General features: G+C 49.6%; 4 protein-coding genes across 5 annotated transcripts in view; 2 read left to right on the forward strand and 2 right to left on the reverse strand.

Annotated features, from left to right (window-relative positions):
* The window catches only part of LOC126488114 (sialic acid-binding Ig-like lectin 10), a 10,048-nt gene extending 1,535 nt beyond the window's left edge, over positions 1 to 8,513 (forward strand). The window contains exons 2-6 of the mRNA XM_050121317.1: positions 2,057 to 2,362; positions 4,481 to 4,744; positions 5,554 to 5,835; positions 6,096 to 6,198; positions 8,411 to 8,513. Coding sequence (XP_049977274.1) covers positions 2,057 to 2,362; positions 4,481 to 4,744; positions 5,554 to 5,835; positions 6,096 to 6,198; positions 8,411 to 8,513 — 1,058 coding nt within the window. The remainder of the gene's footprint in view (positions 1 to 2,056; positions 2,363 to 4,480; positions 4,745 to 5,553; positions 5,836 to 6,095; positions 6,199 to 8,410) is intronic.
* A 7,315-nt stretch (positions 8,514 to 15,828) lies between these two features.
* Iglon5 (IgLON family member 5) lies at positions 15,829 to 30,520 on the forward strand. The gene is made up of 8 exons (XM_050121266.1): positions 15,829 to 15,939; positions 25,078 to 25,156; positions 25,799 to 26,031; positions 26,689 to 26,808; positions 27,964 to 28,098; positions 28,265 to 28,385; positions 28,904 to 29,058; positions 30,376 to 30,520. Exons 1-8 carry the CDS (start codon positions 15,861 to 15,863, stop codon positions 30,462 to 30,464), a joined length of 1,011 nt encoding a protein of 336 aa, XP_049977223.1. The 5' UTR covers positions 15,829 to 15,860; the 3' UTR covers positions 30,465 to 30,520.
* Positions 30,521 to 32,533: 2,013 nt separating this feature from the next.
* On the reverse strand, positions 32,534 to 41,144 carry Vsig10l (V-set and immunoglobulin domain containing 10 like). Of its 2 annotated transcripts, none has more exons than XM_050121250.1 (10): positions 41,026 to 41,143; positions 40,125 to 40,943; positions 39,325 to 39,618; positions 38,912 to 39,196; positions 37,781 to 38,035; positions 36,742 to 37,020; positions 36,298 to 36,594; positions 35,812 to 35,925; positions 35,456 to 35,610; positions 32,534 to 33,978 (listed from the first exon to the last, which is right to left on the reverse strand). In XM_050121250.1, the coding sequence occupies exons 1-10, from the start codon at positions 41,063 to 41,065 to the stop codon at positions 33,907 to 33,909; spliced, it is 2,610 nt and encodes an 869-aa protein (XP_049977207.1). In that variant the 5' UTR covers positions 41,066 to 41,143; the 3' UTR covers positions 32,534 to 33,906. The 2 variants fall into 2 exon arrangements, with proteins under 2 accessions (XP_049977207.1, XP_049977208.1); XM_050121251.1 differs by having other exon boundaries at positions 33,835 to 33,978; positions 35,456 to 35,550; positions 41,026 to 41,144.
* A 16,029-nt stretch (positions 41,145 to 57,173) lies between these two features.
* The window catches only part of Etfb (electron transfer flavoprotein subunit beta), a 13,751-nt gene continuing 1,843 nt past the window's right edge, over positions 57,174 to 69,081 (reverse strand). Inside the window, exons 2-6 of the mRNA XM_050121270.1 lie at positions 62,607 to 62,765; positions 62,124 to 62,282; positions 60,359 to 60,421; positions 58,177 to 58,335; positions 57,174 to 57,389 (exon numbers count right to left, since the gene is read on the reverse strand). Of these exons, the coding sequence (XP_049977227.1) occupies positions 57,219 to 57,389; positions 58,177 to 58,335; positions 60,359 to 60,421; positions 62,124 to 62,282; positions 62,607 to 62,765 (711 nt within the window). The 3' untranslated portion in view covers positions 57,174 to 57,218. The remainder of the gene's footprint in view (positions 57,390 to 58,176; positions 58,336 to 60,358; positions 60,422 to 62,123; positions 62,283 to 62,606; positions 62,766 to 69,081) is intronic.

The following is a 69,081-nucleotide window of genomic DNA, read 5'->3' on the forward strand; positions in this document are numbered from 1 at the left end:
GTGCTGGTCTAACCAGATGTCTGCATGTAGAAGAATTCAAATATATGCATATCCATCACCTGCACAAAACTCAAGTCCAAGTGAATCAAAGATCTCATCAATCCAATCACATTGAACCTGCTATTAGAGAACTTGGGAAATAGACTTGAACAAATTGGCATAGGAGACAGCTTCCTGAATAGGAAGCCAATAGCACTGGCGCCAAGATCAAAAATTAATAAATGGGATCTCATGAAAATGAAGTTTCTTTAAGACAAAGGATACTATCAACAGGAAAAAACAGCAGTCTACAGAATGGGAAAAGATCTTCATCATCTCACATTTGATGTGATATGATTTGATAGAGGGCTGATATCCAATACACACACACACACACCCTAAGAAACTAGACATCAACAAAGCAAATAATTCAATTAAAAACAGGGTACAGATCTAAACAGGGAATTCCCAACAGAAGTATCTCAAATGGCTAAGAAGCCCTTAAATGTTCTATCGCCTTAGCCACTGGCAAACACAAATCAAAACTATTTTGAGATTCCATTTGACACCTGTCAGAACGGCAAAGCTCACAAACACAAGTGACAGCTCATGCTGGAGAGGATATGGAGCAAGGGGAACACCCCTTCACTGCTGGTGGGTATGCAAACTTGTACATCCACTATGGAAGTCAATATGGCAGTTCCTTGGAAACAACCTAGATGTGCCTCAACTGAAGAACAGATAAAGAAAATGTGGTCCATTTACACAATGAGCACTGCTCAGCTAGTAAAAACAAGGACACCAGGACATTCGAAGGCAAATGGGTGGAGTTATGACAGATTATCTGAGTGAGGTAACCCAGGCAGAAAGAAGGACACCAGGACATTTGAAGGCAAATGGATGGAGTTATGATAGATTATCTGAGTGAGGTAACCCAGGCAGAAGGACAAACATGGCATGTACTTACTTATAAATGGATATTAGCTATAAAGTAGAGGATAACCATGCTACAATCATAGAACCATGGAAGCTAAGAAACAAGGAGGCCTCAAGGAAGGAAGTTTGAATCTCCCTGGGAAGAGAAAATAGAATAGATTTTGAGGGTATACTTAGGATGGGTGGGGATGGGAAGTGGAGGAACCAGGTAGGGGGAGAGTGGAAGGAGAGAGTACTAGGAAAGACAACTGGAACTGGGGATATCTCTGAGATGAGCTAGAAACCCAATGCAGTGGAAACTGCCAGAAATCTAAGAGGAAGACCCTAGCAAAGACTTGTAGCAATGAGGAATATCTAACCTGAACTGGCCATCTCCTGTAGCCAGGCAAGACTTCCAGTGGAGGGACTGGGACATCAACCCAGCCACAAAACCTTTGACATGTAATTAGTCCTGCATACAAAGTGTGCTGGGGTAAAGGTGGCCCAGAAATTGTGGGAGTGGCCATGCCATAGGAGAACCCACCTCTGACACTGCCTGGAGGGCCAGAACCCAGAGACCTAGGATAGAACCAAACATGACCGACAAAAATGGCAATGTAGTGATGCCTAATGATATTCTGTTATGCGCAAAGATTGGTGCCTAGCCCAGTTGCTATCAGAGAGGCTTCACTCAGCAACTGGTGGGAACAGATTTATAGATGCACAGCCAAACATTAAGTGAAGTTCAGGGAATCCTGTGGAAGTGTAGGAGGAAGGATTGTGGAGCCAGAGGGGTCAAGGACACCATGCAAAAATCCACAGAATCAACTAACCTGGGCTCATAGGAGCTCACAGAGATTGAACTAACCAGGGAACCTACATGGGGCTGACTTAGGCCCTCTGCACATATGTTACAGTTGCGGGAATCCTAACAGTGAGAGTAGGGGCTGTCTCTGAGTCTGTTGCCCCACCATAAATCACATGACTCAGGCTATCTGATGTGACCAATGCTGCATATTAATAAAGACTGATTTACCAGGAAGGAGTTTTCAGAGACGGGAAAATGCCAAGCCTGTCCTGAGTGGCATAACCCTCTCATTGACAGGCAGAACTCTGAAAACTTGAGGTGGGGCTGGTTTCCACTTTGGATCTCTCCCCACAGGGTTGTTTCCCCCAGTTCTGTTTGATATGAAGACAACAGCAGTGGAAGACAGTCTATGCAGAACAGTCCCCTGTGTGTTTGAATTTTCCAAGGCATCTCCAAGAAATCCCATGACTATGAGCTACAGGCTTAATGAGACCATCAGCTTCCGTGTAGATACCCGTCAGCCCAGAGCCCCCGTGGGTGATCTCTCCACGGAGGACGTAGAAGACTGCATCCTGATGACCCGTGATGTGATCAGAAGGAAAAACATGACCTACTTGCTCTATGAGGGTCTGAGAGAGGACATGGGACTCTTCATGTCAGGTGATACTCAGGCTTGAATACTAAGTGGTTTAGGAAGTAGGAAATCCAGAGGGAGTGCTGGTGAATCCATGGCTGCTACTTCATTGGGCGCTGAATGTTATACTGTCTGAGGTGGCCCCCCATCACACACACACACACACACACACAGAGAGAGAGAGAGAGAGAGAGAGAGAGAGAGAGAGAGAGAGAGAGAGAGAGAGAGAGAGAGAGAGAGAGAGAGAGAGAGAGAGAGAGAGAGAACAGCACAAAGAAGTCAGCTAAAAATAAAAAAGTTGGGGACTGATAAGGCAGTCAATGGATAAAGGCACTTGCACAAGCTTGAAGACCTGTGTTCCATCCCTGTGGCCCACATGGTAGAAATGACTCCTGCAAAATGTCTTCTGACCTCCACATGCATGCCTGGTCACACATAAATTAACTAGTGTAAAAATCACAAAACCTTAGGTGTTTGATTTCCAAAGTAATATAATGCTTTGCATATAACTTCTCTCTAAACAGAGATTTCAAAGACAGAGCAGGCATATAGCTTGTGTGTGTGTGATCTCAGTGCTTGGAAAGGCCTGTCGGGGGCTGCAGAGTGAGTTCCAGGCTTACCCACACAACGCCAGGCATGGTAGCACACATCTGTAATCGCATCATTCTCGTGGCAGGATGGAAGGCAGAGGCAGCCGGATCCTGGGAAGCTGAGGGTCAGCTAGCCTGGCATTCACAGCAGAGAACAAGAGACCATGTTGAGCAAGGTGGAAGGCAAGGACTGCCACCTGAGGTTTTTCTACAACCTCCACACATATACACTGGCACACTTGTGTTTGTATTCACTTATATGAACATGCGCGTGCACACATGATTATTTTAATTTTAAAAGAGGAGGGAAATGACCACAGATAAGTTTGGGGAGGGGCAGAGCCCATCATGAGGGGTGGGTGGGAATGAGGCTGAGTAGGATCTCACAGTGGGAGGTCTAGTCTGAGGGTATGAGGAGCCATGGGCACTGTAGATCAAGAAACTCATCCACCATCAGTGTTTATCCAGACCTCAGGGTGTGAGATGACCCAGAGGGTAAAGATGCTTCCCACCAAGACTGACAACCTGAGTTCAACCCCTGGAACCCAAATGCTGGAAGAAAGACCAACTCCCACAAATTGTCCTTGCTTCTCTGTGTTCGTGCTGTAGTGCACACACACATACACACTAGAGAAATGAGTAAATCTATTTTTAAAGTTTTATTATATTCATTTGTATGTGTGGGGGGGATGAGAGGTGTTTGCACTGTTAGTTGGTGGGTTTTTTTTTTTTTTTTTTTTTGCCAATTTGATATGTTAGAGTCATTTGGGAAAATCTGACGCAAGCTAGAGTCAATTGAGAAAATGCCTATAGTCGATTCTATAAGGCATTCTCTTGATTAATAATTGGTATAAGGTGACTAAACCCACTGTGGGTGATATCACCCCAAGACAAGTGGTCCTGGGTTGTATAAAATGCAGACTGAGCAAGCCAAGAAGCAGAGGTCCTCCCTCCACGGCTTCTGCTCCAGTCCCTTTCTCCAGGTTCCTGCTTGTGATCCCGTCGTGACTGCCCTCAATGTGGAGTGTGTCATGGAAGTGTAAGATGAAATACACCTGTCTTTCCAAGCTGGGGTTGGTCACGTCTTTGTCACAGCAATGGAAAGCCACGCAGCACAGTGTGTGCACGTGTGCTTGCCACAAGGTGTGTGTAGAAGTTATAGCTTGTGAGACTCTTTTCTTTCTTCCACAACGAATGAGTCCAAGGGATGAACTCAGGTTATTGGAGCTGGTGGCAACTGCCTTTATCTGCTTAACCACATTTCCAGCCCCAAATAATGTAATTTTAATCCTTTTTTAAAATCCAGACTTGGATTCAAGGGTTTTCCCCTTACTAACTCCTTCATCTTGTTCATGTGGTGGAGTTGAGTGGGCTTCCTGATAGAGAAGAGAAATTGGCAAAACAAAACAAAACAAAAAAAAACCCCACAGGATCAAGGCAATCCCAGGTTCTGTGAGGCTGTTGGGAGAAGTTTGAAGGTTCCAATCGGAAATACTGTACAGTGACCTGCCCCTAAGTATGAATCTAAATGCACTTTTTAAAAATCTCTTCTAGACCCGACCCAAAAGCCAGAGATTTACATCCCAGAAAGTGGTGTGGGCAGAGGGCCTGCAACTTTGATCTGTACCATCGAAGACACCTGCCAGGAGCTGTGGAAGGGGTCTGCCATGTCTTCCAACACCATTGTCTCCCTCAGCTCCTCTTCAGAACTGTCCGGTCCCCTGAAGCCTGAGGACCAGGGCACCACCCTCAGATGCCACTTAAGTCTACCCTTAGTCAACCTGACCAGCAGCAAAGTGGTCAAGCTAAAACTGGTCTGTGAGTGCTGGTGGGCACTGCCAGGGTCAATAGGTGGGGAAATGGTCGGCCCCAGGGCAAGACCTGGGTCCTGGAGGGGAGCAGTCATATCTCTCTGGGGCTGAGAGACTGCAGTAAGAGTGAGTCTGAGTTTGGTATCAACGATGAGAAAAGATGAGTCTCAACTGTCCACTCTCAGGCTTCTGGAATGTCTGAAGTTCTGGGAATAACAAATGAGAAGTTTCGAGGCTACTGAGATGGTTTAAAGGCTGAGAGGGTTCATTCCTTGGATCAGCCACTTTCCTGCTGCCGTGATAGCATGCCAGGAAACTCATCCCAGAAAGAGTTTGTTTACTATGGTCCCCGAGGGACAGCACCATTGTGGCAGAGAGCATGGCAGCTGGCACGGTGTCTGGAACCCAATGCTGAGAGCTCACATCCTTTACCATGAACAGGAGGCAGAGCACAAACAGGAATGAGCCACCTCCAGTGACATACTTCCTCTAACAAGGCCATACCTCCTAAGCCTCCTCAGTACCAACAGGGGACCAAGTGTTCAAATCATGAGCCTCTGGGAAGCATTCTCCTCCAAGCCACACTTCTTTTGCAGAGGAACTCAGTTCAGTTCTCCCCAGCACCCATGTTGGGCAGCCCAAAGCACCTTTAAATCTAGCTCTAGGGAATCCTACGCCCTCTTCTGGCCTATGCGGGCACTGCACTCACATGCACATGCATAGACACACATATGAATGTAATTAAAAATAAATTTGGCTTCGGAGGAAGTGAAGGAAAGTGTGGATGTCTTTCTGACCCCTTCCCCTTCTCCACAGCTCCTACTAGGCTGCTCAATTACTCGTGTTTGCTGAAGAGGACACTAACATGCAGTTGTTCCTTCCATGGGATCCCTACACCCTCTGTGCAGTGGTGGCTTGGAGGAACCCCTGTGAGTGTGAATAGCATAGATACCATCCTGCACATGACCTCTACCACACTGGAACCCTGGGCCAACACCACCATCCACCTCATGTGGAAACCAGAAGTCATTAGGAGACTTCGCTGTGAGGGGAAGAACCCACATGGAGTCCATGCTTCCAGGATCTTCCTGATACCAGGTGAGAGGGCAGAGGGCTAGTGACCAGACTGGAGGACCAGCACGAGGGCCAGAATGAGACCAGGTGAGAGGGCAGAGGGCTAGTGACCAGACTGGAGGACCAGCACGAGGGGCCAGAATGAGACCAGGTGAAAGGGCAGAGGGCTAGTGACCGGACTGGAGGACCAGCACGAGGGCCAGATGATACCAATCAGAACAGAAGGAAGAGAGTCATAGTTTGAAAGCCTCAGGACAACCTTGTTCTCTTCCTTCTCATTTCAGATAAAATCTCCCTTTCCAGTGTCTTCCTGAAAGGGCTAATCCAGGGCGTCGTGTATGGGGCCATAGCATCTTCTTTACTCTTCTTCTTCCTTGTTGTCCTGGTGTGAGTATCAGAGCTCAAGTTCAACACCAAACCCATTCCAGAGCCCACCAACGCACTTATTCTTTATTTGTAAAATCATATTTATTCTTTCATTTGTGTGTGTGCCTGTACCCATGCCCACGCATGTGCCATGCATGCGGTATGAGTGGAGGTCAGAAGACAACGTCTAGGAGCTGGTCCTTTGCTTCAGTATGTGGGTCAGTCTAGGTTGCAGGCTCCTTTATCTGGAGCCATCTCACTAGACTTACCATGTTCATTTCCTCTTCACATTTTCTCCCAGTTTGGTTGCTGTTGAAACAGACTCATTGTTAAGTTCCAGTCGTCTTTCTTTGTATTTAGGGCTATCCACTTCCCTTTAAGCATAAATTTAGTTGTATCTCACAGATGTGGAGACGAACTATGTTATTATCACTTAACTGAAGCATTTCCAGTTTCCAGTATGATTTTTAGCCCAGTAGAAATGTCGATGCTTTTTAGCAAATCCCCCCTCCCCCACACTCTTTCAGTACTGAGAATTGAATACAAGTCTTTGAACACGATAGACAACTGTTCTACCACTGGGTCATGCCCCGGTCCCTCGCTGGGGGATTCTAGGTAGGCATTGCACCACTGTGTCCCATCTCCAGCCCTCTTTACACTTTGATTTTAAGACAGGATCCCAATCCAGTGATCTTGGGCTTCCCAGTAGTTGGTATTAAAGGTCTGTACCACCAGGACCAATCGATCCTCTTTCTAGCTTAACTTAAATAGGATCATAAAGTAGACTATGCATAATAACAATTTGTTTTCCTTGCAGCAAATTTTTATTTTAATAAACATTCTATAGAATATGGGCTTAAAGGAAATGTGCATTTTACACCTGTAAATGAAGTCATGAATCACACTTCCTTTAAGTCAACTTGGTTCATGGCAGCGCTGGGAAGATGGCTTAGTGAACAAAAGTGCTTGTCCCCAACCCTGACGATCTGACCCCCAGGGCTTAATGGTGGAAAGAGAGAATCAACTCCTGCAAGTTGTCCTCTGACGACCACACTCATGTTTACACACACACACACACACACAGGAAAAGGTAAATTCACTGTGTTGCCAAGGTCTGCTCCAACTCAACCATCTGAAGCGAGTCCTAGCCAAAGTGTCTGGTCTTCAGAGCATGGCGGCCTCCAGCTTATGTCTGGTCTCTGGTAGTGCTTTCAGAGCCATATTCAGTTATTTTTGTAGAAGGATGTTTTTCAGACAGGAAATGAAAATTTGGATCTCACTCTCATCATTCACACAGAAGCCAAAAAGAAGGCTGTTCATCTGGAAAGAGACAGGGGCCGATGGACGTTTGTAGAACTCTGGCTCCAGCTGATAGAGTGAGGGGGTGTATGATAAGTCAGAGCCCACAGGTAGCTATGGGTGACCCAACAGGCCTTTGCTGTTGCCAGAGCAAGAGAATCTTGATATGTCCACTGGAGAGAGAGAGAGAGAGAGAGAGAGAGAGAGAGAGAGAGAGAGAGAGAGACTGACTTTGTCCTGGAGCTGATAGGAAACCTCAGAAAGACCGTGACAAACATAGAAACAGAGCAGTTTCTAGGGACTGGTATAGTAACATTTCACTTGTATTTTATTAAATAAAGTTGCCTGAGGATCGGGAAAGTAAAATAGCCATGCTGGTCAGCCTTACAGACCAGCCAGCAATGATGCACACCTTTAATCCTGGTGGCCATACTAGTTGCCATAGAAACAGGGCGGTGCATACCTTTAATCCCAGTAGTACACGCCTTTAATCCCAGCCCTGGAGAGCATTGTGAGACTGGAGGAGACAGCTCCCCACAGTCTCATTCTGAGATTCCTGGAGGCGGGATCACCATTTTCAGACTGAGGTCGAGGTAAGAGCCAGTGGCTGGCTGCTTCGCTTTCTGGATCTTCAGGTTGAACCCCAGTTTCTCTCTCTGAGCTTTTATTAATCGGAGCTTCAGACTAGACGGTGATAGCCTAGAGACCAGAAGGCGTGCAGAGGCTGGGGAGAGAGTCTACACCAAGAGAGTTTGATTTCCTTCAGATGAGTGGGCTGGCCACAGAACCAGCATGTGGAGACAACCTGGTGTTCTGGCAGCAGTCCAGGGCTGGTTTCGGGAATGATGGTGATGATGTAAGGAGTAGGGGTGTCCAGCACTGAAGTGTCCTTAGAGACTGAAAGCAGCACTCACTACAGGGCTCATTTTCTTAGAATGAAGATGCTTCATTGGTGGGAGGAAAACCAAACCTGCAAGAACAAAGGGGCCCTGACTCTGAAACCAGTTTCAGAAGGAGCCAAAACAACTCAAGTCTAAAGCCTGGGCTGAGGTAAGTGCCAGTCACCCTGAGCTGTGTGCTTGGCTGGCAGAAGGGATGCGAGCCAGGCCTTCCCAGCCCGCCTGGGCACAACCACTGGGGGGTGGGGGAGCACACACTCTTTGGGGCCAGCCATGGCAGTCCCATATGTGCCTGCCAGCATGGAGGGGCAGGGTTTTAACTGCGTGTGGGTCTGGATTTACTCAGAGCCCTGCAGCGACCATGGCAAAGGCCCTGTGTAGCCTCCAGCCCAGTGCTGCCCCACTTTCAGACAAGCTGATGATGCCTGTTCAGGACTGTGAATTCCAGTGTAAATGCTTTTAAGTCAGCATTTACATTTGCCATGCAAAAGTGCCACAGAACGGGTGCCCTCAAGACACAGGTTTTTTTCCCTTAATTCTGGAGGTTAAAGGCCAAGATGGAAGCGTCCAGATGGCTGGTCTCTCCTGGAGGCACTCCCCTTCACATGGAGATGACAGTGTCCTTTCTGTGTCCTCACAGGATCTTCTCTGATTGAATTTGTGTTGTCATTCCCTCCCCATCCTCCTCCTCCTCTCCCTTCTCCTTTTCTTCCTCCTCCTCCTCTGACATTTGGTCTGTCTGTTTTTTGTAATTCCAGGTTTAGAATGTAGGACCTTGTTCATTCTGATACCAGGCAAGCGCCCCACTGCAGAGCCACACTCCAGCCCCTCACTGGGCTGATTCTAGAAAAGCCCTCTACCACATTCCTATATTCCCTGTCTTCTTTTACCTTTTTTTTTTTTTAAGACAGGGTCTCACTATGTCACCCAGTGAGACCTTGAACTTTGAGATCCTCCAGCTTCAGCCTCCTAGTGCTGGTTGGATGACAGTTGTTCCCTGCTATTCCCACCCTAGTCTCTTGTCATAGTCCATATTGGGTCTAATTCACCCACGTGAACTCATCCTTCTTGATTACCTCTGTAAAGTCTTGTCTAGAAATGTGGTTATATTCTACGGTGGTAAAGGCCTGGGTTTTAACATAGAAATTAGGACGAAGAGCCTGAGGCTGAGCTCAGTGGTTGCATGCTTGCCTCACATAGCCTGCATGAAGCCCTGGGGCTGATCCCTAGTGTGACACAACTGGGCTGAGGCTCATACCTCATCCATTTCAGCGCTCAAACGAGAGAGGAGGAAGGATCAGGAGTTCCAGCTACAGAGTGAGTTGGAGGCCAGCTTGGGCTGTATGAGAGCCTGTCTCAATCAAGCAAGCAATCAATAAATGGCAAAAAGTAAGATTTTTTTTTAAGATTCCAAAGATCAGTCTTTTTTAATTAAATTAATTAATTATTTTCCATCCCAACTGTAGTTTCCCCTCCCTCCTCTCCTCCCATTCCCTCCGCCTCCCTTCTGACCACCCACTCCTCATCCACGCCTCCTCTATTTCTGGTCAGAAAGGGGAAGGCCTCCTACAGGTATATTAACAAAGCATGGCATTTCAAGTCTTGTCGAGTAAGATTAATCACCTCCTCTTGTATTTAGGCTGAGCAAGGCATCCCAGTAAGAGGAACAGGTTCCCCAAAGCCAACCAGAGCATTACGGAAAGCCTCTGTTTCCATGTTAGGAGTCCTACAAATCAACCAAGCTACACAGATGCCAATGTATGTAGATGGCTTAGGGCTTAGGTCAGTCCTATGCAGGCTCACTGGCTCTTGGTTCAGACTCTGTGAGCTCCTATGAGTCAGGTTGGTTGTTTCTGTGGGTTCTCGTGTGATGTCCTTAATCCCTGTGACTCCTGTAATCCTTCCTCCCTCTTTTCAGCAGGATTCCATGAGCTTGAACTAATGTTTGGCTGTGGGCTTGTATCTGTTTCCATCACTTACTGGATGAAGGTTCTCTGACGACAGTTGGGGTAGGCACCAATCTGCTCATGAGAGATGGCAAGTTCAGGCTATGTACGTACTATTGCTAGGAGTCTTAACTGAGGTCATCCTTATGGATTCATGGGAGTTTCCATTGCATCAGGGTTCTACGTGAACCCAAAAAGCCCCTCCATTTCCAGTTGTCTTTCCAGTACCCTCTCTCTTTACCCGTGCCAACCCAATCTCTCAAGTTCCCATCCCTACCTTCCCCAAGTCCATCCAGGAAGATCTCTTCTGTTTGCCCTGCGTAGGGAAATCAATGAGCCCCTCCTTGGGCCCTCCTTGTTACCTCACCTGTGGATTGTAGCATGGTTATCCTTTCAAGAAGTAAGACGTTTCTATGAGCAACACCTTTTACCTGAGGTCAAAGGAGCCAGTCCACCCCTGCACGAGTGGGACACTCAGATCAGGAACTGTTCCACCAAGGAGACGCAGCCTCTGTTGCTCTATAGTCCAGGGCCATGGAGAGAGCAAGCAGAGAGTCCATGTGGGAACTGCAGATGGATATGGCACGTGCCAGACCCCTTTAGCCCCAACAGACCTGCAGAGGAACAAGGCCATCTCCACCTAAGACTCCAGAGCCAGATACCTACAGCCCGGCTCTCACTGTGGCTGGGAAAACCTGCTCCTATCCAGGCCTCCCCCTTTTACTCCCCTTATCTCACAGTCTTCCCTTTCCTCCCCTTCTCCTCCTTTTCTCTTCCTCTTCCCTCCCTCTTCCTTCTCTTCTTTCTCCTCACTCTCCTCTTCCTTTCTTCCCTCCTCTTCTCCTACCCCCCAAGTAGTTGCATCCCAGGTGGGTGGTCTGGTCCTTGCTTATGGCTCAAGGGCAGGTATCAGAGGAGGGAGGGTCTTGGCTGCACCAGAAAGTCGTGTGGGGTTCAGGGTACTCAATCACAGAGACAGCAGGAAGGAATCAGCCAGCTACCTTGACTGTGTGTGGTGAGACGTCCTAAAGAGAGAACAGTTGTGAATACAGCGCCACATTGGTGGCTACATGCACCTGCTGCGAGTGGGTCCCTTTACCTTACTCTCTTTTTATATCTGTTTTTTTTTTTTCATTCCCTTTGCCCCCACACGCCCACATGCTTTATTATGTTCCCGATACTTCACATTACTTTGGTTGCTTTGTAGGTCCCATGCATTTTGGGTGCATGTGGAGCTCTTTTCTGCAGCCCCTCCTCTCTTTGAGATAGGGTTTTATATAGACCAGGCTGGCCTTCAACTTCATCTGTAGCCGAGGATGATCTTAAACTCCTTATTTTCCTACCTTCGCCTGCCTTGTGCAGGGATTGCAAGCATGCAACCCCACGCCTGGGTTATATTGGTGCTGGGAAGGATGCCAGGGCTTCATGAGCACCAGGTACACACTCTGAGCTACACGCCCAGCTGTCTTTCGCCATTCTCACTCTTCCCTCCCTTCTTCCTCGTTCTCTCATCTATCAAACATTTCCTCAGGGACCCAGGTGACACTCTGCACTGAATGCTGTGGGGACACAAGGTCACGATTAATAAAAACCCAGAGACAGATATTGGGGTTCAGTCTGGAGACCAGAAAAGCAAAGCAATCAAGCCACTAGGAAAGGCTTACCTCTACCGAGGTTGAGCGACTGCAGACTAAGCAGACTAGGCAGACTAGGCAGTCTGAGCCTCTTCTCCCATTTTACATTTCCTCTAGACCTGGGATTAAAGGCGGTGATTTCCCCAGGCCTGGGATTAAAGGTGTGGGCCACCATCACTTGGGTTTGTTTCTGCATTGATCTTGTATAGCTCAGGGTAGCTCTGAACCCACAAAGATCCATCTACCTCTGCCTTCCAAATCCTGGGACTAAAGGTGTGTATCACCATTGCCTGACCTCTAGTGGCTTAGCTTTGCCCTTCTGATCTTTAGGCAATCTTTATTTATTAAAACATAAATAAAAATATCACTGTACACAACAGTCTGGTGACCGCCCAGACCAAGACGCAAATTTATCCCATAGGGGTAAAGCAAGACCAAATACCCCATAGAGGAAGATACTTCTGTCCCCATCGAGGCTTGGTCACCTCAGGCTCTTCTGAACTGTCTTTGTGGATCAAAGGATGACTAAGCCCCCAAGGGAACATCATAGTTCAGGCATCAGTTGGTGGCTGAGCCCGGAGAGGAGATGACAAAATGTACGAGGCAAGAGCCAGGCAGACAGTTGTGTGTGATTGCCTATTCCTACAGATGAAGGGAGCGGCTGAGACTGTGGTCTGAGACTTCCTCAGTCCAGCAACCCCCGGGACGTGGTGGGGTCAGCAGGAAACAGACACAGGCATGGTGACAGAGTCTTTGGGAAGTGGGGAAGGAACACAGCCTGTGTCTCCTCGCAGAGCTCCTCCAGGTCCTTCTGCTGCCCACAGCAAAGCTGAACTATTTAAAGACTGTGGCTCTGTTTCTGCAGTGCAGGCAATAAAGGGTGATATCTTAGTCACTTTTCGATTGTTGTCATAAAACATCATGGCAACTTACAAAAGGAAGAGTTTGTTGGGGGGCTCACACTTGCGAAGGTTAGAGCCCAAGGCTGTCACACTGGGGAGCGGGGCTCACAGTTGCAGCCCAGTGTGGGGAGCATGACAGCAGGCAGGCGGGCAGGCATAGCACTGGTGCAGTCGGGAGCTCCCATCTTATTCACAAGCACAGGCAAAGTCGGTGTGCGCACACTAACTGGGAATGTCCTAGGCTTTTGAAGCCTCAAAGTCCACCCCATCCCGTGACATGACACACCTTCTCCAACATAGCCATATCTACTAATCCTTCCCAGTCTCACCAACTGCAGACCAAACATTCAGATATATGAACCAATGCGGGCCATTCTCATCCAAACCACCCAAAGGTGGCTTCTATGGTGGTATATTATTTGCATTTTGATAAATAAATCTTGCCAGATGCAAGAAGACCAGATGCAAAGCTAAAGCCACTAGAGGTCAGGCAGAGGTGGCACACACCTTTAATCCCAGGATTTGGGAGACAGAGGCAGACGGAACTCTGTGAGTTCAAGGCCAGGGCTACACAAAATCAACGCAGAAAGAAATCCAGGTGGTGGTGGCTCACACCTTTAATCCCAGTCCCAGGGAATCACCACCTTTAATCCCAGCACTAGAGGGAATATAAAATGGGAGGAGAGAGGATTAGTTTGCCTAGTCTGTGGGCACCCAGCTTTGGTAGAGGTAAGATTTCTCCAGTGACTTGGCTGCTTTGCTTTTCTGGTGTTTGGGTTGAACCCCAATATCTGACTCTGGATTTTTATTATTTGTGCTACAAGCTTCACAGAGTCAAGAGGCAAAATCCAAGCACTATGACAGGGCGAGCTTCTCTAATCCAAAAATATGAAATCCAAAATGCATCAGAACCTGAAACATTTTATTTTGTGAAAGGATCTCATGTAGCCCAGGCTAGCCTTGAACTTGACTTATAGCCAAGGGTGACCTTGAACCCATGATGCCCCTGCCTTCACTGCTCTAGTGCTGGGATTAGAGGTGGGCAAAACCACACCAAAATGAATAAAATGTTATTAAAAATTAAAAACTTCAGAATTTAGGGTGATTTGAATTTCAGTTTTTCAGATTAGGATGCTGAACTAAAAGTAAACCCTTGCTTCCTAAATTGCCTGTGCCAGGCATTTTGTCGTAGCAATGAAAACAGTATTTAATAAACAGCAAGCCTGAAATACTTGAAGAAACAGGGAATGGTCCACCTTATCACCTGGTGTGTGTGTGTGTGTGTGTGTGTGTGTGTGTGTGTGTGTGTGTTTGTACGCGTGCGCACACATGATGCACCTCTTCTGTCCCTTGCCATTCTGTCACACAGAAGTGGTTGCTGCCCTTTGCTGGGTTTCCAACTCCTTCACCTCCTACATTGACCCATTAAGGCTGGACTGCCCGCCTAGAATCCCCAAGTGAAGAGATGGGGTGTGACCCAGTGAGAGCCCCTGCCTAGAATCCCCAGTGAGGGGCTTGGGTGTGACTCAGAGGTAGAATATCTGCCTAGAGTTCCCCATTGAGTGGGTTTGCTCAGGGGTAATTCTTTTGCCTGGCAAACCGAAGGCCTCGGGTTCAATTTAGGGACTCAGCGAATTCTCCTACAACTTATGCCAGCTGTCCCGAGCTCAAGCAGTGTTACTCCCCCACCACAACATGAAAAGAGAACATCTACTTCCCCATTGTATACCTTAGATGACTCTGGCTCAGAGCTGTGGCTCTTACAATAAAAAGATAAATTATTATACTTACTTATTTTGTGTGGGGAGGGAGGTTGGATTCCTGGGTCTGAGGAAGGAAGCTGAGATTGGACCTTGTCTAAGGGAGGAGGGCTGGGGTTGGACATCTGGGTGTGAGAGAGGAGGCTGGACACTGGACTCCTAGGGTCTGATGGAGGAGGTTGGAGTTTGTGTATCTGGGCCTGAGGAAGGAGGCTGTGGCTTTGACACCTGGGTCTTGAGAAGGCTGGGGGATGGGCAGGGGGAGGGGACAGACCAGGCTCTCACAGTAGCCTGAGAGACTAGGCCTTAGTTTTGGTTCACTAAAATGGGACAGAGCTGTTTACAGACAGTCCTCAAGAAAACCACAACATAGGAGCAACCAGTCATCAGGTGCCCCACAGCCTTCTGCATGCTCTGCAGGCCCCCAAAGCCGCTTTACTGGCTCAGCAGGGGGCCCCCAGTCTCCTGATAACTGAAGAGTTTTCCCTACCCTGCTCCTGGAAGGTCCTTAACCATCAGGACCTCCCACCAATCAGCCCCCAGACTAATCTTTCCTCCACCAATCAGCCCCAGATTCCTTCTCCCTGGAATTCCCCTAACTCTGCTTAAAAGGAGCTTGCGACCTTCTTGGGGGGCGGGGGTCACCATGTGCCATCCCAATGTTAAAATTAATAAAGTGTTCTTGTTATTGCATACGTGGCTGCTGGTCTTTTTGGGGGGCTTCTCTCGGACTCTAAGTCTAGGGGAGGAAGACTGGGTCTAGACTCCTGTGACTAAGGGAGGAGGATCTGGGGTCTGCACACCTTGAGTCTGAGAGAGGAGGGACAGGACCTGGTTCTGGGGAGGAGGGTTTTGGCTCCTGCAGCAGGAGGTAGCGGGATGAAGTGCATCTCTGGCCAGGATTCTGGAGACCTGGAGGACGCCTGTGGCCCGGGGGAGGGCGGGGGAAGGGCCGGGCCACAGTAACAAAGGCCTCTCCCTCCAACGAGCAATCCCCCCCCGGCCCCGCCTCCGCGGCCCCCCGCTTGCCCTGATTGGCCGGTCTCCCTGCCCGTCAGCGCCACCCCCCTCCCCGGGTCTGCAGCAGCTCAGGCCGCCTCGTCGCGCCCCCCCAGCCCCCTCCCCCCGCCCCCGCCGCCCCCCGGGCCGGTGCAGCCGCAGGCGGGGTCCCCCTTCCCCTCCCCCTCTCCCCCAGGCTCGCGCGCCCCGACCGCCCCCTCCCCTCCCCTTCCGCGCCGCCGCGATGCCCCCCCCTGCGCCCGGGGCCCGGCTCCGGCTCCTCGCCGCCGCCGCCCTGGCCGGTCTGGCCGTCATCAGCCGAGGTACCGCAGCGCCGGGGGCGGGGGACTCGGCGGGGACGCCGGGGTCCCGGAAGGGGATACAGGGTCGGGGCGGAGGCGGGCAGGGAGGGACCCCTCGGGGTTGAGGATATGTGGAGGTCTGGAGCCGGGGACCGGAGGCAGTCCTTGGCTGGGCATGGGTCCTTGGGTGCATGGATGCGCGGGGTTTCAGGGGTGCACGTTCCCATCGTCAGCTGCTCCATCACTAACAAGAGGGTCGCCGACACCTGCTGCCGGCCTGGGGCGGCAGGGATGTACGGCTTTAGGTCAGGGAGGGGCTCAGACATTGGGGTGACAGTTTCCGTCTGGGCAGAGTCTCCAAACTGAGTTGGGGTACCAGGCTGGAATGATGCCCCGTGTGTGGAGGGGGTCTTGTCTTGCGTTTTGGAGAGGGTCCCCTGCGCAGTCTTTGCCTGGGGACAGGGCACTGCCTCTGCGTCTTTAGGCAGAGGTAGAGGAGGGAGTGTCTTCCAGGGTCAGCAAGCAATGAGGACAGAATGTCCACAGACTGAAAACCCAGACCCAGGGAAATCAGAGAAGCAGCTGGAACTCACTATCAGGATTTCCCTCGCACTGAAAGTGTAGGAATTTGGGGTGCTGCCGTTTACTGGGGGATGATCTTGGGAAGCCAGGAAGTTGGGGTACTGATCTAGTCTTGGATTAAATGAAATTTGGATGGAGAAATGGACAGGTGAAGGGCAACAGTGGGGTGGAGAAGGTAGGATAGGAGAGCTAATGCCAGTTACACGGGTCTCAACCGGTCCAGTGGGCCTAAAGACCCTCTAACAGCAGCTGTGAGTCGTGCCTTGAGAATGGATGTCTGAACTGCTTTCCCTGCCGGGCCTGTCAAGGAGAGTATGGGCAAGGAAAAGGCCCTGAGGGCACAGAAGGGAGAGGGATGGGGTGAAGACTGAGCTCTGGGTACCTAGGAAGCCAAGAAAGTGTTAACCAGGCGGTTCCACATCACTTCCTCCAGGCTCTGTCCAATCAAGCATCACAGAATCAGGGACACGCTCTGCCATCAGGGACCCAACATTGTACCCCAGCAGCCCCCAGGGAAGCAGCTACTCTGGGTCTCCAATCAAGTCACCCACAGTCACATAAACATCACAGTATCCCAGCCAAGCCACACCTGCAGACTACAGTCACATAAACAACCCTGCCCACGCAGGATGCGCCCACGCAGATCCATCTGGGGAGGGCATGGGATCGGGCAGGAAGGGAATGCGCTAAAAGTCCACACCTGAGCACGTACGCGACTGAGCGCTGTCTCACTTGCTGACTACTGGCCGGGTCCACTGTCACTTGAGGTTTCTGCTTCTGACTTATTTGTGGACCCCCTTTTGACCATCTCCTTCCATCCCTGCTGGGTTCAGCGCAGTAGCACATCTGCCTCTCAGACTGATCTCCGTTGACCCCTATGTCTGAGTCCCTCTTTGCTTACTCCCTCACTCAGACTGCATCCCTTGCTCACTCTGCATCTGTTCCTGCCTCCCCTTCACTGTACCTCCTTGACCCCTGGCCTCCACCCAACTGTCATCTTAAGGTACAGTCCCATTTGCCTCTCAATGTGCCTCTCTTAGGGTCCTCCCCTGGGGCCGGGGGTGGTGGCTCTGGCAAAGCCATATGACCTTGATCAGTGAAACCTGAGAGTGAGAGAAAGTGGGACCCAGTGGGTTGGACCAAGATAAATCTACCTGTTAGACAGGTGCCTCATTCATATCCTACTGCTACTTGGGGGCGGGGACACACCTTAATTTGTAAAGTATGAAAAATAATACCTTCTTTTTTAAAAACTCAAGTTTTTCATGAGGAGCATGGAAGAACCAAGCCCCCAACCCCAGCTTTCTCTCGTGTAGTCACAGATTTTTCTAGTCAGAGTCTCACTACGTAGTACAAGCTGGCCTTGAATTCAAGGTGATCCTCCTGTCTCAGCCTTCCAAGTGCTCAAATGCTGTGATTACAGGCATAGGAGTCTCCCTTCTCCCACAGTTTTTTTTCTTCTTCTTCTTCTTCTTCTTCTTCTTCTTCTTCTTCTTCTTCTTCTTCTTCTTCTTCTTCTTCTTCTTCTTCTTCTTCTTCTTCTCCTTCTCCTCCTCCTCCTCCTCCTCCTCCNTTCTTCTTCTTCTTCTTCTTCTTCTTCTTCTTCTTCTTCTCCTTCTCCTCCTCCTCCTCCTCCTCCTCCTCCTCCTCCTCCTCCTCCTCCTCCTTTTTGAGCAGGGTCTTAATATGTAGACATGGTTGGCCTGTAATATGTAGACCAGGCTGGCTTTGAACTGAAGGCAGTCCTCCTGCCTCTTTTTCATAGACTCTGGGATATGGATGTGGGCTGGCATGCCCAGGTCTCATGCACACCCGAGAGAAGCTGGTGGATCAAGAGCCAGGCAGCAGAGGAGCAAAGTCCCCCAGCTTTCTCTCTCTTTCACGACAAATTCATTCCACACAACTTTCTTCAATCCAAAGCAAAGAAGGCCTGGTTTGTTCTTGGCAGTGTTTTCTTCTTAAAACAGAAATAAAGTCAGCCTATTTCTTTGGCTTACTTACACTTAGCAAAACCTTCCTGGCTATGTAACTATAAATGTACATTTAGTTCCCCACCCCCAAATCCTTTATGCCAACACTGTCCACACACTTACATATTCATTCACAAAATGAGGCTATATTGGCTGGGGATGTGGCTCAGTTGGTACTGCTTGCAGGAGGCCCTGGGTTCGATCCCCAGAGCTACATCAGCTGACGCATAAGCTGAGCATGGGGGTATGAACTGTATCCCCTGCATTGGGAGGCAGAGGCAGGAAGATTAGAGGTTCAAGGTCAGTCTTTACTACTGAGCTAGCCTGGGCAATCTGAGACCCCGTCTCAAAACTAACTCCATCAAAAAACTCAGCAGTGAGTGAATTGGTGGAGAGAGGGGGATGCCCTTTGCTCCTGGGGCATCTGGAGGGGAGGGGGCATGCACACTGCAGCCAGGACTGAAGCCCATTCCACGGCCTTTGCACCCTGTACCATAGTCTGACTCTTGATCCTTTGTTTCCTTGCCATTTTTTATATATTACATTTTTTAATGTTGCATTTACTTAATTTTTAGTGAGGGTCAGAGGAAAACTTGTGGGAGTCAGCTGTGTGGGTCCAGGGGCTTGTACCCAGGTTGTCAGAACTCAGAAGGTATTGTCCTGCCTTGTGGGTAGCGCAGGCTGGCCTCAAACATGCCCTAGTGTCCTCAGCACCAGGATCACAGTTGTGTCCCGCCACACCTGAGTGTTGTGTACACTGCCATTCTGACACCCGAGATATGTGCTGTGGGCTGGGGTACGGAGCAAGCCACACTAAGCACCCCCTCACAGAAGCTTACAGTGAAAACACAGAGATCACTAAACACTCCCTCACAGAGCTTACAGTGAAAAGACAGAGATCAAGAATCAGCTGGGGAAAAAACCCTGGCAAACAATTCGATAGGTCACCTCAGAGAGTGAGGGAAGAGGCTAGAAGTGCCGTGGAGGACGCGTTGTCCATTTTGGAGGAGGCTGATCCAGGAAGCCACTGCTAGGAAGTTGAGAAGGGGTTAAGGCCTGAAGGAAGAGAGAAGCCAGCCTTGGTTTTCCAGGTCCCAAGAAACGCAGTGGACGTAAAGGCCCTGAGCTGTCGACCGCAGAAGGGGCTGCCTGATGTGTGGTGCAGCTTGCAGGCCTCACGTGAGTTCAGCAGAGAGGTGGGCTTCGGTGCTGGTCAAGCCAGAGATTATCCCCCTGCGGCCCTCCTCGGGCAGTCCTCATCCCAGCTTTGCCTGGGGTTCATCCAGGATCCCTAAAGACTCTCACTTCTAATTTCTGAACATAGGGCTTGTTAGAAACCTCTTCCTCCCATGACCTCTGTTTATTGATTTATCCTGTGAGTCTAGACTGGAAATCTCACGAGAGCAGTGGCCTAGAGAACCCTATCCTCACAGGATTCCTCCCTTCTCTATCCCTCAGCTCTCCTCCTCAGCTTGTTATTATATATTTATATACACATATTACACATAAATGAATGAATGAATGTTATTACATAGAATGCACAGTCTCACTATGTTTTTAAAACTGGCCTGAAACTCACTGTAGTCCAGGCTGGCTTGGAACTCTGTAGTCAAGTTGGCCTCAGATTTGGGGAACTCTTCCTGCCTCACTTTCCAAGTGCCAGGGTTACAGGCATGAGCTACCAGGTCTGATTTTCATGATGTCTCTCTAATCTACTCTATCCAGCAAGAGAGGCTAATCACCATTTTAATTTGTCAATGGGGAAACTGAGTCCCAGAGATGGAGAGACTTTTGTACCTGAGGGACAGAGGTGAGCCTTGATGCTGGGACTCTGCCTTTTCTCCTAGGGGAAGCTGAGGCAGGGTTGCTAGAACATATATTGGCAAGATGTCTGACAGGAGTGGCAGATCTCAGAAGTGTCGGCTGACCGTCCTCCCCTCGCCCCAGTCAGCGAGGCTGACACCAGGCCAGCTGACCGGACAGTCCGCCCCTCGCCCCAGTCAGGGAGGCTGACACCAGGCCAGCAAGAGAAGTACGCAGTTCTTTAAAAGGATGCGCTCTGGACACATTCTCAGCCCGTGCTACACGTCAGCTGCTGAGCTCAGCATGCCGCCTGCTTGTGTACTCTCAAGGCAGCGTTCAGAAGAAGTTGCACTAAATTCTTATTCTTTGTTTTCTCCAGAAGGGGAAACCGAGGCTCGACCCATGGGGATGTGTAGTCAAGATATGAAAGGGTAGACGCTGGGCTTCCTAGCCTTTGAGGTCTGTTACATGGCTTTAGAACCCTATATTTCCTCTCCAGACCCCTCCCTGACCTAAGCAAGGCACATTTCTGGGTCAAACAGATAAAAAACATGTGGACTGAAGAGACAGCTCAGTGGGAAAGAGCATTTGCTGCTCATGCAGAAGACCTGGGTTTGGCTCCCAGCACTCTATGGCAGCTCACAGTTCCAGGAAATCCAACACCCTCTTCTGGTTTCTGTGGAGGCCTCTGCATGCACATGGTGCACATAGACTCACACAGGCACACACATGTACACATAAAGTACAAATAAATGCGTGTTTTTAATCACAGCATCCAGAAATTCCAGGTCAGGTGAGGGAGGTGCAATAGACGGCCAAACTGGCTGCCTAGAACAGGACATGGGGTCTCTTCCCTGAGCAGTCACAGAGCTCTTCCTGAATGGGGTCTTGAGGAATGAGAAAGAGTTCAAGAGTCAGACGCATCCGTTCATTTTTATTCGGACAACAGCTGTTTCCAAGAAGATTCCCGGGGGAGCTGGGGGACACTAGGGACATAGATCTGAGTCACAATGAGGCTCTGCCCCCAGAACGCGTCCAGTCTGTAGGAGAGATGCCGTGTCATGTGTGAGTTTAGTGATAATGGAGAATGCCCAGACTCTGTGGGAAGGAAGAGCAGGCCTGACAGAGTGTGGGGGTGCTCCTACCTGGCTTTCCACATCAATAATTCAACATCTGAGGCTTTCTGCGGGCCAGGCACTGCACTGTATTGTGCTGTAGCCCCAGAGGAGTCCCACACATGGCCGCAATTGAGAAACTCAGGCAATATGGAGAGGAATCAGGTTGTAGAGTTTTAACATTGACTTTGGGGTCAGGCGAGATTCATGCCTTTAATCCTAGAGAGGCAGGCAGATCTCTGTGAGTTCAAGACCATGCTGGTCTACATAGTGAATTCCAGGACAGCCAGGCGTGGTACCAAACATGGTTGTGCTCCTGGACTGGTTTGTCAGAGAACCTGTTTCAAGAAAAGGAGAAAAAAAGAAAAAGGGAAGAAAAGAAAGATTTAAAAAAAAATTGTCTTTGGGTAAATGAATGCCTGCCTGCTACGCTCTTTAAATGAAGCCCAGATTGCACAGCACCTGATTCCAGGGTCAGTTTTTAAAAATACATATATAAAGGTCTGTGGTCTGTGGTGTCCATATTCATAGGCAAGGAGCTAAAGGCTCATTGAGGGACAGGCTCATTTATCACGTCTCCTAGGACCGTCCACAAGACCACCTTGATTCAAGATTATGACCTGAGCACAGAGGCTGGAGTTCACCTGAGCCACTAGAAGAAGGGATTTGAGGTTTAGTGGATGGAGAACCAGAGAGGGGCACATCTGGGCTACACACAGCCCTGGGGCCCGGGGCAAAGGGCGATGCTGACTCTAGGACTTGACAGGAAGCCTTGGTCCCAGGGCTACTCAGGGCTTCAGAAGTGACAGTACCAGTCTTGGGAAGAGTTCCATGGCAAGGGGTGCCTCTGCAGGTCCCTCTGTCTGAGAACCTGTGGCCGAGGGCTCCCCTGTGGCTGAGGGCTCCCCTGTGGCATGGGCCTCCACTGTTCGCACACTGAGCCTATGTGAGTGGACATACCAGCTCTGAAGTCTTTCTCTCTTCAGAGCTCTGGGATACCAGCAATCTCTGTGGGTGTCCTGTGTTGTCACTACCGTAGGGTGGGGTATCTAGGTACCCTACAATGCCCCAGAAACTTCAGCCCTTGATGGGCCAAGGTTGAGGGCCCTGTCTAGGACACTACAAGAGTTTGGCATGCTGCGGGGTGTATTTGTGTGGGTCAGCTTATGAAGAGATCGTGGTACCAAACATGGTTGTGCTCCTGGACTGGTTTGTCACATTCCCTCACTTCCTTTGGTCTGGATGTGTATTTTGATCTGTGACTTAGAGTAGGGGTGTGTGTGCGCGCGCACTCATGTGTGTGTATGTGTGCATGCATGCGTGTGTCAGAGGTGACAGCATGATTTACTATGTAAGAATTACAGATTCTTAGACAGGGCGGCACCTGTCTGTTGGAGGGGTGTGACAGTGAAGTGGTCTGTCCCCCAAGTGGTAACTTTGTGCAAGAAGGACCCAGCGCCTTCCTAAGTGGGTGCAGGGACTGTCTGCTCAAGCTGGCAATGCTGCGCTCTACAACCTGAGAGGACCTTACAGCTGCGAATGGTGTGCAAGGCTGTTGTGAGTGGAACCGTGAGGGGACAGCAGGGTAACTCGGTGCACCAGCGCGGTTTGGCCTTTGGCATTCTGAGTGTGTCTGTCTGCTCCTGATTTCTGCAAGTGACCTTCTGCCAGACTTGTGTCTGGGGCTGTTGGGAGCACCTTTGACCTGGGCCATAACCATGCGTATCACAAGGCTTAGCCTTGGCCTTGGGTTTTTCCTAGTCCCTGGTGGGGCCCATATGCGTGTACACATCCCATTGTTACCTGAGCATATGTGACAAGTTCCCTGCTTGGGCTTCTTACTGAAGGACAATGGCTCTGGCCTGGATGACCCCAGGCTGAGAGGCTTCTGGGCTCAGACCCAAACCCCAGGCCTAACCAGCCTGCTACATTGTTTCTGTCCTAGCCCCATCCTGAGGGGCTGTTGATTGAGAGGCCCCCAGGGAGTCATTGGGATACCACGGGCAATTAATTCATTAGATTAATTAGCTCCTTTCCCCAGCTGGGGGCAGGGCAGCCCTCAGGGCCCTCCTGCTCCAATCATCCAAGGTCATACAGCCAGACCTCCTCTTAGTGCAGTCTGCTTTGCCCCCACTTACCCAGCCCCCACTCCCTGGCCCTGGTCCAGCTCTGCTGGCCCTAATTTACAGAGACTTGAATGGTGGTGTGACCAGGCCACACTGGTGCATGCAGGCAGGCCCGTGTGTGCACTGTGAGCACTGGCATGTCAACTGTGTCTGGCAGCTGTGTGTGTATATGTGTGAAGGTCTGTGTTCAGCCACACGGGATAGCTAAAGGTGTGGATACAAGGCCATGTTTAGCATCTGTGACCCTCTGTGTGTGTCTGCACATATATGTCTGAATTAATGTATGTTATGTGCATCTTGCTCACATGTACATGTGTATATTTGTTGCAAATATATTTGTTGTGTGCATGAGTGTCAATGTACTGTATGCTCAACAGTCTGTGTGTGTGACTGTGAACAACGTGTCCCTGTGTATGCGTGTGTGTATGCCTGTGAGTCTTGAGCACTTGTATGTGTGCATGATACCTGTGTCTGTATATACCTCCATACTTGTTTATTATATCTATGCACTGTGTGACTTTATCTGAGGAGACTTGAATAAACGTCTGTCCATGGCGCTGGAGAGATGGCTCCGTAGTGAAGGCAGTTGCTACTCCTGAAGAGGCAGGAGGACCTGATTCAGTGCCCAGCACCCACATCAAACAGCTAACATTTGCCTGTAACTCCAACTCCAGGGGATCCGATGCCCTCTCCGAGGGCACCCCTGTGCACATGCACATACCACACAACAACAAAAGGAAATGTCTACTCACCCCAGAGAGGGCACAGCAATACACCGAGGAAATAATTCTGAAATGCAAATCTAGCTTGGTGGAGCAACAAGTTCAAATGGGCTTTCTCACAGGAGTGTGGGACAGAGTGACTCACAGGCATGTGGGCAACATGCAGGCAGCTACACCGTCAAAGAAGAGTTGCCCCTGCACACCCGCAGCATAGTTAGCAACGCTCCTGCTGTGGGGCTTCTCTGTGCTACCTCGTGAGCTGGCATGACCAGTTCCAGTGCCACCTCCAGTGCTTTGAGAGCACCATTTCCACAAGTGCAGTCCTGCAACGCCTCGTGTGGAGCTCTGCTGTCAAGACAGCAGTCTTGCCATCACACTATGTAACCAGGAGTCTCTGAACACTTTGCTTTGCATGTGTATGTGGTCTGTAGCTGAGTGCTTAGATGTGTCTGCATGTCAGTGGCACTGTGTTTGATATGTGCATACATATGTCTGGGTGTGTAGATGTGTCTGTGTGTACATGCACCAATGTGCATATGTTTCTCTGCGTGCACATTTGTCTGTGTGTATGGATTGGGACTGGGCATCAGCTCTGTAAGTGAGCTGTTCCACAAGAGTTCCATTCTGAGTCAGAGCAGACCCAGAGGATGGGACATGGCATATTGGTCTGGTCTGAGTGTGTCCCTGTGTGTGGATTTCTGAAAACAATACATTCTGTAGCAGTGGATGCAGGTGTCTGTGTAACCAACACCGTGTGCACGCGTCTGTGTCTGTGAACTGAGTATTTGTCACAGCTGGCCCCACCCAGCTGCCAAGGCTGAACAACCCCTCCCTTCTGCAGGGCTGCTGTCCCAGAGCCTGGAATTCAGCTCACCTGCGGACAACTACACTGTGTGTGAAGGTGACAACGCCACCCTCAGGTATATCCCAGTTGGGGCTCGGCTCAGGCAGCTTGAAGTTCCACCCACCTTGCATGCACAAGCCCAGAGTGACATCAGCTGCATCTGCAGCCAGCTGTGAGGGATGCGGACACTAAGCCCAGCTCCACCTGTGAACCTTACTGTCCTCTTAAAAGTGGCGAGATGGGAACTGCAAGGATTCAGAACCCTGTAGACCATGATTGCCAGGGAAGAGCGAGGAGTATCAGTCTCTGGGATCTTCTCCTCAGTGGGGTCTCTCTCCCCACCTGGGTCTCTCTCTCTCTCTCTCTCTCTCTCTCTCTCTCTCTCTCTCTCTCTCTCTCCCTCCCTCCCTCCCTCCCTCCCTCCCTCCCTCCCTCCTTCCCTGTCTCCTTTTTCAGGATCTCTGCCCCATCTTTCTTGCTTTCTGTCTCTCTATCTCTCCCCACTTGCCTTTGTTTTTCTCTCAGGGTCTCTGTCCCCCACCCTTTTCCCACTTCGGAGTCAGTCCTCCCCTTCCTCCCTAACACACAGCAGTCTCTCACAAGTCTTACTTCCAGGCCTCTTCCCTCTCTGAGGTCTGCCTCCCAGGGTCCTGCAGGTGTAGTGGCAGTTGATGGGGAAGCCCTTGCCTTCTCTTCTTATTGTTGGCTTCCTCCCCAGCTGCTTCATTGATGAGCATGTGACCAGAGTGGCCTGGCTGAACCGCTCCAACATCCTGTATGCAGGAAATGACCGCTGGACCAGTGACCCCCGAGTGCGGCTGCTCATCAACACCCCTGAAGAGTTCTCAATCCTCATCACCCAGGTGGGGCTTGGTGATGAGGGCCTCTACACCTGCTCCTTCCAGACCCGCCACCAGCCCTACACCACTCAGGTCTACCTCATCGTGCATGGTGAGCCCTGTGTGAAGAGAGGAAGACAAGTGGGGAGGGACAGGAAGGCAGGCCTGCAGAATGGTCAGGGCTAGGCACACTGTGTGTACTCATCCCAGTGCTGATCACTGCCCTGGGATAGAAGTGAGTGGAGCCTGAGCCGCTTCGCCCTGCACCACAGCGGCTCTCTAACAAGGTGTAGGAGGGGTACTCAGCTACAGCTCGGTGCATTTGCTGAGCCGTGTGGAAACAAACCAGCCTGCCTGTCTCTCCCTGTTTGCACTCTTTTCCCCGGAGGAGAGGCTCAGGAGGTTCCTAGACATGAAGAAGGAGGGTTAGGGTATGCACTCCTGGGTGTGAGGGAGCAGGGCTAAAGTCTGGAGTCCTGGATCAAGGAGGAGCTGAGGTCTGCACCCCAGAGTCTGAGGAAATGAGCTTGCGTCTGAGTATGACTCTTGGGTAGGAGGCAGGGCTGACATCTGGACCCTGGATCTGAGGGTGAAGGACTGTGGTGTGCAGTCTACACCCATGGGTGAGTGGGGAGGGTTTGAGCCCACACCCCTGGGTCTAATGGGGTGGAATCTGTAATCCTGGGCCTGATCTTGGGTCTGAAACAGTGGAGCTTAGGTCTGGGTGGCTAGGGATGCACGATCACCCCAACTCTCCCTCTGTCTCCAGTCCCTGCCCGCATTGTGAACATCTCCTCGCCTGTGGCGGTCAATGAAGGGGGCAATGTGAACCTTCTCTGCCTGGCTGTGGGAAGGCCAGAGCCCACTGTCACCTGGAGACAGCTCCGAGGTGAGAATCCTCCCCTCGCCGTGATCTGGGCCCCTCTATTCTCCCACATCCCTAGCTGGACTCCCTCACTCTGAACCCCTGGAGCCCTTCTGGTGACTTGATTCCCCCTACCCTGGCCCCCATTTCTTCCCAGGCTAGGCTCTTATTCCCAGGTCACCTGACACTCCCTGCCCCAGATTCCCTCCACCAGGGATTCTCCTAACTCAGGCCCCAGGCTGGGCTGCATCTAGTGTCCGGCCATTCCACCCCCCTGCAGCAGTTCTAGCCTCTTCTCTTCTGGATCTCGGCATCAGCAGCTCCTGGGAATCTTCCAGAAATGCCCGTTCTTAGACCCCTGCCATAGATCCAGAGCCATCAGGAGCTCCCCTCTCTACCCACAACATGCTTTATGAGTTCTGAGATCCAGTTTCCCCCAAAGGTGCTGCCAACCTGCCTGACATGTCAGGTCAGAACAACAGCACTTCATCCCCACGCCTCGATAGCCCAGTCCCTTGCTCTTCCTGACTCTATGCAAACCCATAATCACCATCACTGGATCCCATTCCTTCAATGCCCTAGGGCAGGAAACCCATTCTAGCCTCATGGTCCTTCATCCTGACCCTTGGTGACTTCTGATCTGAACCCTAGATCGTACTTGCCCTAAATTTTATCTAAACGGTTACTTATGACCTCGTCTGTAAAAAAAAAAAAAAAAAAAAAAAAAAAAAAAAAAAAAAAAAAAAAAACCAACAAACAATAACAAAAGATCCCAGTTATCTGGATTACCAATCTCAATCAGCAGGTCTGAATTTCTTGAATCCAAAAGAACTCTAGACCCTCCCTCATTGTGTCTGCCTTTTCTGGATCCTTGAAAACCAAAAGCCAATATCCTGGCTTTACTCCTTACTCCCAAGTGGGTCCCCTGAGCACGACACAAGATTCCAGATCCCTAAGATCTCTTGCACAAAATTCTAGGTCCTTTGCTACTGGGTTCTGAGATTCCCAGTCCCCCACCTCAGTCCCACCCTGCCCCCATAGGACCTTCCCGGCTCCTACTGACCCCGGGCACTCCAGGCCCTGCTGTGCCCCGCTGATGTGTGTCCGTGTTGTGCCCGTGTTGTCCCGTGTTAAGTGTTTGTGTCCGGCCCTGCACCCCCTTCCCCACCTCCCCCACAGACGGCTTCACCTCAGAGGGCGAGATTCTAGAAATCTCCGACATCCAGAGAGGCCAGGCCGGGGAATACGAATGCATTACTCACAACGGGGTGAATTCGGCGCCTGACAGCCGCCGTGTGCTGGTCACAGTGAATTGTGAGCATCAAGGGGGAGAACTGGCCAACCCTGATGATGGGGAGGAGGAGTCTGCCGCATGAAGCTGGCAGCTGGGTGGGAATTCGGATCTGAAGGAGGGTGCTGAAATGGGGCCCTGAAGTCCCCATGCAGCAAGGACGTGCCTCTGTCCCCCATTTCTCTAAAGATCCCCCGACTATCACCGACGTGACCAGCGCACGAACCGCCCTGGGCCGGGCGGCCCTCCTGCGTTGCGAAGCCATGGCTGTGCCGCCTGCAGATTTCCAGTGGTACAAGGATGACAGGCTGTGAGGACTGCACTGGGCAAGGCCAGGGGAAGAGGGGAGGGGAGGGAGGTCCTAAGTCTCAGATCACAGAGCTAGGATGGAGAAACTGGCAGTGCAAAGGTGCGGAGACCTGGGTCCTGAGAATCTAGGGTCCACTGTGTAGGTTACTGGGTCTGTAGGCTCCTGGAAGAAAGACTACTTCAGGCACCAATATAATGAATGCTAGGATTACTCCCCGCCCTTCCCCCGCGCCACGCAAGGAGGTCTGGGGTCGAGGGTCGATGCTAAAGGTGTGGAAGAGAAATTAAGAGACCACCAGGGCTGAGTTTAAGAGGCATTGGAGATTAGGGACGCATGGTGGGAATGTACTAGAGTGGCCCTGGTGCTTGGAGATGGGATCCGCGGGGAGGCTTGGGGTACATGGGTTACGTAGAGTTCTGAGTCTCTTGGGAGAAGAAAGGAGCCTGGATGTTTGAGGGGGAGCTGGGCACTGCACCCCCAGGGAGGCCGAAACCAACCCTGATCCGGATCCCCGGCAGGCTAAGCAGCGGCTCGGCGGAGGGTCTCAAAGTGCAGACGGAGCGCACCCGCTCCATGCTTCTCTTCGCCAACGTGAGCGCTAGGCACTATGGCAACTACACCTGTCGAGCAGCCAACCGACTTGGAGCGTCCAGCGCCTCCATGCGGCTCCTGCGTGCGTCTGTGCTGGGCGGCGGGGTGGGACAGGGCTGTGGGGGCTGGGCACTGGTGGGGCCCAGATGTCAGTGGGTGGGGTAAGGAGGTGAATACATAGGACTAGCCCCAGAATTTAGGAAACCCCAACGATGCCGAAGAACAAACTGATTCTCAGAGAGTAGGGTACTTTCCTGGCATTCACAAAGTTCTAGACACAAATCCCATTACTATTTGAAGCCAGGACAGTGGTGCACACCGTGATCCCAGCACCCAGGAAGAGAAGGCAGGAAGTTACATAGTGAGTTCAAGGTCTGGGGACTCACGGGGTCTAGTAGAAAAACACTGAACAAATGGACTGATAGATGCATACCAAAGAAACAGATGCATGTGCAGAAATATAGACAGAATTGGGGTGGTAGGGCTGAGATAGGATTGCTGGAGAAAGGGGAGGCCTGTCTGACAAGGAGGACAGCCTTCAGCTGCTCTTAGAGACAGGGAGCTCAGAGCTTCCCAGCGTTGGTGAGCCACTCTGGACTGACTGCACTTCATGCCAAGGCCACTGAAGACTGTTAAATAGTGATTGACACGTGACTGACAAGCACTTTTCTGCTTCAGGAATCCAGTTCCTGCATCTCAAGCTGTTTGCGGGCACAGCCTGCAGGCTGTTATTGGCTGGGTGCAGAAGTGTGAGCAAAGAAATGAGCTGGGTCAAAGTGACTGAGCCAGGGACTTGTATTGCAGGGTGTTATGGCAGGTGTCGGGGAGGCTAAGGAAAGTGCAGGTCCAGCCTAACCAGCTTAGTGAGACCCTACTGTGAAACAGAAAGTAAAGAGAGGTCTGGGCTATAGCTTAATATTTGCTTAGAATCTCCCAGCGAGGGGCTGAGGGTAGCTCAGCGGTAGAGCCCCTACCTAGAATCCCCCACTGAGGAGCTGGGGGTAGCTCAGCGGTAGAGCATTTCTTAGCATGTGCAAATTAGCACAGTCCATTCCCAGCAAAACAAACAAGGTGATAAAAAAAAAAAAACTCACAGTCAAACATGCATAGGCTTCCTGAAGTTTCTGGTGGGCTTAGAAGGTAGAAATGCTGACAGAAATTTTAACAGGAACAAACAAACCCCAAGGATCCAGACTAATCGGTAAAAAGGAAATGGGGGGAACCTGGGAGTATATTGAGACCCAAAACAGTTCTAGAAGAGGCAGACACAGGGACCCCAAACCCTAGACAGTTCTGATCACAGCAGCCCTTGGAGGCTGGAGGGAGAGGAGGCACGTAGGAGAGACCTGCAGGGCCTCCCCATCTCAGCCTCCCTCTGTGACTGTTTCTTTCTTGCCAGGCCCAGGATCCCTGGAGAACTCTGCTCCGAGGCCCCCGGGGCCCCTGACCCTCCTCTCCGCCCTGGGCTGGCTGTGGTGGAGAATGTAGACACCACCCAGTACAGCGCACCTCCCCCTGCAGGGGGCCTCAGGCCAGGAGCAAGAGAAAGGGGGTGAGCAAGCGCCCTGGGTCTCAAGTGGGACAGAAGAGCTCTCAGCCACAGAGGAAGAAAGAAGAGGAGGAGGAAGGTCTTTTAGAGAACCCATCACTGTGAGGGATAACGCAAAATTATGCATCTTTCTACAGCCATTCTCGCCACCTGTTCACGATTCCAATTGTGACCCACCACCCCCAGCCACTCCACACCCCTCTCTTAGCTCAGGCTGTCAACTGGCTCGTGTGTGTGTGTGTGTGTGTGTGTGTGTGCACGTGTGCATGTATATGAGTGAGTCTGCATGTCATGTATGTGTGTATGTGTGTGAAGGTGTGCTGAGGGAGGGAACCACGAGGCCTCCCTCTCTGGACCCAACTCTCCCATGGTCCCTGCCCATTCCTGCTGCCTCTCTTCCTCTGGCTGGAGGTAGGTAAGGGGGCTTCAAGGCGGAAGCTTTGGCAAGAAGCCTGCCAGCTTCCCACCTTCCCATATATGCACGAACCCCTGCCCCTTTCCTCCCTACTCAAGGGGCGGGCGGGCGGGTGGCATCACTCAGCCTTTTTGAATAGGTGGGGATCTTTGTCATGGCTGTTCTCCCTGCTCTGTCACCTGCAGCTGCCTGCAGCCAGAGGCTCTATCACTGACTCAGTGGCTTGAAACCTCCCTTGCCCTATTCCTCCCCCACCCTGGACTTTCTGGCCCCTGTCCTGGGCCAATCGGTGCTTCCATTCAACTGACAGGCAGGCTGGTGGCACTTATCACCTGTCTGTCTCAGTGCTTTGTCCCACTCAGACCCCCAGACTCCCCTTGGCCACAGTGGCACTCTCCAGTTGCCCTGCAACTGACTCACAAGCATGGGCTCCCTGGCCGCCTGCTTCCTTGCCTCTCAACCCCTAGTACCTCCAAAGGCTGCTGTGACACACAAACACACGCGCGCGCGCGCGCGCACACACACACACACACACACACACACACACACACACACACACACACACACACCAGCGATTGACCAGCAATAGCTCCTGGCTTCAGCTGCCCCAGAGTTTGTGACTAGCAGTAATTCCCTCAGAGTAGACCACTATTATCCAACAGAGGAAGCTTCCAGGCTCTGTGTGTGGGAACACCCTGCCCTGATCCACCAGGCCTCACAGAGTTGAGGAGAGAGGAGACTCGGGCATCCTGAACCCAGGCAGAGGCACCATGCCACCAGCCCTAACTTCAGTAACCACACACCCCAAACCATACCACTCAGAGCCTGGTGAAGACGAGGGCAGAGAGGGGCAAGGAGGCAAGGGGCAGTGACTGTACCTCAGACGGGGGCGTGGGCCCCATCCTACATTGTCTTCCATTCCCAGGGCCTGGGATGGGGTGGGGAGGGGGAGGGCATCTAGGGGAGGTGGGAGGGGGGCCCTGGGAGCCGTGTGTTCCAGTTCATGGGGAGTGTTGAGACCACCACACCAATAAACGCCTTTTTCCAAAGTCCCTGCCTGTGGAAACCAATGTCACTGAGGATTTGGGCAAGTGGATGGCAAAGGAGGTGTGGCCATTTGGTAGAAAATCAGCAGCGCCATTCCCACCTCTGCCTGTTAGGGAGGTAACCGCCAACTGACCTAAGCTGCCCTGCGCCCATTCATGTTTGGCTCAATGGGCACATGGACCCAGTGATGCTAAGTAAGGAGAAGGGGCACTGTCTCCAGGAAGGGCAGGTTCTCCTGCTGTCTCAGCCTGAGCATGCAGTGTGGCCTCATTATGTGGACAGGGAGGTGTATGGGGGTAGCAGTGAGGAAGAGGTAGAGCAGCTGGACTAAAACCTTCCTGAGCACACTCTCCCACACACAAGCAATAAAGCCCGTGTTTGTATAAGCTAACGTATCAGGCTTTCTGTTGGCAGTGAAAAATAGGCAGAAACTCTTGATTTTTCTCCCCTTTTGTATGTACAGTATTAGGGATTGAAGCCCATATTCAGTCCTCACTGGGATCTAGACAGAAGCTCCACCCCTGAGTCACATTCCCGCCTCCTCGCTGGGGGATTCTAGGCAGCTGCTCTGCTACTGAGCCACATCCCAAGTCCTTAGTGTTCTGAGACAAGGTCTCCCAATGAAACGCTGACCTTGAGCACGTGATCTTCCTACTCAAGCTCCCAAGTGTTCGTCGCCCTGGACTGGGCTGCCTGGCTGCATGCATTGCTACTTGCAGCCATAAGATCCTCACTGCTCAGTCTGGGTTTCCCACGAGAATTCTGGTTGAGAAAGGAAGCATGTCTGGCCAAGGCCAGCAGTGGCGGTGGCAGCTCTCCACAGGCGCTAGACCATCTCGTCAGTCCACACATGTTTATTGAGTGCCTGCTGGTGCTGGGCACTGTTTCTGCTGGGAGAATAGTGTGGTGTGTGCCTCACTGAGCTCTCAGTTCAGAGACATCTGTGGTTGTACGCTTACGGGACCAGAGGGAAGCTGGGGACGATGGGACTTCACTCACACTCTAGGGGCAAAGAGCGGGAGAGGAGGAAAGTATGGTCGGCAGAAGGCCTATGGAGGAGTCTTGGGAGGAGAAATCACAGGGGTTGACAGAAGCCAAACCACAGACCTCAAAGGTTAGATAGCAGAGACTTAATGATGTCTAAACACTATGTGCAATCATAGAAAAAATTTAGAAAGAGCTGACAGAGAGAAGCCATGACAGTGTATTGCTGTCGTTTCAGCACCCAGGAAGTTGAAGCAGGAAGACTGGGAAAGTGTGAGGCCAGTCAGGTCTGTGTTAGGAGAGCCTTGCTCAAAAACACAAAACAAATAAAACCAAAAACAAAACAAAAAAACAAACAGAAAGGGAGGTATGTGAGGTGGCCCGTGCCTGCAATCCCAGAACTTGGGAGACTGGGACAGAAGAGTCAGGAGTTCAGGGCCAGCCTGGGCTATCTAACAAGTCTGAAGCCAGCCTGGGCTACATGAGACTCTGAGTCAAATAAAACAAAGCACAAAGGAAATCAAGAGATGGGGGAGGAAGTGGGGAATAGGATATGTGGGAGATCTCCTGTGTTGAATGACGGGAGTCTCTGGAAGCTGAAGTGGGTGAACTGGATGAGGCAGGAGAAGGTAGCAGACCTTTGCGGAAGCTGTAGCCAGGCTTCCCTTCTGCTTGGGTCTAAAGAGCAAGCCCTACATGTTAAAGGTTCTGAGTTTGTGCCAACCACATAGGTCCATCTGTAGGTGGCTCTCCTATCCCTAGAGTCACATTGATATCCTCAGATGCAGACGTACAAGTTGAGTCTTCTGAGACAAGAGGGACATAGGATGTCCACCCTAGGGTCCAATCCTCAGTCATAGTAGGTCCCATGTTGCTGGGCCAAAGAGGAAGCTGCACCCCAAAATGCTTCGTGGAGAGTGGGCCAGCAGCTTTTGTCATACCTGGGTGACCGCCCGAACAGTCCATGAGCTGCCACCTGGACCGAAAGTTGAACTGGGGCTGATGACCTGGAAGAGAGGCAGGGTAGGAGGCGACTTTAGGGGGTACCCTGCCTACAAAATGACATACCCCCCCTAACCTTCCAGCTGGAGCCAGAGCCTTTCAGAAACTAGCTGAGGGGCTGGAGAGATGGCTCGGTGGTTAAGGACACATGTTACTTTTGCAAAGGACCTGGGTTTAATTCCTCACAACTGTCTGTAACTCCAGTTCTGGGGGATCTGATGCGCTCTTCTGGCCTCTGTGAGCACTGCCTGCTTGTGGAGCACAGGCATACAATAACACACATAAAATAAAAATAAATAAATCTTAAGGAACCTGAGTTCCTTTTCCTTTGCCTCCTCATCCCCCTTCTTTTCTTTCTTTCTTTCTTTCTTATTTATTTTGTGGGTATTTTGTTGTTTTTTTTTTCTTTTCTGTCTGAGACAGGGTCCTGCTATATCACCCAGGATGACCTTGAATTTGCAATGATCCTCCTGCTCAACCTCCCAATTGCTATGATTACAGGTGTGGATCCTCTGTGTGCTAATAAAAAAACTGCTTGGCTATCTGTGGGAGAGCCAAGGCACTCAACAGCTCAACTCTTACAGGAAAACAAGGATATTCCATCTACCTCAGAGTTTAAAAATAGAAGTCTGGAGTAATTTTTCTGAGAAAAAGAAGTCTCATCTCACTCTCCTTTGGAAGATAAACTGTAATTTATATTCTTTTAATATACATAAGAGCTGGGCAGGAAGTCTAATTACCAGTATTCAAAACAAAATATGAGAGGCTGAGGCTGTAGCTTAGTTGGTAGAGTGTTGCTTAGAATATATAGGTCCCAGGTCCCATCCTAGATCTACGTAAACAGGTGTGATGTCACTGAACATAAGAGGTAGAGGCAGGAGGATTCCTGGTCATATAGTTGTGATATAGACCAAGGCCCTGTTGCCAATCAATCAAGCAATGCATAAATGGAATCAGCTTTATCAACCTTTGTGTGCTGACTAGTTTTATGTCAACTCGACACAGCCTATAGTCGTTTGAGACATGGGAACTTCAACTGAGAAAATGCCTCCATAAACTAGGGCTGCGGGCAAGTTTATGGGGCAGATTCCCAATTAGTGATTAACTTGGGAAGGCCCAGTCCACTGTGGGCGGGCCACCTCTGGGCTGGTGGTCCTGGGTTCTATAAGAAAGCAGGTTGAGCAAGACAGTGAGCAGCATCTCTCTATGGCTGCCAGGTTCCTGCCTTGTTTGACTTCCTGTCCTCACTGACTTCCTTTGAAAAGGAACTGTGGTGTGAAAGTGAGAGCCCAATAAACCCTTTCCTGTCCATGTTGCTTTGGTCGTGGTGTTTCATCACAGCAACTGCAATCCTAACGAGGACACTTTCTAAGTCATGAATAAAAACTAGGAGGAAGACATTAGAAAATGGCATTAGAATACCCTCTTCTTTCAGGCAGCTACTTGACCCCCTTGGCAGAAGGAAACGATACCCACACTCACTTGTTGGGCCTTAACTGGGCGAGGGCTCTGCAGCTGGCTTTTGATGGGCAACGGCTGTGGTGTCTGAACTGGGGTCAAAGTCGGCATCTTTTTTCCTGGTGGGGCAAGCGCAGGAGCCAAGGTCAGGGGGTGCGGCTTTTTCACAGAGGTCCTTCCTATAAGAGGATGTCAGGAAACACATGATTGATTGATCCACCATGCCACTTGGTCAGTAGGAAGGGAAGCCGGTCCCAGAGGCTGTTAGGGAGATGGGACTGTTATGTAAGGCACTGATTGCCATGCCTAGGCCATGGCTCAGCTTTTGCCTAGGGAAGCTCCCAGTTGGCCCCAATTGTACCAGGTCCTACCCGCCTCACCTGGAAAATGCCTCAGGCAGCAGATACACAGGAGGAGAAGGCCAGCCAGCAGTGCCAAGCCCAACAGAGAGCCAAGGACAATGCCTGCAATGGCCCCTGGACTCAGGGCAGAATCTGGAAGACACACACCAAAGGGAGATGAGAAAGCAGGCCCCAAGAATGTACTTAAGTTTGTCTAAGCCCCCAACTCATTCTTCTCAGGAAGACCCATGAAATCTGAGTTCAATCCCTGGGACAGAACCAACTCACTCAAGTTTTTCTCTGAACTCCATATACACACATCATGACACATGTACATAAATAAATAATCAAATGAATAAAATTTGAAATAGATGCTTGTTTTTTTTTCAAGTCAACCAGGTAGTGGGACATTGTTACAGGCGCCCCCACAACACTAACGGAAGAAGAGGGTCTGATGGAAAATCCTAAGAATGACTGGCTAGGTGCTAAGAGGAAGGTAGGAAAAGGTACCACAGTCCAACTAACCTGCTTGATAAACCCGGCTTTGGGATGGGGTCCCTGGCAGAGATCCCAAGATAGGCAGGATGCGAAAGGCCCAGGTCCCAGGGTTCCGAGGAGGGAGTGGAACTATGGCTGACCGCTCCTGGGGGCCCAGAATGAGCAGGGAAACCCATTCCCTACTCATGGTGAGTCGGTCCCGGTCAGAGCCGTCTGTCCACGCCTGGATGTGGAAGCCAGTGAGGAGGCAGCCTCGCTCCACATCCCAGGTGAGCACTGCCGCGTCTTGGGCTCTCTGCAGCCTCCATGAGGAAATGGAGGGCCCTAGGAAGAAAACATGCTAGATGCTGCGGTCTGGCAGGAGACAGTGAGGACGGCTGGATCTGAAGGGGAGGGCTACGATCTGGACCCCTGGATCTGGGGAGCGGGAGGAGGTCTGGTTTCTGGTATCTTAGTTTGGCCGGAGCTTACCAGCAAGGGTGATCTGGTTGCCTCCAGCGCCCAGTGCACCGCTGCATAGCACAGAGTAGTTCCCCAGGTCCCAATCCAGGCTGAAGTTTCTGATGAGGAGCTTTCGGCTGTCCTGGCTAAGCTGCAATCTACCCCCACTTCCTGGAGCCAGGGGCCGTCCTTCCCGGGCCCAGGATGCTCTTGAGGGTGGGGGACAGCCAGTGACCTCCAGTGCTACCAGCACATCCCCTGGCTGTGTCTCCTCTACAACTGGCTGGAGCAGCACTTCCTGGGGGGCTTCTGTTGGTGGAAGAAGCCCAGTTAAAAGAAACAAGACCTTGTGGGATGTGAACAACCAAGTTCTGTGCCCTTTGTTAGAGTAAAAGGTGGCAAATGGCTCCTCCTGCTCTGTACCAGATGAGGTCACATTCTGTGTTCACTTGTTCATTCATTCATTTTTGACAGGTTTTGTTTTACATTTATTTACAATATGTGTGCCCACCATTGAAAGTATGCAGGTATCAGAGGACAATCGTTGGGACTTGTTCTAGCCTTTCACTCCCAGGCTTGGTGGCAAGTCCCCACTGCGTCATCTCACCCACCCATTCATTCTCCATTCTTCAGCACACATTTGTTGAACACATACCAGAGGACCCTAAGCTGGGAAACTCATTGTTAGCTATCCCTTACTTTTTTCTCTCTCTAGGTACCTGGGAAGATGACAGCCCTTTTTCTGAGCCCAGGGGTTCGGGATGGAACACCCTGTTCCTACTGGCTTCCTGCCTTGAAGCGCAGGGTAAAACTTTGTTTCTCCTATAGGTTCAAAGAAAAATGAAGTTTGAGGTTTCAGGAGATGGCTTAGCAGATAAAGGCAATTGCCACCAAGCCTGACGACCTGAGTTCTATCCCTGAAACTTACATGATGAAAGGAGAGACCCAACTCCCAAAGAAAGTGAAGTTTGGTTTACGTAAAATAAGTAAAGTTCTCGCTGGCCCTTTCCTTAAACCCAAAAGGACCAAAAGTCACCCACTTCCCTTAAAGAGGCTCAGCTCCTCTCACCCGGGATGATTGTGCAGGTGCGGGTCGCCACCAGGTGGCGGGCCAGACAGGTGACTGCAACGCCGCTGAGTTCCGGGCGGGCGGGTACAGCTACCAGGAGCTCAGATGGCACCGGTCCAGCGCGGACGCCTTCGGGGAGACCCTGGAACTGCAGAGAGGCGGCAGGGACCCCGCCGGGCCAGGAACAGCGAAAGCGGAGGCTTCGATCCGCGGGACCCCCTTCCACTGAGCACTGTGGGGACTCGGGGGGCAGATCTGCCACGGAGAAGAGACCATCCAGCCTCTGTGCGGGATGCCCCACTCCTTCTCCAGGTTTCTCCCCGCCTCTTTTCCTAGATAGTTCCACCCTCCCGCGTGCACGGGACCCTTTATGACCCACCTCCCTCTGCCTTTGTAGGTAACTTCAGCCCTCCCTGATCCTACTTACCAGCTTAAGTGGCTAGTCCCTTCTCTTTCAAATCTAGCTCCATCATTTAACTTCGCTGCACACTCGATTGAAAATCCTTCTTTCCCAGGACCGCCCACCCTCTCCTCCTGCAGGCTCTTCCCCTTCTCCTTGGCATCCTCACCCCTGCAATCTGCAAACCCATGGACCCCGCCCTAAGCACAGGTGTCCTTATGCACTTTGCTTGTCCCGCCCATTAGCAATTGGTGGGGTGTTCTACTCTCAGATATCCCTCCTCCTACATTCTACGCCCACCTAAATTGTCCCTCCTCCTCCCGGCTGGACTCTCCCTTTGTCCCGCCCCAACATTACGTTTCTGTTCCGCCCTGATGATGTCTCTCTTCCGCTGGTGATCCCACCTCACTCACAAAAGTCCCTGTACCTTCCTGGATAGCTTTACTTTTTCTCTGGTGGCCATGCTTACTTGAGGTTTTCTCAGAAACTGCTTGGTAGCGCCCCATCTTCCTGGAGGCCACGCCCTTAGCAGCTATTTCCCCATTCCTCTCTGCTAGCTCGGCTTCTTCTCTGGCAGTCACGCCCCACCTGTAACTATCCCAGCTCCTTCTTGTTGGGTCTTACCTCCCTAAAGGGCACAGTCCCCTTCCCATTGCTGTCTCCTCACTCCCCTGTTACCCACACCTCCACGTGCTTCCGCTTTCCCTGCTGGATGAACCCATAGCTCTTACCCGCCACAGTGAGGTTGAGCACAGAACGCCTGCGGCGGCCGGTGCGGGGATTTGCAGCGATGCAGGCGTAAGCGCCAGAGTGCCCTGGCCCCACGGACGGCAGCAGGAGGCGAGGACCCGCAGGCACTGCGGCTTCTGTGGGGTCCGCCAGACTCCATGCAATGTCCGCAGACGGACGCGAGGAGGCCGAGCAGTGCAAGGTGACATTGCTGCCCGCAGTAACGTAGAGCTCAGGAACCGCGTCGCGGTTCGAGGTGACCCTGATGACCGGAGCATCCGGGCCGTCTTAGGTGGAGGTGGGGGAGCGAGACAGGGTGGGGAGGATAGGACTGTAAAGGAGCCACAGACATTGGGCCCACCTCTCCCCTGGGACTCAAGACTCGAATCCTCACTGGAGACACCCCCCTACTCACAGAAGACACTAACGTCAGCTGCAGCCTCAGTGTGGCCAAAGGGGCTGCGCACACGACAAGTGTACCGGGCGTGGTCGCTGCGTAGGGGATGCGAGATGAGCAGCTGGTCCCTTTCCGTGCGGATGTGAGGTGGCTCTGCGCCTTCAGGGTCTGGGGTGTCCAGGACACGTCCATCTCTGCTCCAGCTTAGCTCCCCACTAGCTGGAGTCCATCCTATGCAGCGCAGACTCAGCTCTGCTGCGCCCTCCTCTGTCTCTGGAGCCCTGGGCTGTACCGACAACTTGGGTAAGGGCTCTGGAGATCCAGAACAGGCTCTGGTGAGTCGGAGAGTCCATACACCAGAACTGCCCCCCCTGTGCCCCCAAGTCAGTCCTTCCTCGCTCCCTAGGAATCTGAACTCTCAGTCTTTCTCCCTCAGATACAGAGATACAGAGCCCAGGCCTCCTCCCTCCTACCTAGATATGTAGGCCTCAGACTTAGGTGTGCAAACCCCAATCCTATTCCATTAGTCCCGGGAGTCCAGACTCCAAGCCCTCCTTCAGATTCAGAGGTCCAGACCCCAATCTTATTCCCTCAGTACCAGCGATTCACGCTCCAGGCCTGCTCCCTTAGACCCAAGGGTCCAGACCTCAGGCCTCCTCCTTCAGATGAGGTGGGGGTCTGGTCCCTGCCTTGGCTCCTATCCCCCCTCCCAGGCTCTTTCCTCTAGGAAGCAAGCATATTCACCCCGCACAGATTTGCCCAGATGTCTGTGAGGCGAGCAGACTATAGCTTGTGTTCTGCACACAGAGTCAACTTACCATACACACCCACTGTGAACTCCCGAATCTGTTGGGAGACGCCTCCCCTGATGACCTCAACTGTGTACACCCCTGCATCATCCAGTTGTGCAGAGGTGAGCTCCAGACCCCCTCGAATCTGATCAAATCTCAAGCGGGCTTGATGCATGGGATCCAAACTGATCAGTGGAGCCTGTGACCCCAGGCCCCCAGCTGCTAACACCTTGGAGCCCCGGCGCCAGACCACCAGAGGAGCAGGGGGCCTGGGGCTGGGGACTGGAGTCAGGGGGAGCTTGATGGTGGTTCCCACTAGCACAGCTAGGGGTCCCCCCATCTGCTGGGGGAAGCTTGCAGCCTGGTGACTCTCCGAAGAATTTTTGAATTCCGGGTTCTGGACAGAAAGTTCAAGATTGTGCTGATCCAGGGATAGCTTTGAACCTGGGGCCTTGCTGGGTACTCTGGTGTCTGGGACTTGAACAGAGAAGAAAGTCCCAGGGTCTTTAGCAGAATCGTGAGAATGGAAACCATCAAAACCCATTTGTGAAGTAGGGATTTTAGAGATGGTGACATCAGGGTTCAGATATTGTCCCCCAGAAGACACAGTTGTCCAGAACGACCCAGGAGCATGGCTTGAATTCAGCTCTTGAAGAAACCTGTTGGAATCAGGGATTCTACCAGAGGCTTCTGAACCTGGAGGCTGATCTGGAAAGTGGCGGCTGGGGGGCTGGCTGGAGACTTTTGAAACAGAGCCCTGAGAAGAGCCCACTGAGTCTGAGGAGGAGGCAGAGGGTCGCCCAGGACGAGAAGCTGGCTGGAGGGCGAGGGGCCCTGCTCTGAAGGCTGCAGAGAGGAGGGAGGGGACAGCATTGAAAGAGACTGCCAGGGAGCAGACTGCTGGGGAGGAGGGTGGCTGGGGACTTACCCAGGAGAAGGGAGAGCATCAGAGCCGACGAGAGGCCCATGATGATGGTCGCACTCTGGACAGGACAGTACACTGAGATCCACAGCTTGCATCGTCCCACGTCTGACAAGTCCAGCAGGAATGGTGGCTTAGCTTCCTGGGTGGGGAAGGAGGACAGACCTGTGGGAGGGGCCAGGGTCCCCTGGCGTGATATAGTGGCTAAGTGACCCACTCCACCCTTCTTGTCTTCATCAGAGGATGTATGGAGAGGCCGAGGCTGATCCTCCACTCCTCACCCCCAGGGGAAGGTGGACTCCCAGCAGGAACTGTGGGCACTGTGCAGGAAGGCTTCCTCCAGGAGTGTCTGAGAAATCAGAGCCCCTCCTGTGAACTCCCTGCCTGGCTCAGGTTTCTTGCTTCCCAGCCCTGATTGCCACTGTGTTTTACCTGCAGCTTCTTCTCTGACCCTGGCCCCTTCTCCAGATCCTTCTGTGACTCCCTGATGTCCTCAGAACCAAGTCTCCACCTGATGTCTCTATTGAGGCCCTCTCCTCTGAGACCTAGAACTCAGTTTCCATTGGCCACCACCTGCTAAACTCAGCATCTGCCGTCTGACCAATACTTTCGGGATGGCTCTGTCAGCAATCTCCGATGCTACCTAGATCTCTCTCCCAATTCTCTCCTCTTGGCATCTACTGCTCAGACCTTATCTTCTTCACCCGCCTCTCCCAGCTACTTTCTGCAAACTCCTCCTCTGGCTAAGACCCCACCCTGGCCAGCTGAACCTTCCCTCCTCCATGTCACATCCCTGCCCTCCATCCTTCCCCCCTGAGCACGGTGCTTTTCTGATACCATCTCGCCTCCCAGCCTTTGCGAGCAGTCTGCCCTCTACCTGGATTGCTCTTTCCCTCTCCAGCCTGGCTGCCTCGTAACTGGTCCTTCAGGTCTCACCTCATTAATAACCACAGTAATAATGACAACTTAAGCTCAGTCGGGAACTGTGCTAAATATCATCAGGCTGATTTCTTCTAAATGTCCTCTGAGCGGATGTTTGGTCTTCACTTCACAGGCCAAGAGGTGATGATGCAGAGAGGCCAAATTTCCTGTGGGAGGTTGCACAGCCAGGAGAAGAGGCTGGACTCGGGTCAAAGCCCGTCAGACTGCTTAGTCCTTCGGAAATCTTTCCTTATCACCCCTTGTAAGGCTTCAGGCCTCTGCTCAGCTCTGAACCCCCAAGAGCCAGTATAGTGCTCACAGTGCCAGTGGGAGGCACGGTCTGAATGTACCAAGCACACTGTGTGTATCACATACAGCTCTTAAGTGCTAAGTCAGAAAACTGAAAAAAGTAATGTTTTGCTGGGCATGGTGGCACATGTCTTTAATCCCAGCACTTGGAAGGCAGAGGCAGGTGGATCTCTGTGAGTTCAAAGCATCCTGGTCTTCATAGGGAGTTCTAGGACAGCCAGAACAGTCGAGAGACCCTGCCTCAAAAAAAAAAAAAAAACCCAAATAATTAATGATAATAATGTTTTAATTTATTCTTTGAGAATTTATTATATTTTGATCATATCTTTTCCTGTCCCATAACTCCTTCCAGATCTTTTCCAGCCTCCTCACACCCCATCTTCATATTCTTTTTTTCTCATATAATAAAGTAAAATGAAATAAAGCATGGAGTCCATTTGCGTGGGCTGACTGTGCTTGACCACAGGGCCTGCCTGGGATGCAGTTGATCTACTACCCAGTGTTGGACATTGAAGAACGAATTCCCTCTCCACAAAGTTGCCAGTTTTGAAAAGCTTCTTGACTAGGGCTGAGACTCTGCGTGCATTTCCTGTTGTCCACGCTGGGATTTTGTCTGGCTCGAGCCTGGACAGGCTCTGTGCTGCTGCTTGTGAGTTTGTAGTGCGTCAGTCCTGCTGTGTCCGTGGAGTCATCCACCACTTCTGACTCTCCCAGTCTTTGCACCCCCTCTTCCGATGGATCCCTGAGCACTAAGAGGAGGGGTGGGATATACATAATCCCATTTAGATAAATGGATAATGAAAACACATTTACACATTGGATGATTGGAAGACAATCCAGCAGCTTAGAAAAATGGAATTATGAAATTCGTAGGCAAATGAATGTACCCAGAAACAGTCATCCTGGGTGAGGTAACCCGGAAAGACAAACAGTGCATGCTTCCTGTCATATGTGGTTGTGAGCTTCAGCTGTGTGCTTTCCATGGGGAGCTGCCACTCCACCCAGCACTCAAGAGTCTGAGACAAGAGGACATCCTGCTCCAAGTTCAAAATTCAAAGCCTGCCTGGGCTACAGTGAGTTCAAGGTCAGGATGAGCCATTTTAGTGAAACACTCAGAGAGGGTTGGGGTGTGGCTGGGTGATGCAGTGCTGGTCTAGCATGACTTGTTCAAAGGGCTGTGTGTGTGGCTCAGTGGCAGAGCTCTTACCTAGAATCCTCCATTGAAGGGCAGGACTGTGGCTCGGTGGTGAAGCCTTGCCTAGAATTCCCTACTGAGGAGCTGGGGGTGTGGCTCAGTGGTGGAGCCCTGCCTAGAATCCCCCAGTGAGGGGCTGGGGCATGGCTGTTCCTAGCAAGTATGAGACTCTGAGTTCAATCCCCAGAACTAAACCCAAACAGATAAACACAATGAAGCTTGCCTGGTAGCACACACCTGAAATTCCAACACTTAGGAAGCAGAGGACAAATCTGGACTACATAGCAAGTTTCAAGTCAGCCTGGAATAATATCAAGGCCCTATCTCACCACCAACAATAATACAAATAAAGGAGGTAAAAGAAAAAGAAAATAGAAAGAAAGCAGGGTCTTTACTGCATCCTCAGATCTAGTAAATTCTATGATAGTTATACCAAGAGAGTTAGAGGAAGTTCCCAGACCACTTTCTGTCCTCAGACTTGTTGCAGTGCACTTTGCTGTGTGGTCAAACAACCTTTGGAACACAGCTGCTATTGCTGTGTGACTTCTGGAGCAGCCCCTTCGGAAGGAACCATAGCTCTTGGCCCACAGCTTGGCTGAGGCCCTAGGCAACTGCTAGCTTGGGTCACGAGCCCCAGCCTGCCAAGCATTTCACTGCACGCCTTTAACCTCAGCATCAGAGGAAACTGAGGTAGGAGGAACTTGAGTCTGAAGTAAGCCTTGCTTATATAGGCAGACCCTGACTCCACATGCATGAGGTTGTGTGTGTGTGTGTGTGCCACTTACATACATGAGGTTGTATGTGTGTCCATTTGCCACTTACATGCATGTGGTTTATGTGTGTGTGCCACTTACATGCATGCAGTTTGTGTGTGCTGCTTACATGCATGTGTTTGTATGTGTGTGTCTGTGTGCTACTAACATACATGTGGTTATGTGTGTGTCTGTGTGCCACGTATGTGTTTGTGCCACTTACATGCATGCAGTTGTATGTTTGTGTGCCACTTACATACATGTGGTTTGTGTGTTTGTATGCCACTTACATGCATGAGTTTATATGTGTTTGTCTGTGTGCCACTCACATGAATGTGGTTGTGTGTGTGTGCCATTTACATATATGAGGTTGTATGTGTGTCCATGTGCCATTTACATGCATGCGGTTGTATGTGTGTGTTTGTATGCTACTTACATGCATGCAGTTACCACAAGCTAGAAGAGAACATTGGATTCCCTGGAACTGGAGTTACAGATGGTTGTAAGCTACCATGTGGGTATTGGGAATTGACCCTGGTTCTCTGGAAGAGCAGCCTGTGCTCTTAACCTCTGATTAATCTCTCCATTCCCACCCAACCCACACAGACACACACACACAGACACACACACAGACACACACACACAACCGCATGCATGTAAGTGGTACATAGACACATGTACACACATAAGATTTAAAAATAAGGAATCACACTTTCCTTGAGACAGGGTCTCTCTTTAGCCCTGGCTGTCCTGGAACTCAATCTGCAGACCAGGCTGTGATATGGAATCTGTGTGCTGTGAATACCATTGGTTGATAAAGAAACTGGCTTGGCCTGATAGGGTAGAGTAGAGCTAGGTGGGGAAAACTAAACTGAATGCTGGGAGAAAGAACGTGGAGTCAGAGGGAGGCCATGTAGCCCTGCCGGAGACAGACACCTGAACTTTATCTGGTAAATCACAGTCTTGTGGTGATACACAAATTAATAGAAATGGGTTAAACTAAGATGTAAGAGTTAGCCAATAGAAGATAGAGCTAATGGGCCAAGCAGTGATTTTAATTGGTTTCTGTGTGGTTATTTCAGTTCTGGGCAGCTGGGAACAAATAAGAGGGCCTCCTACAACAAGGCTAGCCTCAAAATCATAGAGATTCATCTGACTCTGCCTCCTGAGTGCTGGGTTAAAGGTGTGCACCACTATGTCTAGTAATAAATCTGTTTTAGAAGAGCATTTGGCATAAGTTAATGTTGCTCTTACTTGGCCAGAGACGCCTTTGTGCGGTGAGCAGCAGCTAAGGAAAAGACCCCTAACTGTCTAAAGTGCTTAGATTAAGTGACTTTTTTCTGATATAATATTTTTTATTGATTATTTGGGAATTTCACACAATATACCCTGATCACACTCGCTTCCCAATCTTCCCAGGTCCACCCCCAACTTGGACCCTCCCCCAAAAAAAGAAGAGAAAGAAGGAAGAAAAACACACTAAGTCCAATTTATGTTGCCATATACTCATTGGAACATGGTCAGACTCCCAGTTACCAGCCCCTTAATGAAAATGGAGTCCTTCCCCACCCCACCAGATGCCACCAACTGTGAAAAGATATACTTTAGCATTCCTATCACAGTTTTAAGGGCTCTCTCCAATGGCTTTCTGAATAGAATGTTTCTTTGGGGGTGTCACATAAGCCTTCATTGTCTCTCATCTCAACTCTGTTCTGCAGTCATTAATGCCACTGCAAAAGGAGTGTTTGTTACTTTACTTAGTAGTAGCTACTTCCACATGGTTTCTGGCAACAGCGTGGACCACAGATATCAACATGGCTCTTGGAACGAGCACAGACCTATTGTGGAACATTATATTAACAGGGGGAAATGTGTGTTACATTTGTTTATGTTTCATTTAATTATAGAAAGATGTGTGGCTGTTTCACCTTGCCTGCCTAAGGCACCTGATTGCTCTAATAAAAAGCTGAATAGGTGCGGCGGTTGGATTAATGAGCACCAATGATACTAGGTATTTGAACAAGTTTAATAACAAAACCAGACTCACGAAACCAAGGTTCCAGCGGAGTACCCAGCGGAGGCAGGAAGGGGCGCACAGCCTCTGCCCGCCCAATTTATCAGTAAACATACGCCCGAGGGCAGCCCGCCCCCAAGGGGAGGGCTTATCCCTACATCTCCCTCTTTTTGTCTAAATAAGACAGAACTAACCTAAATACAACTATAAACAATAATAATAAATAATAGATATAACAAACAATATTGAGAATGAAAGTTTTGCCAGACATTCTATCTCAAGGAGTCTAAATAATGTAGAGAGTAATTACAATTATATAATCTTCAACTCCGTCAAAGATCCGAGAAGGGAATAAATATTACTTAACAAATGAGCGATATCCAAAGCGTGCCATAAATGACAGAGACAACAGACTACCTGGGCAATCACCCAAATTCTCGTTCGCAATGTTGAGTCAACCAACTTTGGCTAAGGCCTAGCATGACTGACATACCATTATCAAATGCAAGGAATTTTCTTAGAATTATCCTACCCTGTCTTGGCAAGATAAGAAAATCCTGTTTCATATCTTTGTCAGTAGATGAGGTATGGGCTTTTCTTAACCCAAAGGCCAATTCTGCCAAGAAGACAAACTCCCAGTGGAGTGTCTTTGGTGCTCAACGTTCTCTCGGGAGTAGAGTGGTGTCGCCAGGAGTAATTGTGTCTCGGCACAGAATTCTAGGTTAGCTTAAAGGCCATTTTCTACAGCTCTTTAAAGAGGCTGAAGATTATACTATCTATACTAAATATAATCTCTATGTATCTAGAATACCTTATTAACCTAAAAATAAACATGAACAACATAAAATTCTCAATACCTATCTAACTTGAAGACAAAAAAAAATAAACAACTGTGCAATACATGAAGACAATGATCTTCATCTGTAAACAATGTCATTACATATCAAATGTAAACAATGTTATTACATAAATAGTATCAGAGGTAGAAATGTACATTGTGATATGGTAGATGTATCAATACAATATAAGTATACTCTTATACAAAAATAGAGGTAGGAACACTCACATTCAATATTCAATATGTCAATATACAGGAAACAGTACCAATACAATTTTCTAAAAACAGTAACTCACAAATACCAATCATCCCATCAAACCAGTTAATCCCCCTTTTTTTTTTTTTTAACATACCCCTAACTCCATAAAACATCTCCCCATCCCCTCAACCCCAAACCAACCACTAAAAGATGTCCCTAACCCTGAGGGCAAACTCTGTTGGGGGAGGGGACGCCGTCCTCTAAGATTGCTTCAAGCTGACATGGGGGCGATGTTCTCCTTAGGGGCTCCTGTGAAAGCAAATGATGGTAAAATTCCCAAATTAACCTTTGGCCTAAGAAAATTATAACTAGTCCCTGAGCGCTTTGAGAAGGTCCGGCCAGAGTGTCGTCAAAAAATGTGCACCATTCGAAATTGTCTTGTGCAGTTGGTACCAAAAAAAATTATTAGCACGTAGAAAAGAGAAAAAAAAAAAAAAAAATATATTCAATATATTCATGACGTCATAAAAACCAGGTTGAGTTGATGTTGTGGGGCCCCATCTTCATCCTGGAAACTTCAAAAATTACTGTAGGAAAATTTGTTGCTTGTTATGGGAAATTTAGACACTAACAACAAGGACATATACTGACATATAAAGAAAGACACAGATACGAGGAAAAGCAAAAACAAAAAACAAAAAACATATATACATAAATATATAAAAAATCAATACTTACGGTATGTATATAATGTTAGTTGATCCTTAGTAGGTCGTAACTATTATCCATCCATCAGTAATTAAATATTCAGGGTCCCTTAAAGTCTTTGAAGATCAATATTTTCCTGTGGAGATAAGAAAAGAACCCTGCCCCCAACCTATCTGTATTCCTTACCATCAGTATGCTCGCCAACCTTGTGAAAGAATTGTTATTTATCTTTTCCAAATGGCTTTTCTTCTTCATACCGAACCTTTATTAGTTTTGTCGGTATCCACAATTGTTCCTCACCTGTGGAGATAAGAGCAAAACCCCTTCCCCAACGCAGCACATCTCCTGGTTTCCATTGTGAGGTCAGCACATCCTTGAAATAAACTGGTTGATTTAGTTCAGTAGACTTTTCCATTATCCAATGTCTTTCTGCAGCCGTTGTCCCCTTCTCATTAGCGTTAAGAAAATTCAAGGTTAACAAAGCATTATGTAACCTATTTCTGGGGGTGTTTTCCACCCCTTTCTGTTTATTCAACATATCTTTTATAGTTCGATTTGATCTTTCTATGACTGCTTGACCTGTAGGATTGTATGGTATACCTGTAACATGCTTGATATTGTAATAGTCAAAAAACCGTTTCATTTTCCTAGAGGCATAAGCAGGACCATTGTCCGTCTTTATTTGTGTAGGTATACCCATGATAGCCATGACTTCTAATAAATGAGTGATTACTGAATCAGCTTTTTCTGAACTTAAAGCAGTTGCCCACTGAAAGCCTGAATAAGTGTCAATGGTGTGGTGAACATACTTCAATTTGCCAAATTCTGCAAAGTGGAACACATCCATCTGCCAGATTTCATTCCTATGGGTGCCCTTTGGATTAGCCCCTGCTGGCAGTGGCGTTTGGTTATAGAAAGAGCAAGTAGGGCATTTCTTTACAATCTCCTTAGCCTGTTGCCATGTAATAGAAAACTCTTTCTTCAAACCCTTGCTATTAACATGATGTTTTTTATGAAATTCAGAGGCTTGTAGCACACTACCAATCAATAACTGATCAATGTCTGCATTACCTTGTGCTAGAGGACCTGGCAGACCCGTATGGGATCGGATGTGTGTTATGTACATAGGGCAGAGCCTGTTCCTGATCAAATCTTGAACCTGGATAAACAATGAGGTTAGTTCTGTATCATCAGGTATAAATTCAGCAGTTTCAATATGTAAAATAACTCTTTCTGCGTATTGCGAATCAGTAACTATATTAATAGGTTCTCTAAAATCCCTTAGCACCATAAGAATGGCATATAATTCTGCCTTCTGGACAGAATCATAAGGACTTTGTTCCACCTTACCCAAGTCTTCCGATTTGTAACCTGCCTTCCCTGTTTTATTGGCATCAGTATAGAATGTACGGGCTCCAGTTATTGGAGCATCACGGACGATTCGAGGAAGGATCCATGAAGTTCTCTTTATGAAGTTAAGCCTCTTGCTTTTTGGATAATTGTTATTAATATCTCCCAAAAAACTAGCACAAGCTCTTTGCCATGGTTCATTATCTTCCCATAATTTCTTTAGTTCATCAGCAGTGAAAGGCACTATAATTTCTGCTGGGTCTATGCCTGCTAATTGACGAAGTCTCAGCTTTCCTTTTATAATTAACTCGGCGACTTTTTCCACATAAGTTTTCAGTTTTTTACTTGGTTTATGTGGTAAAAAGATCCATTCCAAGATAATATCATCTCTCTGCATTAAAATTCCTGTAGGAGAAATTTTGGATGGTAATATGACGAGAATACAATCGAGCTCTGGATTCACCCTGTCCACATGTGCCTGTTGTAATTTTTCCTCAATCATCGTCAGTTCCTTTTCTGCTTCAGCTGTTAATTCTCTGGGACTGTTTAAATCTTTATCACCTTCCAAGGTTTTGTTCAGATGAATTATTAGATCAGGTGTTATCCCAATAGTTGGTCGTAGACTGGAAATGTCTCCTAACAGTCTTTGAAAGTCATTAAGAGTCCGTAAGCGATCTCTCCTAATTTGTGCCTTTTGTGTCTTAATTTTTTGCAAACCTATTTTATAACCTAAATAATTAACAGAATCTCCCTTCTGTATCTTCTCAGGAGCAATTTGCAATCCCCATTTAGGTAAAAGTATCTTTATTTCTTCAAACAGTCTGTTCAAGGTATCCATGTTTGAATCGGATAACAAGATGTCGTCCATGTAGTGGAATATTATAGATTCAGGAAACTTCTTGCGTACTATTTGCAATGGTTGGTTCACAAAATATTGGCACAAGGAGGGGCTATTTAACATACCCTGGGGGAGGACGGCCCAGTGGTATCTCTTGGAAGGTTGAGAATTGTTGTAAGTAGGCACCGTGAAGGCAAATTTTTCTCTATCTTCTTTTTGTAAAGGTATGGTGAAAAAACAATCCTTTAAATCAATAACTATAAGAGGCCATCCTTTTGGTAATAAAGAGGGCAAAGGGATTCCAGATTGCAGAGGACCCATAGGTTGAATAACTTTGTTGATAGCTCTGAGATCTGTCACCATTCTCCATTTACCTGATTTTTTCTTAACCACAAATACAGGAGAATTCCAAGGACTGGTAGATTCCTCTATATGTCCAGCATCTAATTGCTCTTGTACCAGCTGTTCTAAAGCCTGTAACTTTTCCTCAGCTAGAGGCCATTGTTTTGTCCATATTGGTTTCTCAGTCAACCATTTTAGAGGCAATGCTGTTGGTATCTCTGAAGGAGTTTCAATTGTTTGTTCTTGTACGGCCCGAATGGCCGGTTTTCTCCGTTTGTAATATCTTTTAATATTATTCTCAGAAATATAGGCTCTAGAATTAGCAGGAATGTTAATTTGGGTATTCCATTGTTGTAATAGGTCACGACCCCATAAATTCATTGCAATACTGGCTACATATGGCCTTAATTTCCCTATTTGTCCCTCAGGCCCTATACATTCAACCCATCTCGTGCTCTGTCTTACTCGAGATAGGGTTCCAATTCCCAGGAACTGAACATTTACATTCTGAAGAGGCCAATATGGATGCCAAGATTCTGGGGTAATGATACTTACATCAGCACCTGTGTCCAGCAGGCCAGTAATAAAAATGCCATTTACACACACTTTCAGCTTAGGTCTTTGATCATTTATAGAAGTTTGCCAAAACACACGTAACTCATCTTTCTGCTCATTATCGTTTGTAACAGTAGGCATGAGGTTTCCTAATTGTCCTGACGAGGCACGTTCTCTGCAGAAACTGGAAATGACTGGACCATGTTTGCCATGGGGGCCTGTGAGGCCCCCCCTCTCACGTTTCCCGTCTGTATCAGGTTTCCTTGTCTATCTCTTGTAGATCTGCACTCATTCGTCCAATGTCTACCCTTTCCACATCTTCTACATAAACCTGAAGGCTGAGTCCTTCTATTTCTGTTATTTCTAGAAGACGCATTATTATTGTTTCTGAAGGTCCGTTGTTTACAATTCCTTCTCATATGACCCATTTTGCCACAATTAAAACATTTGGTATTCTGATGTCTCCTTTTACCATTGGAAATTGCTTCCTCTACCCATGCTTCAGTGCCATAATCAAATGTATCAACATCCAGTGTATGCAAGACCCATTCTTCCAAGGGTGCTGATCTGAACCTTAAAGGCCCCAAAATCTTTTTGCATTCCACATTTGCATTTTCATAAGCCAAAGACTCAATCATTATACGTCTTGTGTCAGGGTCAGGTATCCCTATTTGTACAGCCTTAGTAAGTCTTTGTAAAAAATCACTAAAGGGTTCTCTCTGACCTTGTTTAATCGTAACAAATGATTCCATTCTCTGTCCTGGGTCTTGTACCCTGTCCCAAGCCCTTAAGGCTGCTGTAGTGCATATGGAGAGTATGCTTTCATCCAAATTAGCTTGTTCCTGAGGATCGGAAAAGAGTCCTTCACCTAGAATTTTATCTAGGGAGATGTCACTTCCCTTCGCCTTTTCTTGCTGTTCTAAAAGTCTAGCCTCTTGCCTGAATAAGCATTTCCATCTTAAATGCGTCCCACTCTCAAGGACTGCAGAGGTCATCTGGGTCCAGTCTAAAGGCGTTGGTCTGCTCATTATGGCCCAAGATTTTAGCATCTCTTTAACAAAAGAGGAGTGCATCCCGAAAGCCGTGACAGCCTGTTTAATTTCTTTGAGATCATTTATACGGACAGGCTCCCATGTATCTTCCTTAAGGATCCTAGGGTTTTTGGAACCAATCACCTTCTCTGTCGTTATTACTGGAAAGGCAGGTAGAGGTGTAGATAGAGATTTGTGGAAATTGTCCCGGAGGGATTTACCCACAGATGTAGTTAAAATTTTCCTTTCTACCGTTTGTTCTTCCTCATCAGAATCAGAATTTAGAAATTCCTCAATCTTTTCAATTCTATTCACCATTGCCTTCTGCAATGTCTGTATCTCCTGTCCAGAATTATGTTCCAAAGCCCTCATTGAGGATTCTAAAGTATGAAGTTTGTCCGTTAGAGATAAGTTCTCATCTTTGGACATGATTTTTATGGCATAAACCGTGCCTTCTTGTATTGACAATCTTTCCACCACTCTGTCATAAGCTTTAGACAAAAGTTGATTTTCCCATTCAACCGATTTAATTCTCTGAGATAATGTTTCAGTCCCTTCAGAAAGTGACTGATGAAATTTACGATTTAAATCAGCTGTTCCTTCTTCCATAGTAATAAATTTCTCCTTAATATCAGCCTGAACCTTTTCTAAATTTTTTTCAGTCACCATTGTCTTGTTAAACAAAGTTCTGTTCTCTTCCTGCAGAACTTTAAACTGATTCTTGAGAAGATCATTGTCATGCTTAATCGTTTGTAGATGTTCAACCTCTGCCTTAAGAATCCTGGATTCATCTCCAATAGTTTTTAGATGTTCAACCTCTGCCTTAAGAATCTTGGATTCGTCTCTTAAAGACTCTATCAGACTTTTGTCGTCAAACCACTTAATACCAAGGAAAACTACTAATCCCAGAAGGATCCATAGATGTGGGGTGCTAGACACCTCTTGTAGGATCTCCCACATGGCACACTCAAAAAGGTTATTGAAGTTGGGAACGGTGATATTGTCGGACATTTTATTTATAAAAGAAAAAATTTTTTTTTACCTGTAATGACTGGTTCCTGTCAGAGGTGGCGAAAGAGTCCACTTGAATCCACATGGAGAGTTGATCTGAAATAAATCTCAAGACCGAAATTTATTCAACGTGACCCCTTCGGGGCCAAATGTGGCGGTTTGTGTTGTAAAACCGCAAATATTTAAGCTTTCCTGTTCAGCTCCAAACGTCAAGGCAGAGAGGGAGGGGTTAACTCCTCTGGCGCTGCGAGAGGAACAAAGAGCTGGATGGGAGCAGCTCCGGACCGCCGCTGCCTAGGACCGGTGTGGGGGCGGTGCGCTGTTGTTGCTGTCTTGGCGACCGCGACAAGCGGGCAAGACTGCGGGCCTAGAGCGGCAGAGTTGTCGGCTGGGAAATGGCGGCTGCGGGCTTGGTGGCTGTGGCAGCGGCTGCAGGCCTAGAGCGGGCGGGCGGGCCGGTGCTGTGGCGATCCCATCTGCCCAGGACCTGCTGTAGGCACTGCGGGCTAACGAGCAGCGGGGGCAAATGGGCCCCACGTTGGCGCCAAATGCGGCGGTTGGATTAATGAGCACCAATGATACTAGGGATTTGCACAAGTTTAATAACAAAACCAGACTCACGAAACCAAGGTTCCAGCGGAGTACCTGGCAGAGGCAGGAAGGGGCGCACAGCCTCTGCCCGCCCAATTTATCAGTAAACATACGCCCGAGGGCAGCCCGCCCCCAAGGGGAGGGCTTATCCCTACAAATAGGTAGGCAGGAGAGGGGCAGGCAGGGCTGGTGGGCAGAGAGAATAAGGAGGAGGAGAAATCTAAGGCTCAAGAGAGAAGAAAGAAGAAGAGAGAGAAGGACATACCCAGGGCCAGAAGTCAGGCAGCCACCAGCCAGCCAGACACAGGCAGCAGGAAAGTAAGATAAAAAGAAAGAAGGTTTGAAAAAAAAAAGCCCAAGGCAAAATATAGATGAAGATAAACAGGTTAATTTAAGTTAAAGGAAAAAAAAAGCTAGCCAGAAATGAGCACAAGCTAAGGCCAAGCATTTATAACTATTAATAAATTTCCATGTCATGATTTGGGAGCTGGTTGGTGGCCCAAAAGAAAGCATGGTACACAGGCCTCATACATCACCATGGCCTTTGGATATCAACATGGTCCACCAGGAGCACAGACCATGGTCATCCATAGGGCCTTTAGCAGCAACAGGAAACACATACCTCAGCATGGTCCCCAGTGGCAGACTGACCAGACTTCCAAACAGCCACCCTGCTGCAGCACGGACCATGGATACCAACATGGCCTTTGGCAGCAGCATGGCCCACAGACATCAACATGGTTCCGGGAAGCGGCACAGACCATGACAACATGGCATCCAGTGGTAACATGAATCACGGACATCAACATGGCCCCCAGCAGCACACAGACCATGAAGGTCTTTCAAGAAGAGTCAATCCAAAAAATGACCTGTTCTCCATCTCTGACATCCTGTCCTTGCTCAGAGTCAGTGTGCATTTGGAGCCAGAGCCTGCTGCATACCATCCTGCAGGTCTTATTTGGCAATGACATGCTTCCTGATCTGCAGCACGCTCCCACACCTGTCTCTAGCTCCACCTCTTTTCTGCACACATGCCTATCCATTTGGCCATGTTTCCCTCCTTTCCATCACACATTTGTTCACGGACGTGACATTGCCCAAACAGCTTTACATGCAAATGCTTATTGCAACAAGTCATTGGTTTGGTTCAAGGTTTCTAGTTTCATCATAAATACTGAGAATCATCTCAGATCTCCTGTTGTTACCCAGAGTCAGGGTGATCTTGGAGGTTAGCAGGGCATCTGGGGACAGGATCCTTAAGAGCTTCAGACTACTGCAGACCTCCTTGCCCTTGGTGCCAGCTGCGCTGTGGCTCACTGGTATGACCTTCTGTGCTTGTAACCTGTGGGTGATGCCACAGCCCCGCCATCTCCTCTCCCCAGCAGGGTGAGCAGAATAGGCTGCAGCAGCATTGTCTCCATGCTGCGGACCAGCCCACGAGCCTGTGAGCAGCCATATTCAGTAAGGACATGCTTCTGTACCAGTTCCAGGCTGCTGGCTCCATGGTGGCGGTCAGCCTGTTGGCCAAGGATCGGCCCTGTTCAGTAATAACGTTCTTTGTCCACTGCATCCATGCGCCTTCACATTCCTACACCCTTCACAGCCGTGTCCACCGCAAGCACAGCTCTGCTCCTCATCTTCCCTTCCACTTCATGAGAGCCGTTTTAAAAGCGTCTCCCCATAAGACCTGCCTTGCCCGTTTTCAGCTGTCTCAGAGATGCCGCGGGCTCAGCAGACTACCCCGCTCCCCTCAGAGCCTCCGTGGGTCTCTCAGAGGCTGCCACCATCCTGGTGAAACTAAGTGACTTTTGAGCGCTCAGCCCTAAATGGGCATCAGTACCATTCCCTCTGCCACCTGAACACCACAGAAGGGGCAGAAAGAATGTAACTGTTGGAGGAGAGCGAAAGTGCCGTAACACTAGTAACTGTGGTTATCTGCACAAGAATTAACCAACAAGATCGATCCACATTACAGTGGGCAGGACTGACTGGAATTAGAGGGTTACAAACACTATTTAAAATAAGAAAATGTGAAGATAGGATGGGGACATACTGGAGGAGACAGGGTCTCACTATGTGGTTCTGGCTGTCCTGGAACTTGGTATATAGACCAAGATGGCCTTGAACTCACAGAGACCTGCCTGCTTCTGCCTCTGCCTCCCCAGGGCTGCAATTAAATGTCTGCATCATCATGCCTGGCAAGATACATTGTATATATCTATGAAACCTTCAAAAATAAACCAAAGATATTCTAGGGCTGGAGGGAAGGCTCAGGCTAAGTGGTCTCTTTCTGCTCTTGCCAGCACCCGTCGGCGGTTCACAGCCACCTGTGACCCTAACTCCAACAGATCCTTTGACTCTGGCTCCCAGAGGTGCCTTTAATCATGCACACATTCCCTCCTGCCACACGCACACACACTCACACACACTGTACACCTAAATAAAATAAAAAATCTCCTCTTAAACAAAATGCTTTGGGGAGAGCTCAAGCACCTCGATTACAGTGCAGAGGACCACAGCACGTGTTCAAACTACAGACTCGTGAGCAATCTAAGCCTAACACTGTTTGAAGCCATGAAGTCATAACTCGAAAAGCAACCTGAATTCACAGCTATTATTATTCTAATCCCACCTGATGAGCTGCAGCCTTGACTCCAAGATCATCTGCCTCAGGATCCTGGAGCTAGAATCAGCCAGAGGTGGGGCCTGAACTCTAAGGCTTAGACACAGAACCCATCCTCCTCACTGTGACAACACGCAGTGCCATGTGCTCTGGTCTTCTGGGGACAGCTAGGTAAGGACTAGTGTGGGCATCTAGAGTCTCTGTATCCGACTGTAGGGCCCTGGCCTCGTCATCTCACCTGAGAATTTGTCTGCTGTTTGCCCTGTGAGGCCCACACTGGCCTCACACTCACAGCATTCCTCCTGCCTCAGCCTGGCGCTGGGATTCTAGTCGACAGCCACCATCTTTGACTTGGCTTGAGTCTTCTGTTGCTGGAGTGGAATGCAGGGTGTCTTGATGCTAGACACGTTCTCTGCCACTGAACCACAGACCCAGGCCACAGGCTTTCAATGTCTTCCTGGCCTATGTGTCCCTCAGAAGACAACAGACTCTAGCCTCATTCCTTTTTGTGCCAAGTCTCAGTAGGGATCTGTCTAGCCAGATGTCGGACTACCCAAACCCTCTGCAGCTATGACCCCTTGTCTCCCCGATATTCTTCCAGCACTCATCTGAACACCATTTTCAAGAAGGTTCTCTGATCCCACCAGTCAGGCTAGGTATCCCAGAGAAGACCCAAAGGTCAGTGTGCACCTATGCCCAACCCTCATCAGCCTGTACTACAGTGGCTTCCACCAGCCTCCATTCCGTCACACTGAAGTCAGTGGCAGGCTGTGACTCAAGGCTCGCTCCTCAGCCTCACCCTGCACAGGGCCTGTCACGTTGCTGGATGACTGAATCAAGGGATGGACATCCACAGAATGAGGAAACAGAGGCAGTGTCTTGGAAAGGCACAGTTTTATTGCAGAGTACCAGGGAGGGTCTCTCAGATCCGCCCCACCTCCTTCAACTTAGCCACCAGGTCCTCTGTGGTCTCCACCTTGACTCCTGCCAAGCGTTGAGGGGGCTCCTCCACACTGATCACAGAGACCTTGGAGGTCAGGTCCACACCCAGGTCTCCAGGCTTCATCACTTCAATCTTCTTCTTCTTGGCTTTCTGCACACAGGAATTGGTGGCTCACAGGGCTAAGCCCATCCTGACCCTACCTCCTCTCAGTGAGTGGTGCAGACACAGAGGCTAGCTGGCATCAGCATCCCTCAGGACCTCCCCGCTGACCAGGGCTATGCTTTCTCACAGTTACACTGCAAGTAGTCTATTCCTACAGGCTGGGACGCCCTGGGATGCTCCATTACAGCAGAAGATCTCCCTTAGTGACCCATCCTAAGCTTCTCACGGAACACAGGGAGAAGAGGCTGCAGCTGAGCTGACCCACTGAATCCTCCTAATAGACAGGTGACACACTCAACCTTCCGTATCGGCCAAGGTGACTCACCAAACACCATTCTGGTCAAGTAGAACGAAAGAACTTATTCTGCTTACTGTGAGGATTTGGGATCAATTCCTTTTGACCAAGAGAGCTTAGGTCCCACCAAGATACCCTATACAATGGCTGCCAGCTGGCAGATAACCATGAGCCTTCCCTCGTGAGCTAAGGTGACTGGATGAAGCCGTGCAATTTGCCCAGGCTTGTCTAGTGAACTCCCACTGGCTAGGATGACAGGAAGGAACCCCGCTGGGGTCTGCAGAGACTTTCTACCAGCTGTGGCCCTGTCGCTACACTAGCCCGTTACCTTTACCACCGGCAGAGAAGAGCCTGGGAACCGTTAGCCAAGATGGCCAGGTGACCTCTCCTTCAGATGTTATATCCCGTGTGCCATCCAATCACTGAGGAGGCACCAGTCCTTCCCACGATAGGCCCCAGTGGCTTGCCCCAACCACTCACCATGATATTGGGCAGGGTGGCATAGCGAGGCTCATTGAGCCTCAGGTCGGCAGTCACCACAGAGGGCAGCTGCAGGCGTATGGTCTCCAGACCCCCATCGATTTCCCGCTCCACTTTTATCTTGTCTCCCTCCAGTGTCACCTGAGAGGCGAATGTGCCCTGGAGAGGACAGCGTCAGAGAAAAGTCAATTCAAAACAGGCGCTGAGCATAAGCAAAGAGGGGTGAAACAAGCAGGTGAGCCCCGAAGACAAGAGTCCGTGTGACATATAAATCAGGGGTGACAGACAGCAAGCAAACACGGGTGCGGGCTCATCTCCATGTTTTTATTCAAATGTGGCAATGGGGCTGGAGAGGTGACTCGGTGGTTAAAAGCACTAGTTGATCCTGCAGAGGTTGAGTCTGCTTCCCAGCATCCACGTGGGAGGCTTACAACTGCCTGTAACTACAGCTCCAGGGATCTGATGCCCTCTTCTGGCCTCTGTAGGCACCTGCACACATAGCACCCTTCCCCCACAACAAAATTAACAAAATAAATCTAGGAGCTAGAGAGAAGGCTAAGTTAAGAACACTTAGTGCCCTTCCAGAGGATCCAAGTTCAATTCCCAGGCCCCACACAGTGGTTCATATCCATCTGTAACTCCACTTGTAGGGGATCCAGTGCCACCTCTGGTTTCTGAGGGCACCCACACACATTCATACAAATACACACATATATGTAAATAAAAATAATAAAAAGTCTTTAAGAGATAGAGGGAGAAAAAGTCTTTAAGAGATAGAATACACTAGACATGTCACTTCCTTGACTCTGCTTTGTTTACCTTGTCTCAGCTATGGTCACCTTTGCTATTTTAACACTAGCTACATTCATCATTTTATTATGTGTGTGCACATGTGCGTGTATACACACACAGACACAAACACGAGAACCCTGCCTACAGTGGCCAGAAGGAGGTGTTGGATCCCCTGGAACTGGAGTCACAGGCAGTAAGCTTCCTGACACGGGTACTGGGGACCATGCTATTAACTTTCGAGCCATCGCTCCTGTCCTCAATACTAGCTAAAGATTTCAACTCTGCTATACAATCAGGAACTTGGAGGTGGGGGATGGAACTCAGCTGGTACAATGCTTGCCTGCTCTGCACAAGGCCTTGCGTTCCGTCCCCAGCACCAGGTAAACTGGGGCAGGCCTATCACCCCTGCACTCAAGAGGTGGAGGAAGCAAATGAGCAGCTCCTTCTCAGGGATGGAAGTCAGGTGGTCAGACTTGGCACCAAGAGCCTTTACCTGTTGAGTCCTCTCGCCATGTCCTCATGGGTTTAAAATTTAAAACCTGATATTCGAGGTGCATTATGACTCTGGAAATGAATTCATGGGTAAACCCTGTGTTAAAATGTGCCAGATGGCCGGGCGATGGTGGCGCACGCCTATAATCCCAGCACTCGGGAGGCAGAGGCAGGCGGATCTCTGTGAGTTCGAGACCAGCCTGGTCTACAGAGCTAGTTCCAGGACAGGCTCCAAAACCACAGAGAAACCCTGTCTCGAAAACAACAACAACAACAAAAAAAATGTGCCAGATGGTGAACTTCGTGTGGCTTTGCACCTGTGTGGGTTTACAGGTGCATGTGGAGTCCAGGGGACAGCTGATGTCTTCCTCAGCCATGCTCCATCTTACTACTCTTAAAATTTACATCTATTTTTTATTTAAAATTTTTAGTATGTGTGTATGTATGTATGTATGTATGTATGTATGTATGTATGTATATAAGTTGGGGGAGTTTGTTTTTTCCTACCGTGGGTCCAGGGGATCAAACTCAGCTCAGCAGGCTGGGTGGTAGGCACCTTTATCCATTGAGTCCTCATGCTGGCCCTCCACCTTATATTTTGAGACAAGGTCTCTCATTGTAAATCATATGCTTTAGGTGCACAGCTTACTGTAGGTCCCTGATTTCTCAGTGAAGTTGTTACAAAAAATCCTGATAGTCTAGTAACTGGTAAACTTGTCTCTTCAGAACAATGCCTCATCCAGTGAGGGCAAGAAAGATCCTCTGAGCAGAGCACTGAGAGAACCAGAAAGCCGGTGGAGGAAACAGCACAGCAGGAGGCGAAGACGGAAGGTGCAAAGGTCCCAGGGAGGGGTTGGGCTTGGAGGATGAGATCTGGTGCTCCTTACCCCAGCCTCACCTGCGGCCAGTCCAGAAGTCCAGCTGTCATCTGACCTGTCTGGTTACAGTCGTCATCAATGGCCTGGTAGGCAGAGAGAGGGAGGACTTCATGATGATGTCTGGGCTTGTTCCAGCCTGTTTAGACTTCCTATCAGTAAGAGTGCTCAGCAGGCAAGGCGGGAAGTACTTAGGCTTTGCAAGCTGTGCAAGCAGATCGCATAGCACCCTGGCTACAGGAAGTATGTAAATAAACAAGTATGGCTGTACCAATAAAACTTTATTGGCAAAGCAGATGTTTCCTGGAGGCATAGATTGTTAATTCTTATTCTAGAATGACTCTTCCCTGGGACCAAGGGAATAAGCAGTCACTTGTACAAGGGATATGGAGGCACTGGGCATCCCTTTTGACCTCTGTGCGGTCATTCATTCACCTAACTTCCACAAGGCAGCCAGGATCTGTGCCTGCCACAGCAGAAACCGAAAGGAACAAGAACAAAGGCAGTAAGAATATTCTACCCACCCTCCCCTTCATACTCCACTGATTGGTTGTGGGGGGGGGGCACAGGACTCAAGATGGATCATGAAACCCTGATGTTCCTGGAGCTGCTAAGTGCCAGCTGCCAACACCTAGTACCAGGGAGCCCTGGACCCCAACCCCATCAGGCCCTGTCTTTTTGGTTTGTTCCCTGATTTAGCACTTGGCCTCAGTTTATGGATTCTGCTGTGATTCCCTAGCTTTTGGTAATGTCTTTCAATATTTGACTGTCACCATGCTGGCAGGATTCCCATGACCTGCACTTATACCCTCTTCCCAAGGCTAGCCCTGGAGCCCCTTCTCCCATCCCTAGGACCCCAGTTGCCTCTTTGGCTTCCTGTATCCTCTGCCTCTGTGCCTCATTGATCTCCCACCTTCTCAGCACCCACTGATAACCCCGTCATCCCCCCTCCTCCTCACTGCCTGTGGCTATTCCCACATCCCCCTTCTTCTGCCTTCCTCCCGTGACACCATGAAGTGTATCCTTTTTAAAAAAGATTTATTTTATGTATGAGTGCTTTATCTGTATGTATGATTTTACACCATAAGAGGGCATCAGATCCCACTACAGATGGTTGTGAGCCACCATGTGGTTGCTGGGAACTGAACTCAGTGTTCTTAACTGCTGAGTCCTCTCTCTAGCCTGGAAGCTTATCTTTGTGAGAAGGGTGGAGGAGGCAGGTCCCACAGGAAGGGCAGTGTCCCTGAGTCTCCAGAGGGGACAGGTGAAACAGGGGCAAGACTGCCTCAGCAAGCCCAGTGCAGCCTTGAGCCACCTTCTCCCAACTCTGGCCATTCATCCTGGCCCCAGAGGAGATCCTGTCTCCTGCTCACAGACTGACTGGCTGTGGCTCCCTAGTGCTCTACAACAAACACACTCAAGTCTGTTTCAAGGCCAGGCCAGTCTCCTGAATTCCTACCCACATCCTCCTGATGTCTTAGCCCTCACACACCAAGGGTCTGACCCCCCACTCAGCATGTTCTTCGGTTGTTCACACTCCTGTCCCAAACACAGACACAGCTATCGAGCCAGACTCAGCATGTTCCTACACTGCCCCTGGCTTGTGCCAGGCCTCTGTCTCACCCATGTGAGCCCAAACCACAGCTTATTGAACTCCGAACTTGACCAAAAGCATCTTTCTGACGCTCACGGTGGCCTGTGCTGCCAGCCTGAGCCTGCTGCAGTGGTCTCACACCTACCCCAAGCAGCGCGAGGAGGGGTGGGCAACTGAAGGACTGGCACACCAACCTGCTTGCCCAGGAACAGAAGGTCCACCTTCTCCTTCTCGGCCAGCTTGGCGAGGACCCGGGCCACCTGTAAAGGGCCCAAGCTTTCTGCCTGTGCCGCTGGCACCTCCACATGGATGCCTCTGTCTGCACCCATGGCCAGAGCAGTGCGGATGGTCTCCTGAAGAGGGCAGAGCAGTTAACTAGACATCGTTCATCATGCTCCTGACCAAGAGTCCCCAGATCCAGTCTCCTCTCAGACCTAGGGTTTAGGCCCAACCTTCCTCCTTCAGACCCAGGGTCCAGTCCTCAGCCTCCTCCCTCAGACCTCGAGTCTAGGTCCTCCTCCTTCAGATCCAGGGTTCAGGCCCCAGCCTCTTCCCTCAGACCCAGGATCCAGTCCCCAGCCTCCTTCCTCAGACCTCGAGTCTAGGCCCTAACACTCCTCCTTCAGATCCAGGGTTCGGTCCCAGCCTCCTCACTCCCACTCAGGGTCCCTGGGTACCTGGCACTGGGCGGGGCCACAGCTGACAGCAATGACCTCCTTTACCAGCTTCTTCTCTTTGAGCCGCACAGCCTCCTCCACCGCGATCTCACAGAAAGGGTTCATGGAATGCTTCACGCCATCGGTGACCACTCCTGACTTGTCAGGCTTTACCCGGATCTGTGTGGCAGACAGGGAAGGCACAGTGTCAGAGAGGGGCTTGAGGCCAGGGCCTTAGTGCTGACCCTTGCACAGTGAGATGGAGACCGCAGAGGTCCACAAAGGGCCACGACCTTGTCTAGGGCATGGGTTCTGGACCCTGTAGAAGTCGCAAGTGATGCCAGGCCACCCTCTCATCTCACTCAGATTTTACTAAGCAGCAGAGTCATTTGACATGGTTGCCTGGACTCTGTCTCTACCCTTGGCGTATGCATGTGCGTGCTTGTGTGTGTGTGTGTATACACACACGTGTGTATTTATGGGAGAAAGTTTTGTATGCTTTAGCCCCAGTGAACAACACCTACCAGGAAATCCAAACACAAAGGTGGTTGAGGCAAGAGGTTCAGGAGCTTGAGGTCAGGCTGTTCAGTGAGATCAGCTCAAAACAAAAAGCCAAATTTAGTTCCATAGACCCAAACTCAGGATGTGGGCAGAGCACCCTCTTAAGAGGCCCAGCGAACTGGTTTAGTAAAGGCTGTATACTTTTAAAAGACTTGCTGCTCTTCCAGAGGACTGGAGTACCACATCTGCCCATAGCCCCAGCTCTAGGGGATCTGACACCCTCTTCTGGCCTCTTTATGTACTGTATTCACATGTGCATATACAACATACACATATATAATTAGTATATAATATGTGTGTATTTGTCTGTGCCTTCACGTGTTATGGGTTACATGCAGAGATCAAAGGACCTCACTTCATTCAGCTCTAGCACCAGGCTTACAGGAGTGTGTCATTAGCGGTACCCGACACTGCTACCCACCACAAATGAAAAGTCCCTGGCTCTGAGCCACTGTACTTATCCTCACGCAGTGATCTAGCAGAGGCCAGCTCTCACCATGCCCATGCACTGAGGAGGGAGCGGGTGTCACAGTCTGGCAGCCCCTGAGGTACCACCTGATGATTTCCAGGACTTTCTGAAGCTGTTGAGGGATGGCAACAGGGGCCTGAGGAAGCTGTTAGGCAAGAGCTCCACGGGATAGTGGCCCTCAGGCTAAGATCTGAAAGAGGACCGAGGTCAACCCAGTGAAGTGTGAGGAACAGTATTCCAGGGAAGTTTGCAGCAGGTGCTAAGACCCTGATGAAGAAAGGAGTTGGGAGAGTAGATAGAGTTAAGGGAAGCCAGTGCAGCCAGTGCAGCCCAGGTAGAGAGACCAGCAGCACTGGCTTCTGTGATAGGCACCTATGGCCTTCCAAAGGCATGCAATGCAGAGGTTCTACCTCTGAGCCACACTGGAGGGATTCTAGGTGGGATTCTCCCACTGAGTCACACCCCAATCCCTCACTGGGAGACTTTAATGGGGGTTCTACCACTGAGGCAGGACCCCAGCTCCTCATTGGTAGATTTTAGGCAGGCATTCCACCAGTTGGCTCTTTTTATGTTGACATAGGGTCTTACAAATTTATCCATACTGACCTTAAACTTGCTCTTTGGCCTAGGCTAGGTTGTGATCCTCATGAATTCTAGGTTAACAGCCCTAGATATGAATTGTCCTATACATCACTACCTGTTGTAGGAGGTTGCTTGTTCATCCTGGCCACCCAGAACCAAAATAACCACACAGAAACTGTATTAATTAAATCAGTGCTTGGCCCATTAGTTCTAGCTTCGTATTGGCTAACTCTTACATCTTAATTTAACCCATTTCTAGTAATCTGTGTATTGCTGTGGCTTACCAGGTAAAGTTCCAGCATCTGTCTCTGCTGGGGCTACATGGCTTCTCTCTGACTCCACATTCTTTCTCCCAGCACTCAGTTTAGTTTTCCCCACCTAGCTCTACTCTACCCAATCAGGCCAAGTCAGCTTCTTTATCAACCAATGGTATTCACAGCATACAGAGGCGAATCCCACACCAACTACCTGTGAAGCAAATCCTGGCCAACAAACTGGTGAGAGCTGCCTGCCTTACAAGGTCACAACTAAGGTCCCAAAGCACCTCCCCATGCACTTAGACATGCCAGCAAGGGAAATAAAAATAAAAACCTTTGCCTTAAAAAAATAAAGTTTGAGATAGGGCTGAGGATGTAGCCTAGTTTGCAGAGTGCTTGCTTGGCATGCAAGCAGCCCTGGGCTCCACTCCCAGGACCAGATAAATCAAGTATGGCGATATGGGCCTGTAACTCCAGAATTTCGGACAGAAGAAATGGAAGAATCTGAAGTGCAAGCATATCTTTGGCTACAAAACTTGAGACCAACTTGGGCTACATGAGACTCTATCTTTTAAAAAAATGTAATATAGCCGGGCAGTGGTGGTGCATGCCTTTAATCCCAGCACTCGGGAGGCAGAGGCAGGCGGATCTCTGTGAGTTCGAGGCCCACCTGGTCTAGAAGAGCTAGTTCCAGGACAGGAACCAAAAGCTATGGAGAAACCCTGTCTCAAAAAAAAAAAAAATATATATATATGCGTTTCCTCTTTTAAGACAGGGAGGAAAACCCCCTCCGCAGGAAAAGCTTGTGCTGGTTTAGTTGCAGAAGGCCCAGGGTTGATCTCACTGTGGACCCCTTGGATACAAAAAGGGGTCGAGGAAATCTACCGGCTTGCCTGCTCAGTGAGCCTTCTTTAAAGGCACCTGACATGTTTCCAGCTACCGGGAGGGACCAAGCCAGCAAACGACGGCTGGCTTGACACATCTACAGAACTGAGGGTCAGCCTAGCATGCCAGCAAGCACCCCACCACTGAGTGGCATCTCCAGCCCTCTCTTGCTGGTCCGTCAGACATGAATTCAGATGACTCAGCAGCCTAAGCTTTGGCCCGTGCAGGCAGCCCTGCTCCAAGGGTCTAATTCATGCTAGCAGCCTTAATTCTTGAAGCTTGTCCTAACAGTCAGGGAACTTGGTCATTGCTATTGCCACGCTGGAGTAACTGAGGCACGAGAAACCAAGTGCTGATTCAAGATCACCCAGGGAGGAAGTGGGAGCAGGGGGGGGGGGGGGTCTAACTTAAGACTGTCTTAGTTAGCAGGAGGCTCTATGGAGTTAGCAGTTGTGTTTACTACATCCAAGAGGGAAGCTGTGTGTGCAGATTTCAACTGATGAGAATATCAGGGCGGCGGAAAGATTGGAATGCTGACGGTCAGAGGCTAATCACCTTATCGTGGGTTAGTTCTAGCTTAGTCTTGGCCCTCCTGTGCATCTGAACTAACATCTTGGGACTAATAGATAAAAACCTTTAGAATCTGTTAACTTAGCAGACCACTAGCTCCCACCAATCCAAAGGCTAAGAATGCCACCATGTAGCATTTTAGGCCTATAGAAAAGCCTCCCCCATTGCAATGAACCTGCCTCTCTGCACAGCCACCAGTGTATTTTAAACTTGCCTTGATCTTTCTTTGTTCTGAAAAACTATGAAAACTTCATGAAACTGCTTCCACATTGGAAGATGTAATTTGTTAACCTTAATCTGTGTTGCTGGGCCATGGTCACTCAAAATGGCTCTAAAATAAACTATTTCTTCTTCCCTTTAAGAGACACAACCCAGAGATTGCCTTGTTCCAGGTAAACACTGGATCACTGAACTACATCACCGGCAATGTGCCCCCCTTTCATTTTGAGATGGGGTATTGCTCAGAATGCCTTGGATTCACAGTAGCTTGGGCTGGCCTTGAACTTTTAGTGTTCAAGAGGAGGCTTCCTGGGTAGATAAGATTATAAGGAAAGGGGTTTCTATGAGCAGAGTGTAAGGGTGCATACCTATAATCCCAGTATTTGGGAGGCAGAAGCAGGAGAATTAGGAGTTCAAGGCCAGGATAGGACACATGAAAAAAAAAAAAAAAAAAACAGAAACAAATGGAGATAAAGCAACTAGAGGTCCAGTGAGCAGGTTCAGTGTGCCCAGGTGCCTGCTGCCAAGCCTGACAACCTGCCTTTGATTCCCAGGACCCACATGGTGAAAGGAGAGAACCTCTGACCGAGGCCCATGGCACATACACGTAAGCCTGCTTGTGCATGTATGCACACACGCACAAACACTTGTTTTAAAGAGGGAATTTTAAAATGCAGCTCCTGGCAGCCTTTCCGGGGCCCTTGACACAGTGCACAGGCTTCCGTTTGGGTCTGTGCCAGACTTTTCTTAATGGACTCGATGGGAAAGGGCACTGGTGGGCACAGGACAAGGGGAGCAGCAAGGCCTGATGGGAGGTCACACGGGTGGCACCAAGTGTCTCTGGGAATTACAGCAGGGCCTGAGGCTGAGAGGCGAAAGTGTGTAGGTCGTAAAGGGAAGGTGTGGGGAGTCTCAATGAAGGGGTGGGGCGGCCTCAAATTACCCAGCCTCTCCTGTGTAACTCAAAGAGAGTTAACCCTTATGGAAAATGTACCCCTGACCATAACCAAACATCAGAGAGTTGCCAAATACCTATTAATACCACCTTTTCCAGCTCTGCAGGCACTGGCTATAATTTAAAGTTGCTAAAGAGGCTCTCATCAATCATTCTCGGTTCAAACAGTCAGCAGCACTCACTGAAGAAGGCACCGTTTCAAGGACTATTCTCCCAACTCAGCAATCCACGGTGGCGGCCCTTCCAGCAGGATACGCTGAAGAGGCACACGCACGAGGAGGATGTTTCAGATGAGCCTGGGCTACCCTTTTGGGCCACTGAGATGGTTCAGTAGATAAAGGGACTTGCTGCCAAGCCTGACAACCTGAATTTGATCTCAGAAACCCACACAGTCAAGGCAAAGAACCCACACCCTCAAGTAGGCTTCTGGCCTCCACAGCAGGACGGTGACATGTGCAGGACCCGCCCCCACACAAATAAACAAATGAAATAAAAAGTAATTGACCCCCATAAAGTAGGTACTACCATAAGTTCCACTGCCAAGTGGGGGAGAACAGGCTCAGCGTGGCTCATTACCTTTCTCAGAGTCACAGAGACAAGAGTGGCCCACACAGGCGGTTTTAGAGTCCGGGCCATTCTCTCTGGATCCCGAGAGAGGACTCAGCGGTGAAGAAGACTGGCTGTACTTGCAGGGGATTGGGAATCAGTTCCCAGCACTCGCATGGTGGCTCACAGTCATCTGTAATTCAGTTCTAGGGGCTCAGATGCCTTCTCCTGGCCTCCAAGAGCAGTGCATGCAAATACTGCACACAACATATTTACAGGCAAATATTCTTACACATAAAAAAAATCATGTTAAAGGCCATTTTATCAGTGGGATGAACCTTTGTGATAGCCTGCCTGCAGCCTGAGACTGTTCCTACTGTGAACACATCAGCCACTCTTTCCCCAGCAGATTTCAAATTCCAGAATGGCAATAAGAAGTGACGTTGCTTACACGGTAGGAGTCCGGAGTGGCAGGGCCCCTGAGCACTGTAACCTTTGCCAAGGGATCATGGCAGGCCTCAGAAAAGGTGATCTTTGCGTAAACACTGTGAGGGACTGGGTGACGGTGGAAACAGAGGTGAGACACACCTGGTCCAGCTGGCCAGGAGTTGCCAATCTGGAAATGGGGGTGCAGGTGGCATACTGGGGGGAACAAAGGACCACCATATACTATGTACAGGGATTACAGAACAGGACCAGGGTTCTGTGGAGAAAGGTGGTTGGGTCAAAGTTGATGCAATCAACTTGTCACAATTGTCAAGACAGGAAGAAGACACTGGAAAATAGAGCAGGAAGGACAGAGGCAAAGGAATCGGTTTACATGGGGCACAGGCTGGAGGCATGGAAGTAGAAATGGCAAGGGGGGGGGCAGAAGGGACATAGATGGAGGCACCAAATAACAAAGGGTCCCCAAAGCCAGTCCAAGGAACTGGGACTTTGTATGGAAAGTGTTGGGGACCACAGAACCCTGAGAATGACAAGACAGGGCCAGACCTGCATGTAAAAACCCCCAAGGCTATGAGAAAGGCCTGAAGGGGAGAGTCCAAGATCAGGTGCAGGCTGGAGCTAGGGTTCAGGTGAAACAGGGGCTAATAGGCTTGGACTTGGAGCCTGGGGCCTGGGGCTGGAAAGGAAACCCTGGTGTTTTAGGAGTGGGGCTGGGAACTGACAGTCCAAAGGAGGTTGGGGATTAGGAGAAAGAATGGTGCCTAAGTCTGGCCCAAGTGATTAGGAAGCAAGCAAGGTCTGACTCCCTGGATGCCTTTAGGGGAGTGAGCCAGCAGATGTTGGATATGAAGTAGGAAGCCCAGCATAGTGCAGGAGGGAGGTGCCATTGACCTGGAGGAGAGGAATGAGGTAGACACCATGCTGGGTTCACTTTTAGAAGTTCTCACTGAACATACCATAAATGACCATGGCCCATGTTCTGCGCTAGCAGGTGCTGGGATCAGA

This window comes from Alexandromys fortis, unplaced genomic scaffold (genome assembly GCF_014885135.2).
Source record: "Alexandromys fortis isolate MF-2015 unplaced genomic scaffold, M_Fortis_MF-2015_v1.1 scaffold_161, whole genome shotgun sequence".
NCBI lineage: Eukaryota > Metazoa > Chordata > Mammalia > Rodentia > Cricetidae > Alexandromys > Alexandromys fortis.

What these genes read in the sequence shown, in the direction of transcription:
- Iglon5 (XM_050121266.1), top strand. Translation starts at nt 15,861, where the DNA reads ATGCCCCCCCCTGCGCCCGGGGCCCGGCTCCGGCTCCTCGCCGCCGCC. An exon ending in TCTGGCCGTCATCAGCCGAG is followed by an intron (nt 15,940 to 25,077) that starts GTACCGCAGCGC and finishes TCCCTTCTGCAG; the next exon opens with GGCTGCTGTCCCAGAGCCTG. An exon ending in GGTGACAACGCCACCCTCAG is followed by an intron (nt 25,157 to 25,798) that starts GTATATCCCAGT and finishes CTTCCTCCCCAG; the next exon opens with CTGCTTCATTGATGAGCATG.
- Vsig10l (XM_050121250.1), bottom strand. Translation starts at nt 41,065, where the DNA reads ATGGGCCTCTCGTCGGCTCTGATGCTCTCCCTTCTCCTGG. An exon ending in GATGCTCTCCCTTCTCCTGG is followed by an intron (nt 40,944 to 41,025) that starts GTAAGTCCCCAG and finishes TCCTCTCTGCAG; the next exon opens with CCTTCAGAGCAGGGCCCCTC. An exon ending in GCCCAGTTAAGGCCCAACAA is followed by an intron (nt 33,979 to 35,455) that starts GTGAGTGTGGGT and finishes CCTCTCTTCCAG; the next exon opens with GTCATCAGCCCCAGTTCAAC.